We start from the raw sequence: 70,901 nt of genomic DNA on the forward strand, positions 1-70,901 counted from the left end.
TGCATCATATCCTCCCTTTTCCTTGTTCCACCTGGAGAAGCTACCCCCTTCGTGTTCCTCTTGCACTCCTCTAAGGCAGGGGTGCCCAAACACCGGCCCTGGGGCCACTTGTGGCTCTTGAGGCCTCTCAATGCAGCCCTCAGGGAGACCCCAGTCTCCAATGAGCCGCTGGCCCTCTGGAGATTTGATGGAGCGCACACTGGCCCAACGCAACTGCTCTCAGCATGAGGGCAACTGTTTGACCTCTCACGTGAGCTGTGGGATGAGGGCTTCCTCCACTGCTTCTTGTTTCAAGTCTGTGATGCATTAGCAGCAGCAAAGGAAAGGCCAGCCTTGCTTTGGGCAAGGCCTTTTATAGGCATTGAGCTATTGCAAGACCTTCAATTCATTCATATAAGTTCATCTTTAATATATTCATTTACATAAACTTACGTAAATTTATTCAAATTTTAAATGTAAATTAATTCTTTTTGCCCCAGCCCCCGACACAGTGTCAGAGAGACGATGTGGCCCTCCTGCCAAAAACTTTGGACACCCCTGCTCTAAGGCAATGGCCCCTTCCTCTTATCTGAATTTCCTGAAACTGAATTCCATAAGTGACCCATATTTTGTGTGAAAAGCTAATGTTTTCTTTGCCCAGAATCTACTACCAAACAGTCATATTGAGGTGCCTCCTCCAGTTCTAGTATTTTGGAGAGAAATGTTTCCCTCTGTGCCATTCATATTGCCTTATAGACCATTCTTCTGCTCTCCAGCCCTGGTCTGGCTGGACAACTGTAAACTGTGAAAACCTTGGTATGTACGAATGATACTGTCATATATCATTGGAAAAGTAATTTAATACAGAATTCAGTAAAACAAACTGCATTGTAATATCTGTATTCTATCAAAAGTTATGGCCAATTAACCAGAAAATGAAAACACAACTGCCTTATGGAACAAAAAGTGGATTTCTTTAACTCAAAACTGACCTATGTGACCGATTGTTCTGAGAGCCAATGAGATGTTATTATGATACAGCATGGAACCAATAAGGTGTTAATGAAAGTCAGCTCTCATTTCCATGTATCATCATACAGTTACCTCTACTAACTGGGTAAAGAGGCACTTTTTCAAGCGGTTATACTACTATATATATAGTTATATATCAAGTAGTTATTTCCTCTTATAGCGGGGAGAATAACCATCCCTCTTCACCCCAGCACAGTATCTCTAACCAATAATGGGCACACTTTTTATTTAATAATTAAATTAGATTTTGTCATGGGTGGAGCTACAGAATCTACTTTGATCCCAGGTAGCAAATATATACCTTAGCTATGCCATTGGCTGGGTGGAGGCAGTAGAACAAGTGGGTGGTAAGCTGCTGGGAGGAGGAGGTGGGTTTTCCCAAAATTTTCATTTTAAAAGCCCAGGCGTGATGTTATTTCCAGTTATGACATTACTTTTGAGGCATCTTTCTGAGCTATGCACCAGGCTACACAATCATGAGCTATGGCACTGGTTTCAGTTTTAAAGATAACTGCAGAATAAATCACACCAAGATAATTAATCCACACTTAATTAGGAAAGATTTGTATAATAAGTGCCTCTATTAAGTCCACTTCTATTGGAGCAGTTCATATCTGATGCTTAGCACATATCAAAAATTGCTAACAGAATCTGCAGAAAAGAATGCCACCCAAACAGGAAAAAAAAAATGTTTTAGTTATCAAGCATCTTTAAAAAAAAAAAAACTGTGAAAGAGGTAAGACTGGATCCTATCTCAAGAGAAGAACATAACATTGATCATGTGAGCAGGTTTTAAGCTCTAGGTTGTGATTCAGTGATTTTTAAAATACTTTTCATGGAGAAGCAACTTTGCCACAGAATAGAATACTTTTTGTTGGGTTATGACGAATAAAAAGCATGAAGGGATGGTCAACATTGAAATCTTCTTCCATAGGCAAGCTACATAACATTACTGCGGCTGCAGTTGCTGCTGCTGCCTCTGTACCTTCTTCATTCACTTCTATAAATGCCTTGTGAATAATTTTAGACAAAGAGAGGTCTTGGGCTTCTGACATTCCAGATAAATTGGCCTTGCCACTATCAAAGACATCCAGCAGCCCCAATGCTGATAAATGTGACTTAAGATCGTAACTCTCCTCCAGCTTAAATCGAGGCAGATGAACATACACCTCAGAGTTGGAATACATCTTCGTCGGGTGTGTCCACTCTTGAAGCTTTGCTAGGGTGAGTTGCTTCGTTACCTAGAGTTACAAAGACAGAGTATGAATTACTAAAACATTGAAAGAAGTGCTACTTTGGTAAAGTGTTCCCATTTAACTAACTACATGGAAGTTGTGATGGAAAATCTCATGTGCTTGCAGAAATACTTCAGAAAGGATTAGAAGTTGGTAGAAACCTCAGATGCATAGAAAATCTAGTCCAAGCACAGCATAGAAGGCATGCATTGACTTTTACTTGCAATGGAATTACTTTCTCCAGGTATTAGACCATTTAAGTGCCACAGAAAAAGACAATAGAGGGGAAATGTATTCTCAGAATACTCAGCCAGGATGGTATAGAGCAGGGTTGGGTAAATCCCAGCCCACAGGCTATTTGTGGCTCTTGAGGACCCCCAATTCAGCCTGCAGGGAGCCCCTAATCTCCAATGATCCTCTGGCCCATTAGAGACTGTTGGAGCCAATGCTATCCCGTGACTGCTGGTTGTGACCGCCAGACACAAACTGCAGGCCAAGTTAGGGCAAGGGCTTTTATAGTCTCCATGTGTTTTCTGCTTTTCCCTGGGCATTATTTTAATCCCCCCCCCATTGTCTCTGAACAACTTATGTCTCCATGACTTGGTCTGTATGTTTTCACTGTGCAAGGGACATGTGGCAATCCGTTCATATTTCTCATGTGGTTCTAAATGCCTGTATTATAGTTATCATGTAGGTTGCAATGTTGGACTTAGACTTGGAACATCCAGGTTCATGAAGCTTCCTGGTGACTTTGGGCCAGTCAGTCTCTTAGCCTAATCTACCTCACAGATTTACTGTGAGGACCAAAAGGAGGAAAGGAACCAAGTACACCACCCTCCTTGGAGGAAGGGTGGTATAAAAAATGTGAAAAAGAAAACCTGGGTCTTATCCCAAGGGATAGGGATTTTCTGAGCACCAGAAGCAGCTGCATACTGGGTCACAATGCAGCAGGCTTCCCTCATGGGTTACCAAAATAACACTTTGGCAAGTCTCAGGTTCATACATGTGAGATATGTATGCCCTCCTGTATTTGTATGAAGGAAGAATCAAAGGAGAAAAAAAGCAGAATCACCTGTTCCAGGCCTGTGGAGTCATCTTCAATGTCATCGGGCAGCAGAATTATCATACTAAGCTCCTCTTGACTGTATGGAAGTTCCAGCACACGGCACTTACATTCACGGATGTATCCAAGAGGAAACTTTTTTTTCATGAACATCATTTTCACAGTCTTCTTTTCTTTCTGGAAAAGTTTAGAAATATGTAGCAATGAGTACAAAAAACAAGTAAAAGCTTATTATTATTTTTTCCCTAAGTCTACAGTTTTTTGGGTGGGGAGTACTGACATGACTCCTTGGAAGAAGACATCCCACAGTCCACCTTCTACTGTTTGTTGATCCCCAAAAGGTGGCTGTGTGAAAAGCCTTCAGATTACCTTGCTGAGTCGAAAAGTCGCATCTTCAGTGTCCTCTTCCTGAAACTTCTCTGCCCAGCTGCCCTTAAAGTAGATAGCATTCACCACAACTAGTTTGGTCAGTTCATTAACTGAGCCTTCGGACAGCAAGTCAGGGATTTTACCTTGAATAAAAAGTTATAAGAAATAAAACAAGTAACTCATGAGAGCGAAGATATATGTCCCAGTTTTGGAACAGTAGGACCACTCTAGAAATAGACTCATTTCATTCAAATGTGAATCAACTTCAGAGTCAGTTAAAAAACAAATACCAGGCTCCCAAAGATACAAGCATCTCCATTTACAGATTTCCAGTAGTGGTAGTGATGATCATAACAATAACACCTAGCATAGAAATGCACACAAGCAAATAAGAACATACATGCTGGATGGTGATCCACACAATTTGTGATGTCACAAGCTGGTGCTGGCTCAGAGTTCAATCCTGAGCTCAACGCGCCGGCTTATTGCCAGCGCACACTGTCGCAAATATGCTGCAAGGCACGTTTGTGAGGCCTAACGCCAGGCCAGCACCTGCGCTAGCCCAACGCCGGCCAGCACTGGGCTAGCGGTCGCATGGACCGCCAAGCCACAGTAAGGAAAGCAGGGGCGTGGCCAGGGAGGAGGTGTTCCGGGGAGGGGGGAGGCAGGCGGAGAGAGAGCAGGGAGGAGGCATGACGGGGAAAGAGCGGGCAGGAGGCGTGCCGGGGGAAGGGAGTGAGGAGGGAGGGAGGCAGGTCCAGTGAAGCTCCACTCCAAAGGATCCTGTCCATTTGTGTGGGGTTCAGTGCCCTACACGAACGCCTTTTAAGCAGGGGTTCCATGCTTGAAAACCAGTGCATATTTGAAAAACGCAGAAATTAACAATATTTATACCATAAGTAAGTAAATGGTAGAGGTGGGAAGAGTAATTTAACACTAATGTTTACAACGGGCAACTTCTGTTAGCCCAAGAAGGTGTAAGTGAAGGGTTGAGGAAGGAAGCTACTAGCAGTTGGAAGCTACTGGTGTCAACAGCTGAGAAAGCAAAGATGCCACGAAAGGAAACAGACAAACTGATAAGTGGCAGCTCTGTGAATGTCATTACCTCCATGGCATATGAGTTTGGCCATGTTATTTCAAACATTTGCAAATATAACAAAATATATTTTGGTATTAAACCATTTCTGCCCAACGTTGCATATACGCAACAGGGATCAAATTTATTCACCTGTGGGCCAGGCAAAAATGGTTTAAATGAGCAAGTGAGTTATTCCAAAGACAACTCTATCAAAAATGCATAAAATGAGAGGTGAATGGATCTGCATTTGTAAGTCTGGCAGAGAGCAGGGTCCCCATTCTAACTTGTTATGCGTCACTTAGCAACAGGCATACGGACCAGCACCCCGTTGTCAAGCGAGGCTTGATGCCATATGAAGCCTCTGAAGACAAGGGGAAACTGCGCTCCCTTTGCCTCCAGAGGCTCAGAATGCCCAAACTGCATGACAGATGCGACTTCCAACAGGTTGCCTCTGCGAGACTCAGAAAAGCCTCCAGAGGTGAAGGGAGCAGAGCTCCCCTTGGCTTTGGAGGCTTGGGTGTGTGTGTGCAGGGACCAGTGGCAACGTCGCATATGCAGCCAGTTGCTGGTTGCAGCGTCGCAAAGTGGTACTCACCTATATATAGCATCATTAGGGATGGGCGTTTCCATCTACACTGCAATGTCAATGAAAATGGACAACCTCAAACAGTGTCTTAGATGGCTGTGCACATCTGTATCAAATTTCGGGCTTCTGAATTTAATTTCCAAGTCAGATTATTCCCAGGACCCATAATGCAGTAATCAATATTGTAAGCAGCACCATATAAAATAATCCCAAAATCATTCTCTTTGCCAAAATTGAAGTGAATGAGTGATTTAAGTCCCAATCCTATCTAATTTTCCAGTGCTGATAAAGCTGCAATGCAGCCCCAAGGTAAGGTAACATATGTCCCTTATGTTGGGGAGACCTGTGTGACTGCCTCTCCACCACAGGATGAAGTATATACCCCATTGGCACAGCTGCATCAGTGCTGGAAAGTTGGATAGGATAGGGCTCTTACTTGGTAAGAACAGCCCAGTTTTACTTGAATTCACTTTTTGATTCTTTCTAGTAATGGACAGTGAAATTATGGGAAATGAGCCTGCAAAGAGTGGTGTAGAGCACAAGTTACAAGGTGACACAAAATAGTACAGGCATTTGTTCTTCGCAAACAGATTGGTGAATAAGAGAGTTTTCTAAGATCTTCTCACCTTCAGTCTGCTCTTCAACCCACTGGTTAATTTGCTTTCGCGCACAGTCTGAAGCATGTAGAAAATCCACTGTGGATAACCCCGCTCCATACAGCGTCTGAGTGCTAGTCAGGAAATCCTAGATGAATAATACAGGGCAGCTATCAAAGTACAATCAAAGTATCCAGTCAGCCTCCACCTATGAACTATAGACCCAATTTATCTTCTCCTTCCTGGCTGGCACCACTAATGACTGTAGCTGGCATTATTCATTCATCTATATAAAGATAATTTCTCCAGAATATCAGTTCTCATGTCATGCATGAAACAGACATAGCAGGCACTGAAACATCTACAATAGATTTTTCATACAGGGAAAACAAATATCTTGTAAAAAAGATCTACTTAGTCTGTACATAGCAGAAGGACACAGTACTCAAACTTTCTATAAATGCCTCTTCCACAGACATATTTGGATTTGTGTAGCTGCAGATAATACTGATCAGCATTACTGTTAATTATAACTGAACTGAATCCTTGGGGAGAAAGCACTACAGATAAACAAGCTATTCCTCAGAAATAATAATCATATGTAATGCCCACAGCCTAATTGGAATTCTGAGATCTAGCTGAGAACAGCAAACATCACAATGCTGGCACCAAAATGCATACGAGTAGCAGCACTATTTATCACAGGTATTTTTTTCACCCAATGCAAATGGCTTTTTATATCCACTTGTTCAAAGAAGAAAGGTTAGACTAACCCAATAGTCTTCTATTTTTAATGTTTGGATTTCAGTCCCAAAAATGATGAGTCACCCTCCCCCCCTCCAAAAAAAAGGATGAAGAAAAATTCTGGTGATCTGTTAAAAAAAGAAAACTTATGCCCTAGTGATGGACTTACTTGCAAAAATGTGCATGTCTTTTCTCCATACAATCTGTTAGCACGCTTCAGTATGTAGGGAGCATCACTCCTATTAATCACAGTACTGAGCGCCTGGAATCTTGAATGAACGTCTTCCACTGCATCAAAGTGAAGTATCTGCATGGACAAAAAAGAAGCCCCCTTGCCCCCATCACTACTACATCCGATCAAATGAAGAGATCGGGGGTTTATCAGGGACCTTCACAGCATGCACCCTTTGCACACTTTCTAATGGTATGCACATACACAGATGACAGAATAGTTTGAGTTTAGACAAGCAGCAGCCAGACATGGGGCAGCTGTGTGCTTCTGTTGCCGATACATGTTCAGGGAAGCTTCTTGAAGTTGCCAGCTTTCATTTTGATAAAGGTCTGTCTCTAGGACTCTTGCTTACAGAAAAGCAAGCAGACACAGAAGCAGAATAGAAAGTTAACATATCTGCTGACAGCTAAATAAAACATGCAGCTATTCCACTCAACTGAAAGAAAAACAAAACTTGCTCCTAGATTTAATGAATATTAGCCTGGAGAGAAGGGGAGAATTAGCTTTATTATCCTCATGTATTACTATCAGGATGCAATCAAGCAACAGCCATTCTCTTGAGAGGCCCATAACAGCAATATTCCTGCTTTTTTTTGGGTGCATAGTTAAATTCAAATGAAAGCCTTAAGAGATATTACAAATGTAAAACTTTTTTTTAGAAGTTTCAAAACATAAATTGTCTTAACAACAGACATCAACCAAAATGATGCCACCAGAATTAAGAGAAACGGTTTTGCTGACCTTTGCAAATTGTGAAGCTGTGTTGCCTCTGGCACCTAAGGAGACCATGGCAAGGGCTGTGGATATGTTCAAAGGGGAAAAGAAGATATTGCTGGTTGGGTCAGCTTCACTGAACTTTTGGAAGAGATCCAGAGCAAAATGGGCATTTGCATTCGCTAGTTTATCCATGGTGAAGATCTGAAAGTGTGAAACAAATGTCAATTCTGTTAGCTCACATGTACTGTATTCATCTGGATGGCAACAGAGCAAGCCACCTGCGTAGGCTACAAGTCAGGAATTTGACTTCTGCAAAAAGACTCACATAACAAACAGATAAAACTATAAGTAGAGATGTTTTTTCTCATATGCAGTGATACCCCATGTCACTCCAATGTATCATACGTGAATAATGGAATCATGTACTGCAGTGGTTCTCACACATTTAGCACCGGGACCCACTTTTTAGAATGAGAATGTGTCAGGACCCACTAGAAGTGTTATCAAGACCAGAAGTGACATCATCAAGCAGGAAAATTTCTAACCATTCTAGGCTGCAATCCCATCCACACTTACCATTTACTAACATTATTAAAAGAATATACATAGTAGCTTGTTAACAGTATAGGTCTGCAACATTTCCCCAAATGCAGTCACATATCATGGTAGTATCAAGTCTAATATATTAAAAATAAAATATTGAAATGAATGGGAACCCACCTGAAATTGGCTCACGACCCACCTAGTGGGTCCCGACCCACAGTTTGAGAAACACTGATGTACAGAGTAGAGAATAAGGAGTCTTTCCTTCCCAAAGACCAAGAGAAAAAAGCCCAGCTGGATAGGAAAGGACCAGAAACATGGGGTTGCTCAGGGCTTGCACAGTGGCGCCAACCTTCTGAAGGCTTCCGGTGCTTAAGCTGTTTCTACCCAATGCTGCACATATGCAACAGTGATTAAACATGTACACCTGTGGGCTGGGTGGAAACAGACAGAAAAACAACCTGTGATGCTGATCTCAGGACGCCAAGGACATGCTGCACCAGCTGGATGCTTGCTCATCCTCCCAACACAGGACCCTTGCCTGAAACAAGGTGGCCTTCCCACATCAGCCCTAGTGAGCCCTCACCCCATTGGGATGGCTGGACCTTCAAAGACTAATGTGCAGTGCGCCTGAAGTGTGCCACCTTGTTTCCCAAAGCGACGCACCCGCACATTAGTAGTGGCACATTGCATAAGCACGCCACAGGTCAACAGGTGCCACTTTCCCACGAAGACAGATGCCCAGTGTCTTTCTGCTTTCCAGCACCTCTCTAGGCGAGGCAGCAAAGAGGCGCAGCCCTTGAAGAAGCCCCCCCATAGCCATTCTGGTCTCTTTCTCTCCCAGTCCTGGATCCCCCGTTTTACAGGAGATCGCTGGGAGGAGGGGTCGGGGAGCAGCGCCGGACGGGGCTCAGCAGGCACCGAGGCGTCCCTTGTGCAGGTACCAAGCGGGGGGGGGGCCCCCGCTGGAAATGCTCTTCCTTACCAGGCAAGTCGGGCGTTCCCAGGCAGGCAGGCAGGATCGCACTGTGGCTGGACCGGAGCCTGCGGGGGAAGATAAGTCAGGGCTGGGCGTTGCCCGGAGCGCAGGACGGGCTGTGGGCGGCGCTTCCCCCCCCCCCCACCAGCGGTTAGGGGCCGGCGGTCGTCGTGGGAGGGAGCCTCTTACAGGAGCAAGTCAGATGAAAGTGGAGGAAGGTAGTTCACACGGCACCTCAGAAGGAAGTGGATGATCCACAATAAAGGGGGGTGTGTGTTTTAATTTGAACAAAATAGGCAATGCACCCAGACTTCTTGATAGGTCCAAAATTTCTGAGACCTTCTTTCTTAGGGGTGTTTTTTTGTGTGATTTCCCCCCACAATTTCTTGATTAAGTCATTTCTGCCCAACGTTGCATATACGCAACAGAGACCAAACACATACACCTGTGGGCTGGGCAAAAAAAGGGTTAAAAAAACAAATGGTGGCATTGTGCATTTTTATTCCAAGGAAGAATTGTAATAAATTAGAATTATAAATTCTAATTGCTTAACACTGTACTGGGTAGGTGATTTTGGTGATACAGTGTCAGCTGATGCAGCCACAGTATTATTTCTAACTGGAAAAGTAATCTATTTTAATTTCTGAAAACTATCTTAAACACCAAAATGCATCATTTTGTGTTTTTATGTGTTTTTAACAGACTCAACCCTAGCCATCACTGACCACTTCCCCCCATATGTTTTCTCATAATTTTATCATGATACTGAGGAAAGGGAAAACAGCCCACATCGGCTTGTGTGAAATTGGTCAGAAAACGTATTTGCTGCCACAGACCAAGAGGGCTTCCCTTCTGCAGGAAGACCAAAGTTAGTCTCAGCCATCAAACAAAAAATATCTCCTCCCACCCATCCTGCAGTAGGGAAAGTTGGATAAGATTGGGCCACAGGTGTACATGTTTAATCACTGTTGCATATGTGCAGCATTGGGTTGAAACAGCTTAAGCACAGGAAGCCTTCAGAAGGTTGGCGCCACTGTGCAAGCCCTGAGCAACCCCACGTTTCTGGCCCTTTCCTATCCAGCTGGGCTTTTTTCTCTTGGTCTTTGGGAAGGAAAGACTCCTTATTCTCTACTCTGTACATCAGTGTTTCTCAAACTGGGTCAGGACCCACTAGGTGGGTCGTGAGCCAATTTCAGCTGGGTTTCCTTTCATTTCAATATTTTATTTTTAATGTATTAGACTTGATGCTACCATGATATGTGACTGGATTTGGGGAAATGTTGCAGACTTATATTGTTAACAAGCTACTATGTATATTCTTTTAACAATGTTAGTCAATGATAAGTGTGGATGGGATTGCAGCCTAGAATGGTTAGAAATTTTCCTGCTTGATGATGTCACTTCCGGTCTTGATAACACTTCTGGTGGGTCCTGTTCTCATTCTAAAAACCAAATGAGGAAACATTTTGTACCCAGTCATGCCTCCATGGCTGCTTGCCTTGGGCTTGTCCAGATTGAATCAAATCATTGCCCTACTTGAGGATGTTGTCAGTGCCGTCTGCCCTGCCATTGTAGGGCTCTGTACAGCATAGGAAAAAAAAGCAGAGAAAACAGTGGAATTGAGCCTCCAATTACACACACACACACACACACACACACACACACACACACACACACACACACACACACCACTGTGTGAGTGGGTTCCTTTCTTTTTTCTGCCCAGGGGCAGAGCTTGTGTGTACTCTCTGGCTTTCCCTCACTCCCACCATTCTGCAAATGTGGCATGGCTTTTGAAGGTATCTTGATCTTTTGCTTGCCTTTTTTTCCCTTTACGGTTTCACTTCCAATTTTACTGGGCAGAGGCTACCATTAATTTGAGCATACATTATATTGTGTTCAGTACAGAAGTACATTGCATACATTCAATACAATACATGATGTGCATAAGTACATACAATACATTCAATGTACAGAAGTACATTGCATTGTGTTCAGTACAGCGTGCTCCCACAAATGTCTGGGCAGGATGTCTGGGCGCCTGAAGTGTGCCACCTTGTTTCCCAAAGCGACACAAAGTTTCCCTGACCCTGCTTAGCTTCCAAGATCAGACAAGATTGGGCATCTGCAGGGTAACAGTTTTAGAATGAGAACAGGACCCACCAGAAGTGTTATCAAGACCGGAAGTGACATCATCAAGCAGGAAAATTTCTAACCATTCTAGGCTGCAATCCCATCCACACTTATCATTGACTAACATTGTTAAAAGAATATACATAGTAGCTTGTTAACAGTATAGGTCTGCAACATTTCCCCAAATCCAGTCACATATCATGGTAGCATCAAGTCTAATACATTAAAAATAAAATATTGAAATGAATGGAAACCCAGCTGAAATTGGCTCACGACCCACCTAGTGGGTCCTGACCCAGTTTGAGAAACCCTGATGTACAGAGTAGAGAATAAGGAGTCTTTCCTTCCCAAAGCCCAAGAGAAAAAAAGCCCAGCTGGATAGGAAAGGGCCAGAAACGTGGGGTTGCTCAGGACTTGCACAGTGGTGCCAACCTTCTGAAGGCTTCCTGTGCTTAAGCTGTTTCTACCCAATGCTGCACATATGCAACAGTGATTAAACATGTTAATTAACAGTGATTAAACAGGGCTGTGCAGAAACAGGCAGAAAAGCAACCTGTGATGCTGATCTCAGGACGCCAAGGACATGCTGCACCAGCTGGATGCTTGCTCATCCTCCCAACACAGGACCCTTGCCTGAAACAAAGTGGCCTTCCCACATCAGGCCTAGTGAGCCCTCACCCCATTGGGATGGCTGGACCTTCAAAGACTAATGTGCAGTGCGCCTGAAGCGTGCCACCTTGTTTCCCAAAGCAACGCACCTGCACGTCAGTAGTGGCACACTGCATAAGCACGCCACAGGTCAGCAGGTGCCACTTTCCCACAAAGCCAGATGCCAAGTGTCTTTCTGCTTTCCAGCACCTCTCTAGGCGAGGCAGCAAAGAGGTGCAGCCCCATCGCCATTCAGGTCTCTTTCTCTCCCAGCCCTGGATCCCCCGATTTCCAGGACATCGCTGGGAGGAGGGGTCGGGGAGCAGCGTCGGAAGGGGCTCAGCAGGCACAGGTGCCAAGCGGGGGGAGGGGCGCGCGCTGGAAACGCTCTTCCTTACCAGGCAAGTCGGGCATTCCCAGGCAGAGGCAGGCAGGCTGAGGCTGGCTGGCTGGCTGGCACGATCGCACTGTGGCTGGACCGGAGCCACAGTATTATTTCTAACTGGAAAAGTAATCTATTTTAATTTCTGAAAACTATCTTAAACACCAAAATGCATCATTTTGTGTTTTTATGTGTTTTTAACAAAGACTCACCCCTAGCCATCACTGACCCCCCATATGTTTTCTCATAATTTTATCATGATACTGAGGAAAGGGAAAACAGCCCACATCGGCTTGTGTGAAATTGGTCAGAAAACGTATTTGCTGCCACAGACCAAGAGGGCTTCCCTTCTGCAGGAAGACCAAAGTTAGTCTCAGTCATCAAACAAAAAATATCTCCTCCCACCCATCCTGCAGTAGGGAAAGTTGGATAAGATTGGGCCCTAAGGCTGCAATCCTATCCGCATTTACCTGGGCGTAAGCCCCATTGACTATAATGGGACATCCTTCTGAACTCCTACAAGTCAGGAGTTTGACTTCTGCAAAAAGACTCACACAAACAGATAAAACTATAAGTAGAGATGTTTTTCTCATATGCAATGATATCCCATGTGCAATCTCTGCGCAATCTCTGGAGGTTGTCCATGACTTTGTGTACCTTGTCTCAACGATCTCCGACACTCTTTCTCTCGATACCGAGCTAAACAAACGCATCGGTAAAGCTGCTACCACGTTTTGCAGACTCACAAAGAGAGTCTGATCCAACAAGAAGCTGACAGAACATACCAAGATCCAGGTCTACAGAGCTTGTGTCCTGAGTACACTTCTGTACTGCAGCGAGTCATGGACTCTTCACTCACAACAGGAGAGGAAACTGAACGCATTCCACATGCGCTGCCTCTGACGCATCCTCGGCATCACCTGGCAGGACAAAGTTCCAAACAACACAGTCCTGGAACGAGCTGGAATCCCTAGCATGTATGCACTGCTGAAACAGACAAGCCTGCGTTGGCTCGGTCATGTTGTGAGAATGGATGATGGCCGGATACCAAAGGATCTCCTCTATGGAGAACTCGTGCAAGGAGAGCACCCTACAGGTAGACCACAGCTGCGATACAAGGACATCTGCAAGAGGGATCTGAAGGCCTTAGGAGTGGACCTCAACAGGTGGGAAACCCTGGCCTCTGAGCGGCCCGCTTGGAGGCAGGCTGTGCAGCATGGCCTTTCCCAGTTTGAAGAGACACTTGGCCAACAGTCTGAGGCAAAGAGGCAAAGAAGAAAGGCCCATAGCCAGGGAGACAGAACAGGGACACACTACACTTGCTCCCAGTGTGGAAGGTTTTGTCACTCCCGAATCGGCCTCCTCAGCCACACTAGACGCTGTGCCAGAACCACCATCCAGAGCGCGATACCATAGTCTTCCGAGACTGAAGGTTGCAAACAACAGAGATGTTTTTTCTCATATGCAATGATATCCCATGTTACTCCAATGTATCATGTGTGAATAATGGAATCATGCACTGCAGTGGTTCTCACACATTTAGCACCAGGACCCACTTTTTAGAATGAGAATGTGTCAGGACCCACCAGAAGTGTTATCAAGACCGGAAGTGACATCATCAAGCAGGAAAATTTCTAACCATTCTAAGATGCAATCCCATCCACACTTACCATTTACTAACAATGTTAAAAGAATATACATAGTAGCTTGTTAACAGTATAGGTCTGCAACATATCCCCAAATGCAGTCACATATCGTGGTAGCATCAAGTCTAATATATTAAAAATAAAATATTGAAATGATTGAAAAGTAGCCTATTTGTAAGATAGTAAGATTGAAAGTAAGATTGAAAAGTAATCTATTTTAATTTTTGAAAACTATCTTAAACACCAAAATGCATCATTTTGTGTTTTTATGTGTTTTTAACAGACTCACCCCTAGCCATCACTGACCCCCCATATGTTTTCTCATAATTTTATCATGATACTGAGGAAAGGGAAAACAGCCCACATCGGCTTGTGTGAAATTGGTCAGAAAACGTATTTGCTGCCACAGACCAAGAGGGCTTCCCTTCTGCAGGAAGACTAAAGTTAGTCTCAGTCATCAAACAAAAAATATCTCCTCCCACCCATCCTGCAGTAGGGAAAGTTGGATAAGATTGGGCCCTAAGGCTGCAATCCTATCCGCACTTACCTAGGAGTAAGCCCCATTGACTATAATGGGACATTCTTCTGAGTCCCACACATAGGATTGGGCTCTAAGAGCTGCAATCCTGTCCAGACATTTGTGGGAGCACGCTGTATTGAACACAATGCAATGTACTTCTGTATATTGAATGTATTGTATGTACTTATGTACATCATGTATTGTATTGAATGTATGCAATGTACTTCTTTACTGAACACAATATAATGTATGCTCAAATTAATGGTAGCCTCTGCCCAGTAAAATTGGAAGTGAAACAATAAAGGGAAAAAAAGGCAAGCAAAAGATCAAGATACCTTCAAAAGCCATGCCACATTTGCAGAATGGTGGGAGTGAGGGAAAGCCAGAGAGTGCACACAAGCCCTGCCCCTGGGCAGAAAAAAGAAAGGAACCCACTCACACAGTGGGGTGTGTGTGTGTGTGTGTGTGTAATTGGAGGCTCAATTCCACTGTTTTCTCTGCTTTTTTTTCCTGTGCTGTACAGAGCCCTACAATGGCAGGGCAGACGGCACTGACAACATCCTCAAGTAGGGCAATGATTTGATTCAGTCTGGACAAGCCCAAGGCGAGCAGCAAAAACACAAAATGTTTCCTCACTTGGTTTTTAGAAAAAAAAATGGTTGGCAACCTTCAGTCTCGAAAGACTTTGGTATAAGCCTACAGCACCCGGTATTCCCAGGCGGTCTCCCATCCAAGTACTAACCAGGCCTGACCCTGCTTAGCTTCCAAGATTAGACAAGATTGGGCATCTGCAGGGTAACAGTTTTAGAATGAGAACAGGACCCACCAGAAGTGTTATCAAGACCGGAAGTGACATCATCAAGCAGGAAAATTTCTAACCATTCTAGGCTGCAATCCCATCCACACTTATCATTGACTAACATTGTTAAAAGAATATACATAGTAGCTTGTTAACAGTATAGGTCTGCAACATTTCCCCAAATCCAGTCACATATCATGGTAGTATCAAGTCTAATATATTAAAAATAAAATATTGAAATGAATGGAAACCCAGCTGAAATTGGCTCACGACCCACCTAGTGGGTCCTGACCCAGTTTGAGAAACCCTGATGTACAGAGTAGAGAATAAGGAGTCTTTCCTTCCCAAAGACCAAGAGAAAAAAGCCCAGCTGGATAGGAAAGGGCCAGAAACATGGGGTTGCTCAGGGCTTGCACAGTGGCGCCAACCTTCTGAAGGCTTCCTGTGCTTAAGCTGTTTCTACCCAATGCTGCACATATGCAACAGTGATTAAACATGTTAATTAACAGTGATTAAACAGGGCTGTGCAGAAACAGGCAGAAAAGCAACCTGTGATGCTGATCTCAGGACACCAAGGACATGCTGCACCAGCTGGATGCTTGCTCATCCTCCCAACACAGGACCCTTGCCTGAAACAAGGTGGCCTTCCCACATCAGCCCTAGTGAGCCCTCACCCCATTGGGATGGCTGGACCTTCAAAGACTAATGTGCAGTGCGCCTGAAGCGTGCCACCTTGTTTCCCAAAGCAACGCACCTGCACGTCAGTAGTGGCACACTGCATAAGCACGCCACAGGTCAGCAGGTGCCACTTTCCCACAAAGCCAGATGCCAAGTGACTTTCTGCTTTCCAGCACCTCTCTAGGCGAGGCAGCAAAGAGGTGCAGCCCCATCACCATTCAGGTCTCTTTCTCTCCCAGCCCTGGATCCCCCGATTTCCAGGACATCACTGGGAGGAGGGGTCGGGGAACAGCGTCGGAAGGGTCTCAGCAGGCACAGGTGCCAAGCGGGGGGAGGGGCGCGCGCTGGAAACACTCTTCCTTACCAGGCAAGTCGGGCATTCCCAGGCAGAGACATGCAGGCTGAGGCTGGCTTTCCCTCACTCCCACCATTCTGCAGATGTGGCATGGCTTTTGAAGGTATCTTGATCTTTTGCTTGCCTTTCTTCCCTTTATTGTTTCACTTCCAATTTTACTGGGCAGAGGCTACCATTAATTTGAGCATACATTATATTGTGTTCAGTACAGAAGTACATTGCATACATTCAATACAATACATGATGTACATAAGTACATACAATACATTCAATATACAGAAGTACCTTGCATTGTGTTCAATACAGCGTGCTCCCACAAATGTCTGGATAGGATTGCAGCTCTTAGAGCCCAATCCTATGTGTGGGACTCAGAAGAATGTCCCATTATAGTCAATGGGGCTTACTCCTAGGTAAGTGCGGATAGGATTGCAGCCTTAGGGCCCAATCTTATCCAACTTTCCCTACTGCAGGATGGGTGGGAGGAGATATTTTTTGTTTGATGACCGAGACTAACTTTGGTCTTCCTGCAGAAGGGAAGCCCTCTTGGTCTGTGGCAGCAAATACGTTTTCTAAAATGAGAACGTTTTAGAATGAGAACAGGACCCACCAGAAGTGTTATCAAGACCGGAAGTGACATCATCAAGTAGGAAAATTTCTAACCATTCTAGGCTGCAATCCCATCCACACTTATCATTGACTAACATTGTTAAAAGAATATACATAGTAGCTTCTTAACAGTATAGGTCTGCAACGTTTCCCCAAATCCAGTCACATATCATGGTAGCATCAAGTCTAATACATTAAAAATAAAATATTGAAATGAATGGAAACCCAGCTGAAATTGGCTCCCGACCCACCTAGTGGGTCCTGACCCAGTTTGAGAAACACTGATGTACAGAGTAGAGAATAAGGAGTCTTATTCCGAGTCTTATTCTAAAGCCCAAGCCGAGCAGCCATGGAGGCATGAGTGGGTACAAAATGTTTCCTCATTTTACTGCACAGCAAGCTTGTTCAGTTGTGCAGGTCTTCCATTATAGCTATGTGGCCACACTTGCTATATAGGTTACAAGGAAGGCTGCTTTGGTCATGTACACTCTGAATGCTGTTCCTGACAGAGGTCACAGGCAGTGACCCTATAGCCCTTTGCCCCACACTCCATAATGCATTTTAAATAATGTTTGACTTTACTGTGATCATATAGGCATATGCATTCTGTGAAACAATGCACTGCTTGTTACAATAACAAAACTCATAGCAACACTTCTCTATAAAGATGTTGGGGGATGTGGAATGAAGGGGAAGCATCACCCAGCATCTGTTTTATATTCATTTATGTGCATATTTACATGCAGATGCACTAGAGCCAAGACTCATTCAATCCCTCTTAGACCCAGGGAAGGAAATTTAAACCAGAGAATGGCAACACTGGTCCTTCCTACCACCACAGTTTTAAGAAAAAGCAGACTCAAAGTATCTCCAGAAGATTAGAAAACAGTCAAAGACAATTTACTAGGGACAGATTGCAGAATATAAGCCTGATAAACAAAGTTGATTTATGGCTGCTCTTTTCTCTCTGTGAGCATGTGTCCAAGAATAGTTAAGAATGCTTACATGCTGCAGAGAAGAAAGAAAAGGGACAACGGTGTTTGCCTAGTGCAGTCAGCCCCTAAAGATGAATGTATTATCAGACACCACCCCCAGAGAAAGAACTCTGCCTGAACTCAGCCAATGATTAACACACTGTTTAAACATGTTGTTGGCAACCAGATGTAATAAATATGGGATTGATCAGTGGTTGCATTGATGTAGGAGCTGCGTGATGACAGGCAATCTTACCATGAATAAGTGAATAAGGCGGCCACCACCACAAATACATGAGAAAAGAAATGAAACAGGACTGTTCATGTACATTTTATTTTCAGTTCATTAATAGATGCATCAAAATAAGTCATCGCATAGACACTGTGGGCCACTGTTGAGATACTGGAAGCTGACTAGAGGGGCCCTTGGCCTGATCCAGCAAGGCTTTCCTTTAAAAAAGATGGCAGTTACTAAAAACATTAACTGTAATTTCAGATCATTTCAGGACATATGTGCCAAAGTGAACTCCATGTATTGATATACACTTTTCTTTCTTCACATGGCATTTGTAAATATATTTTAATCAGCTCCTTCAATACAAGTTTTTGTCACTGTCAACAGCACCATTTTCCACAGAAAATTCTAAAAAGAGGTAAGCTAAGATAAGGCCTCAAAGTTTCCTTGGTTGGTTCCAGGTAATCAAATGAAGTTAAGTCCTGTACTTGACTGAGTAAACATACGAGACATAAACAAGTGTACAAGTCACTAAGTCCTGCTTTATCTTCACTCCCATTGCTAATGACAGGAGTATCAGAAATGAAATAAGGCACACTGAACACAGATAGGCATCAGTGGGGTATTTGGTGGGCCGCTGTGAGATACAGGAAGCTGGACTAGATGGGCCTGATTCAGTGGAGCTGTTCTTATGTACAAATTGGGAGTTAAGACTTCATAGAGGCACCCTTGCCCAAACATCCCTTACACCTGGCCATTACTTATTCACAAACAAAAACTGCTGCAGGGAAAGTGAGAAGTGGCAACAAAGTCTCTTTGAATTGCACATTTAATATGAAATAGATAAGAATCCAGTGAGAAAATTAAAGCTAAATGCATAACCAAGGCACTGGAGTAAAATGCGTGTGTACACATCAGACCTTCATCCCTTTAGGGAGAGCAAAACCTGCCAAAGAACAGGATGCTTCCTGTAAGATTGTGGCGAATAAGGAAGAGAAAGGGATGATCAGCCGTGACTCGCGGTGTCCTCATTGCACACCGCATCATCATAACAGCCGCAGTGGCAGCGGCTGCCTCGGTGCCCTCTTCGTTTACCTCTACAAAGGATTTGTGAACAGCCTCGGAAAGAAATAAGTCTTTGCTGGGTGACATGCCAGAGAAGTCTGCCTTGCCCTCCACAAATGCATCTGCCATTCCCATGCTGCTCAGGACAGGCTTGAGGTCGTATTTTTCCTCCAGTTTGAACTTGGGTAAAGACAGCTCAACTTCAGTTAGGTCCATCATCTCTGGGTTGATCCAATCCATCAGTTTCTCAAACGTCATGTCTCTCTCCAGCTAAGAGGAATAGGAGAAGCATTAAAGGAAGTAGAAATATCTTGTGCACATGTACATTATTACCTACTATGTTTAAGCTCAAAGTATTCACTGTGAAAATGTCTAATACTGCTCCAAGTGAAATGTTGTGCATCTAGGAGTAGGTAGATATACCTCACATATTAAGCCCCTTTAACACACTTCATTCCAGCTGCAAGAAGAGGGAAAGAATGCTGTTCATGCCCAGTTCAATTTATCTGCTCTTGTTCTTTCTGGGTGGTTTTACTTTCCCCAAAGACCTTCCAGGTTCCTGTCACATGCAATGATGTCAATATGTCTTGCTATGTTGTCCCCAAGGTCTTCTGCTTTTTTAGATTATGTGCCACTTGGGGACAGGGAACCATTTATTTACCTCAATAAACCACTCTGTGAATGATCTGAAAATAAAAAATAGTTATTGGCCATTGCTTATTGACTACTGCACCTCCTTGCTTCTGCAGGGAAAACTAATTAGAAATACAGATGAACAAGTGCAACTATAGTCAGAGGACCAGATGTAAAATTTGTCCGATGCATGTGTTTGTATAGTATAGTGCAGGACTCTCCAGACTTTGGCCCATGGACAGATCCGGCACCTTTCCAAGGCCCTCCCCTGTGTGAATGGCACTTACCATTCTGCATGGGAGCCTTTGCAAAGTGTGTACCCCCATTCCTTGTCAAGTCCAGCTGTTCTGGCATCCGACAACCCAGGTGCAAAGCCTCTTGGATTTCCAGGTAGAAGCAGCTGGATGCAGCAAGGAATGTGGGTGCATGGAGGAGCTTTGTGGAGGCTCTCCTATGGAATGATAAGTACCATCCATGCCAGGCAAGTCTTTACCAGTGCATAATGGTCTCTCCTTTGGAAACTACTGGTGTAGTGGCTCTGATGTTGAACTTATACCTAGAATGTTCAGGTTGAACTCCGTGTTCAGTCATTAAGCTTCCTGGTTAACTTGAGCCAGATATTATTTCTCACCCTCACCTACCTCACATGGTTGTTAGGAGGACAGAAGAGTGAAGGAACCATGTACAGCTCCTTGGAGGAAGGAAGATATAATAAAAAGGTGGAAGATAAAAAGGCATCAACTATCTATGCCTATGTATGGCCCTATACAGATGGAACTGCATATCAGTGGATCAGGGCACCTCCGTATGCGCCCCCTAGAGTTGAGAGGAGCTCTGCACCCCTTGCCTCCAGAGGGTACTATGAGCTCAGCAGAAGCCACGTCCATCTGTTCATCCGCAGCCTCTACTGGGTTCAGACTGAGCCTTAAGGTTAAAAAAAATGCAACTTCTGGTTTCATGGAGAAACTGTATGGCTTTAGGCAGCCCAGAAAGCCCCAGAGGAGCTCCCCTCCACTCCGGAGGGTTGGGCGGGAGGCGTTTGCCCGTTTCTGCAGTTTCACTTAACTGCGGGGGGTTCCAGAATGGAACCCCCACGGATACAGGGGCCTGCCTGTATTTGAGAGTGGAGAGTATACCTGCATTTTCCCACACCCTTTCCAAAGAGCAGAAAACTGGTGGACCCAATACTATGAACTACCATTACAGAACTTCATTGCACATGGTCAGTGGAAGAAGTTGTTTGATATGGGAATTATGCTCTGTTATTTGTGCAGCCTACTAAGAACTATTTTTGATGGATGGGAATTCTGATTCCTTTCAGCAGTAATGCCTCACCTTTTCCAAACCTGTGGAATTATCTTCAATATTATCAGGAAGTAGAATGACCATGCTTAGCTCATTGTCAACGTAAGGGAGCTCAAGAACTGTGGTACAATGATCTGATATGTAAGTCATGTTAAACTTCGCTTTCTTGTACATCATCTGCACCATTTTCTTCTCATTCTAGAAATGGGGGAAAGCATGTTAAAAATGTGAAATCAACGTTGGATCATTCAGGTCACCTGTCAAAAATTATAACCAGAGCTTCCCAATCTGAGGAGAGCATTAGCAACTGAAAATACACATATCCACACATGTTGGTACACAAGAATCTGTAAACTGCTTTGTGAACTTCTTATTGAAAAGTAGTATAATACTAATAAATACCACTACTAATATCTGTGCATCTCACAAATTGATAATGGTTTTTTATCCATTTCATTGTCTTGTATTTGTGAGGTTCACTCCAAATTGTATAGCGGTTGTTACTTCCCATAATTGTTATGTCTCATAATTGTTATGTCATTTGTCTCTTCACAAATGGCTGGAGTTTCGTTTTGCAGTGGATTTTATTTGCATAAGGAAGCAATCCTATCCTGCGCTAGAACAGGCAAGCCAAGAGGCTTGCGCTATATCCAGCGCAGGATAGGTGACCAAAGCAGCTCAGCCAGAGGTAAGGGGAAACTTTTCCCCTTACCTCTGGGTAAGCCACCCTTACACCTATGGGCGTCCTTGGACTTGCGCCACCTCCTGATATAGCACAAGTCTGAGGAGAGCGGAGCTACTTGAAGCCACTTCAATCTCCCTGGGAATGGGGGTTGGGATCTGGCATAACTGCCGGGTCCCAGAACCACCTTCCGCTCCCCACCTGTCTACCCCGGGGCTGCCCACCGCCCACTCTCCCCTTGCCCTGGAATGCCTCCCTCCCGCTGCCTCCTCCCCAGAGGAGGAGCTCAGCCGACCGAAGACTCAGAGACTTATTCCAGCCTCCGCAGTCCAGCACACCTCCACACGCTGGACTAGCCGATTCATAAGGAGGCACAAAAGTGCCTCACAGCACTCTGGATTGCGCTGCACATTACTTTAGAATGTTGATTATTAGGAAAAAGATGTTCATACACCTCTTTACACAACTGCACACAAGACAAATATTTTTACAACTATGGTTCACAAAATGCTTTATTGATCATCAACTGACCAGAAGGAAAAAAAAAAGTTGGTGCCTTTACCAGTGGCCTGATCTTATAAATCAGCAGATTAAGGGTAGCCAACATTTCAGGTCCTGGACATTTAACAATTGTGCAGAGGAGGGAATTCCAGCAGGTGCATCTGTGAGATGACAAGCTGCACCTGCTGAAATTCCCACCACCCCTGCTTTAAATGGTATGGAACAAAAAATAATCTGCTAAATATCTACAGACCAAATTTCAATTAAAGGCATCGGAACTAAGAAGTTTGCAATCCTATTTGGGATTAGTATATGCTGTTTCCAACACTTGTGCACAGTCAAATTGAACAACAGGTTTATATAGGAGCTCAAGGCTCTAAACCCCCACTGTTAAGTCTGAAATATTCTGCCAGTTGATTGAAACTGTATTTTCTGAAGTTGCCAGTTTTGTCCACACTTCTTAGGAATTACCAGGTATAGTTGCCTATATTCTTCCCTTTAGTCAATTATTAACTAAAGCACAAAAATATATATGTACCATCCCATATGTCCAGCTGGGTTTGTTTTCCTTGACCAGCATGTTCCTTTATACAACATGGCAAACTGCTGTTTAAACTGAAGTACTTTCAAGTGAGGTGGGGGAAAGAAATGGTGCTTGCCATTCAGAAAAAAAAAAGTATATCAAAAACTCCACTAGGTTAGCATAACCTAAGTGATTCTTTTAATCCTAACCAAAATAAAAGATGGCATATTGTGTCTTTCCAGTGAAAGGCCAATTGACAAGAATTCTACCATCAATTATATCCATCTTTAGATTAGTAACAGTATGTCAGTTTCAGTAATGCCATTACCATTCAGTAAACCATTACCTTGCTAATCTTGAATGGCTTTTCCATGGTGCGATCCCTAAGGAACTGATTTGCCCAGTTTCCTTTGAAATAGATGGCATTCACCAACACCAGCCTTGTAAGAGAGTTGATTATTCCTGGGGCAAGCAGGTTTTGGATTTTACCTACAGGAGACATTGAACAGCTGTCTGAATTCCAATTTTAAAATCCAAAACAATGACCATGGAATCCAACCTGCTAGTTTTACTTTCTTAAAAGACAGACAATTTAGGAGCCTATGTATTACTCACCTGCTGTCTTTTCTTCAACCCAGTCATTTATGTGTTTTCTAGATTCTTCTGCTTTTGCACAGAAGTTAAGTTTCTCTAAATCTGCATGGTAGAATTTCTGGCAGGAGTCTGTAAATGACTTAAAATGGAAATATTTAAGTATAGAAGCCATACAAAGTTCTGACTCATGTCAAAATAAGCCTTTAATTCAGACTTTGTCAAAAGGGGTGGGGAAGGGAAGTATTTTGTTCCATTGTTCAAATGACAACTCTGACATCTAAAGGTCTGAAATATATATTTACTACTCCAAGTAATCCTATTTGAAGTACACCATATTCAGTCCAATATCAATTAATATGGGCCACCTGATACATTTCTCTTCTACTTGAGAATGTAGAAGAGAATGTGTAAAGAGATGACAAATGGCTATTTCTGCAATGGTTACATCTTGCATTAAAAAATTCAGTTGAACATCTAGCAGCCTTTATACAAATGTTTCTCTAGTAGCATCCCTGCTAACCCAAGGACATCCTGAATTCTGATGTTTTTCTTATATACTCCTTCATGGAAGAAATAAATTTTATTTCAGGTAAAATCTCATCCAGATTTTTGCAACTCCTGGAAAGTCAATCTGTTAAACAGGTAGTCATTTTCATAAACACATGTTACCGCAATCACTGTTTTCTAGATGAAACTTAAGAGGCCTAACATTCTATATCAGACAGATGCCCTCAAATCTATACCACTCTCTCATTTCCCAAGCTCATGAAATTTCTTTCCAACTTTCACTTTGAGATTTTAGGCATTTAAATTAACCCATTTTTGCCTGGCCCTCAGGTGTACACATTTGGTCCCTGTTGCATATATGCAACATTGGGCAGAAATGGCTTAAACAATGGAAAAAATATATATCATGAGCTTGGGAGATGGATGAAGCAGGACTACTTAAAAGAGTATTCCCTAGGGTAGGGATGGCCAACCCTTCAACTTTTTTGGCTCCTGGACCTTTAACAATTGTATAGAAGCAGGAATTTCAGCAGGTGCAGCTTGTCATCTCACAGATGACAAGCTGTACCTGCTGAAATTCCCTCCTCTGAGACAGCAGTGCAGTTGAATGATCTGACCGGGGACGCACCATCAAACTTGCTGATATGTGTCACAGAAAAGTACAGAGGCTGAGCTGTGATCCTGACTACTTACATTCTCTTATCCTCAATCCATCAGAACAAGAGTATACTTCCAAGCAATACTCCCAAATCATGTACAATTGCTATAACTTACTGCAAGAAAATCATACGACGTTTCTCCAAAGAGCCTGTTGGCGAGTCTGAGCAGGTACTTGGTGCCTGGCTTGTTGATTTCAGAAATAAGTTTCTCGTATCCTGGATTAATCTCTCCAGCTCTAGTCACAGATAGCACCTATAATAGATTATTTAGGATTATTATTATCCATATTTCTATCCTGCCTTTCTCCCCCGGAGGGGACACAGGACTGGTTATTTTAAAAATCTGAGAACCAACATCTATCCAACAACACTAGGGAAAAACCCCTAAGGATGAAAAAGAAATACTGCCTCAAAGCAAGTTGTTTAAGAGAAAAGATAAACCGGACATCCACTGCAATGCCAGACAGCCCTTTTCTGCTTTAATTTTTAGAGTTTGCTGTTCAAAGAAGAAAGCCAAGAAATGGTTTGTAAGCAATAAAGTTGGAGACAAAAGGTTTTCCCTCTGTCCCTATTCCAAGCTTCCCAAGACACAAAACACTGAAAACTTCTGAAGGGAAACCATCTCCTAAAGCCTCTCACTTGCAAAAGTGTGACAAATGCAGCTGCAACCCCCATGTCTGCTATTGTTGCTTTAAAAGGTTTATAATGACTTTTTTCTTGGCAAGCTGAAGTACAGAATATCTTCTTTTTTTAAAAAACAACAACAACAACAACAACATGGTTACAATATAATCAACCAATTGGCTTGAGGAGCACCTCCAACTTTAGGAATAGTTCTCAGATAAACAGGAGAGTGCATGGTTTTCCTCTAGGCACCTGCAGATGTGAGTTACACAGGGATTTAAAAAACTGTAAGGAGGAGGCGTGCTGAATGCAGTACATCATTTTTAAAGGGAGTAAAATGCCTTCCTTCCCTTTTGGGGCAAACAGAAGGGATGTGGCTAGTTATAGTAATTGCTGCAATAATATCTCATATCAGTACATTTCTAATTCCCTTCCCCCTGAAAGGAGTGGGTTTGGGCTGATGGATTTCCTTTAAGCAGGCCCTTTTCCAAAGCTTCCATTTAAAAAAATACAATTTCAGTAAAAATTCCACCATATGGTATTCCAGCTGCTGATTTGACTGATATGTGGAAGCGTGACTTGATGGCCAACCAGAGCAGGTCTTCTGCTGCTCCGTATCATGAGAAGTTTTGCACTGCTTGGGTTTAGATTCACATTTTTTTGCTTGGATAAAGTGAAGCACCTGGTGGTAAATGGTGAATATGAAATTGCAAGGAAAAGCCTTCAAGAATCAATCCCCTTATTCCTTTGCTCAGGAAAGCCTCACTTTGAAGCCTCTGTACTGTCATTCTAATTGGTGACTGTGTTAGAAATCCATCTTCATGACACCCAAAACTCATCTTCTGAATAAAGATAATCATTAATTGCATTGTATATTGTATGCAGTCAGTGCACTCAAAAGTTGTTTTAAGCAACATTATGCTTTCGCACTTACTAAGTTGTAATTTCCAAGCCAGTTCCCACCCAAATTTATTCTGGTGTTAACATGCTCTTAACCCACCAGTGCAACATAATATCACTTTAAGGTCAACTTTTCCTAAGAGACAAAAACGGAGAAACCCCCAATATTGCTCAGCTATTGGCTGAAGTGGCAATGAACACAGAGGTTCAACTCTTGACAGTATTACCCTGGGTCAACTAGAACCAGCAAGCAACCAAGAACACAAGTTGGGATACCGTGTTGACAAGAGACACATGCAATTGGCAGAACCTCAGAGAGATCCAAGAACCACTTGGGAAGGAAAGAAACATTTTGACCTCCTTGTTCTTCCAATCCAAAATCCCTGCAGCCAGAGGACTTAAGAACATCATATGTGCGATATTCAAAGTACCTTTCACAGAAGTGAAGTCTATGTGCACTGGTAATTCAGTGCATTGTCCTGCCTGACTGTATGTGGGTGCTACTGCAATTTGATTTTAATAAGAATTCCTGCAATTCTGTCCTCTCCACCTTCTCCAGGAAGGGTGATCCTTTCCAGATGGCGCACCCACCTGGTCTCCCAAACTCCTAGTTTGGGTGGTGGCAGTGGAGGCAGTGTGGGTAGTTCTACCAGTCCCCAAACTCCCATTCAGCTGTTGACACAGTCAAGAGGGAAAGCAGACCACTAGACACTATCTTCTTTGGCCTACAGCTCCTTCTCTGACAACTTCATAGGAAATATGTTCAAGACTGTAGCCTTAGTAACAGGCAAATTCCTGATATAACAGTATGGCCCATTAACAAGAAAAGGAGGCATCAACTGTTACTCAAGTTCCACACTTCAGAGCCAATAAGCAATTTTGTTTTCTTTTTAGTAGCATAAACATATGTCTGGGTATACCTTTGACATTTCGGCTGCAGTGTTGCCTTTTGCGCCCTGAAACACCATTGACAGAGCAGAATTAATACTCAGAGGAGAAAAAAACAAGTTTTTCTTTGGATCATCTTCACTCAGTTTCTTGAAGAGGTCAAGGGCAAAGGTGGTGCTGGCTGCAGTGACACTGTCCATATTTCAGAATCTATGGAACAAACACAGATAAAACAATTATCATGCATGTCAACCCTCATGACACTTTTACATATTAGAATGCCTTTTTTGGAGGTTTCCCACACATTTGTGACACAATGGGAAAAGGGGATTGATATGTTCCAATGTTAACCATGTCCTGTCATTATATATCTGTATCTATCAGGTACATTTTTACATGTATCTGACATGTCAGGTTCACTGTCTGCCAGACTGGGAGACACTACAGCCCCAGCAGGAAAGCCTGATCAGATGTTAGATATCTTTAGGATAAAAAATGCAGTTACCACACAGTAACATACAAAAATGCCCAGAAAAAAAATATACACCATATTTCAGGAAGCTAACCCTAAAACTTTTTTGCATCACATGCTTCATTAGGCACCTTCAAGATTTTTAAGGCACCTGTGACAAAAAGGCACAATTTAAATATCATTTGCCTACTTCACTGTTTAAGCGAACGACTATCAACCACTGTGCCGTGGCACACTGGTGTGCAACAGGAGTTTGGATGAGAGTCATATATTAGTGGAGCCTTTGGGGGATGTGATCCCCTGACCAGTAGTGGAATGTGTCTTGTCAATTGTCAAAAAAACAAAAGGTGTGCCTTGACAATTTTAATGCCTTCTCAATGTACCGTGAAATGAAACAGGTTGAAAATCACTGGTTTAAGCCATAGGTCACACCACGCACACCTTTTATACAGCTTTCATTTCTTTCTGTTTCTCAATCATTTGAGAACATCACAACCAACAGAAGAAAAAACCATTCATCTCAAGGTAACTAAGGGCACAATCCTAAAGTGCCCTTGGGCCAGCGCAAATCCCTTGCACCGAACCAGGAGGATTGTAAACATGCCATAAAGTATGTTTCTGCCTCTTCAGGAGCAAGCTACGTCAGCGCACAGAGGTGCGCCGAAGCACGAAGGCTGCATTTAGCCTCCGTGGTGGCTTGCCCCAGGTAGTTTGCGTAGGCCAAGCTCAGCCGACACAGGGGTGTGAGGAGGGTGGGGAGGAGGTGGGAGGGAGGCGTTCCAGGGCGGGGGGGAAGGGTGGGTGGGGGCGATCCCAGAGGCGGGCAGGCAGGGAGTGGGAGGCAAGGCTGGGACCCAGCAGATAACAACAACAACAACAGCTATTTATATACCACCTTTCTTGGTCTTTATTCAAGACTTTATTCAAGGCGGTTTACATAGGCAGGCTTATTTTTAAATCCCTTATTAACCAGGGATTTTTACAATTGAAAGAAGGTTCTTTCTTTCAAGAACCACTACATTCAGGTGTTTCATTCCGATCTGGCTTCACATTCTGGCCTCCATCCTCCCACGCTCAGAGCAGATGGAATAGCTCGGCTTCAGCTTGTCAGCTGCTTTAAGGTCGCACGGTGCCGGTGACCTCGAGCTGGTGACCTTGTGGATGTTATCTTCAGGCAGATGGAGGCTCTACCCTCCCAGATATGCCCAGATCCTAGCCTCCGTTCCTAAGCAGCACAGAGCTGTCTGCTCTCCTCTGACTTATGTCACATCTGGAGGTGGCGCAAGTCTGTGAAGACCCATTGAGGCTGCACTGGCTTACCTGGGGTAAGGGGAAGAGTTTCCCCTTGCCTCCAGCTGAACCACTTTGGGCCCCTATCTTGAGCTGGATACAGAGCAGGCCTCTTCTGCCTGTTCTAGCACAAGATAGGATTGTGTTGCACAGATGCTGGCTGCAATTCATTGAGACTTATGACTTCTTTAACAAAGAACTGTGACTCAGACCTTACCTAATCCTCCCAATCAGTTTGGAAATTCTGCTGCAATGTGCTCATGGGGGCCAGTTAACTTTGCACCCACAACCCACACTAGTTTCACAGATCCAAAAAGCTTGTATAGTGCAACTATGAGGTCTTTAGGGACAGTATGATGGCAGGAAAATAGTGGGGGAGAAAGGCAGGAAACACAGGATAACATTTGATAAATGCAGCCCTGCTTCTCACATTCTATAATAAAAACCCCCAACACTGGAGGGAGAGGTAATAGAACAGAGACCCAGAATCTCCACCCATGCCTGAAACAGATTAATAAACTGTATAGAAAGAGAAACATGCCCACCTACTTGTGCTCCAGAACATTTTTATTTAATGGAACTACGAAGGAGCAAGTCATCTGCAAGTTACAGCACTGACACTAATTTTAATTCAGATCATACATGGGGTATAACAGGAATTTTCATTTAGGTACAGTTTCATTTGCTAGCAGTTTGCCTTGCCTTTTCTTAATCGGCTGCATCCACATTATTCAGCTCAAAATCACAAACCTATGCACCTGGCTATCTTTAACAAAACCTATGAAGAGTAACCCCCCCCTGCCAAAAAGTTGCATTTGAAGGACACATTAGTACCTTTTAACCAATAATGAATAAAACCACTGCAATTCCTTACAGCAGCTTTACTTGTAATTGTTAAAGTTTACCTGTTATTTTAGAGCAGTAAATAAATCCTCTATGCATCTCAGGTGATGTCTCACTAGACCACTGACGAACTATGTTTTGATCGCAACTACAGATGAATAGTTCCAATTCAGAGAATAATGATTTGTATGCTCTATACTTTTCTATTACAATACTATATATGTTTCTGTATCACCTAAGCAATAACTGCCATTGTGAAATACTGGCAAAATTCTAGTTCTAAGGCCAAGAATTCTTCAGCAGCTGTATAGAACCCACCATCACTGTACATGTTATACCTCTCTCTTCCTAGAACGTATATGGCAACACTTATATTTTCTTGGCGACATGCTCAAATTATACCCTCCCCCCAAAAACCTATGTTTTTCTGAGTGGTTGGTGGACCAAGGAAGAGGACTAGAAAGGCTAGTGGGGCTATGGGACCAGGAAGATGGGGAAAATCAGAAGGTAGCACAAAAACAGATGGAGCCAGGACCTGAACACTACAGAACTCAGAGAATGAGGGACTCATAGCAATGCCTGTTTTGGTGCTGGGGGGTGGGGGGAGAGATCCAGAATCTCTCACACTGAGGCTATCATCCTATATACACTTACTTGGGAGAACATCACAAAGAAGTCCCACTGAATTCAGACTAAATATCAGACAGTAAATTTCACTTTAATTGCCTGGCAGGATCTTCCAAACTGCTGGATCAGTGAAAAGTGAAGGTTTTTTTTCTTTTAAAAGCCCTTTGCTTTTTGTAAGTTCCCGTCTCAACTCTTTTGTTTTGGTCATACACTAAATAGGCTCTTGTGATGGCAGGGACCTTGTCTCCAAGCCACTCTAGAGGCTGACATGCAGGGATGACTAGAATTTGGGAGGCGGAGGCTATTTAAATACTCTTAACAAGACCACTGCTGCCCATGGGTCCATTTTTATTTGTTATAGAAAAGAAAGGAGTATGCTGTGGTAGATGGAACAGAATGGAATTTCATGCAGCCAGGAGCCAGGATGGTACAGTGGTGTGATGTCCATGTCACCTCGGGGTATTGGCTCACCTGCCTCTTCTAGCCCGGCCCAGTCTCTCCAGGGTCGACGCGGGGAGCAAACAAAGAGGGCTTGCTTATTTTCTTTAATTTGGTGGTGGCCTTTACATTCATGGGGTGTTCTTGTTCCTTCACAAGAACCCCATTCCCCCAAGTACAATCTCAATCACAGCCTCTCCACAATCCAGGACCCAAGTGGCCCGTCGCCCCAAGAGCCTTTATCTCCCCCTTTCTGTTCTCACCACGAAAGGTGTCTGGTGCGGGTTGTTCTCCGCAGGTCCGATCTGGAGCTCTGGGGTTCTCTTGGCAAGGGGCTGGGTCCAGTGGTGACCCTCCTTTCCCCTTGGTTCTCAATGGTTGCTGGACTCAGCCAGGAGTTGTCCCTGACGTTTTCTGGACTAGGATCCCTTCCCCAGCCTATGGGTAGCCCCTTCCTCCAGGGGCTGGAGTGTTGGGCTCCTCTCCACTCCTGAATCTCTCTCAGCTAGGAAGGCCTCTCCTCCCTTAGAGATACCTCCTTTCTCAGCCCCTTCCTAACCCCCGTTCCAGGAAGCTCTGGAAGGTGCGTCCTCCCCCTTCCACTATCTCTTCCCTTCTTCTTATCCCTCTAGCCAGACCTCTTAGCCCTGCCCCTTCCTTCCCACACCTGGGACCCAGATCTCACGGGATCTCCTCCTCCCTTCTCCCTGCCAGCTCCACTCTTTCTTTCCTCAAAGGTAGCTGCATCTGGGCTCTGAGAAGGCCTCTGCCTTGTCCCAGAGGAGAGGGGCCTGCTTGCAGCCAAGACTTAGGTGTCTCACCCTCTTTGCCTGGTTCCTCGCTCTTCCCTGTTCTTCCAGGCGTCTGTATACCCCTTTTCTCTACTTTCCACCCCTTTTCCGCCTGTTCCCCTGATGGGTTTTGCTTCTCCTGGTACCCCGGGATGACAAGTGGTTACGGTTCAATTCCATCTCTGTGTGGGGTGTGTGTATGTGTGTTTTTAATGTATATGCCATATGAAATTTATCTATCAGTTAACAGTATTTTGACACTCAGTGGCAATAAAGTTCTAAATGCATGTTCTGCCCCAGTCTACATTATAGCATGGACAGCAAACTATGGTGCATAAGAGCTGCATCACTGCAAATACTGGCATGTAGTCCACAAAACCTCCTGCTATATTTATATTTAAAAAATTTGTATCCTGCCTTTCCCATGTCAAATGCCCAAGGCAGCACACATTGTATGAGACATACATTCTGTTTCCTAAGCCTCTCTAGAAAAAAAAGTATCTAAAGAGAAAGAACTAGCCCAAGACTGGTATGTGCAAATAGAAAACTTTTGGCACTGTATCAGCACATATACTGCAAATGTTTGCTTCATTTCTGCAGGAGTTCAAGGTCTTTGTTCCCTTCCTGTACAGTCATGCAAGGGCAATTGTGGTCCACTTTCAGGGTGGGGCCATTCATAGCAAGAAACTCCAACTGTTCCATGTAGGACAGGCACAGTTTGACACATCACCCTTTTTTGAAGGGAGAAAAACATTGCTTAACAATTCAGCCTTTAACTGATGCCATAGTAGAACATAGCCCAAGGTATACATGATCTTGTATCTTAATCAGTGCTTTTTTTGTAAAAAAAAATAGGTGCAGGAACTCACAACTTTTTATTTATTTATTTTTAAACCATTTTTTATACATGGGCGCGCGCGTGCACGTCCATCCCGTGTGAGCTCCCTGGTAGCAAAAGCATTCCTGCCACAGCTGGAGTGAATCACCCCATTTTTTTAGGTGGGGAGGTGCTCCATTGGGCTATAGGAAACTCTCTCCATTGGGCTATAGGAAAGCCTATACAGTAGTTAAAGTGTTCAGAACAAATATATAAAGTCTTCAGCCCAGCTGGTGGCCATCAGTGCCTCAAGTGTTAGTTCCAAACACTTTGAACCTAAGACCTCTGGTGGCTCAGTGGTTAAATTATAGATCTGTGGAGCTAGAGGCCTGGGGTTCAAATCCCAAGGAGGAATAATTTTTTTTTTTTTTTTTAAGGTGGGAAGGTGCTCCATGGCTGCAAAATATAAAGGTTGGTTGCTAGTTGCCAAAAGGGGGGCCAGTTGAGGCTGCAAAACTCCTCAAAGTTCAGTCCCAGGCAGGCTCTTTTTTTAACTTTTTTTTTTTTTTAAGTTCCAGTTAGGACTTAACCCACAGTTAAGCTCCTGGAGTGAGCCCCCTGCTGGAGGCTGTGGGTTAAGTCCTACCTGGGACTTAAAAAAAAAAAAGTTAAAAAAAGAGCCTGCCTGGGACTGAACTTTGAGGAGTTTTGCAGCCTCAACTGGCCCCCCTTTTGGCAACTAGCAACCAACCTTTATATTTTGCAGCCATGGAGCACCTTCCCACCTTAAAAAGAAATAATTATTCCTCAGTGGGATTTGAACCCCAAGCCTCTGGCTCCACAGACCTATAATTCAACCACTGAGCCACCAGAGGTCTTAGGCTCAAAGTGTTTGGAACTAATACTTGAGGCACTGATGGCCACCAGCTGGGCAGAAGACCTTATATATTAGTTCTGAACACTGTGACAACAGGCTTTCTTATAGCCTAATGGAGAGAGTGCTGGGCTGTGGAGCGCAAGGTTGGAGGTTCGAATCCCTCCCTAGCCAGCAGTGCAGAGTGGGGTGGTGCAGGCAGGAGAAAAAAGGTGGGGGCAAGGAGGAGGGAAAAAAGGGGGGCAGGGTGGTGCAGGCAGGGGGGAAAAAAGGTAGGGGCAGAGAGGAGGGGGAAAAAAGGTGCCGGTGTGTTCCATTACAAAAAAAGCCCTGATCTTAATTATACAACATACCTTATGCCTCAACTGTCAAGAGCCTTGCTTACAAAGGAATTGACACTGTCCGATCCAGATGCATCTTTAGTCGCTCTAACCCAGTGTTTCTCAACCACTAGTATGTGTACCACCAGGGGGTACTTGAGATGGTGTCTGGTGGTACTCAGAGGATCCCTGAACATCTGCTGCCCAGCAGCAACACCAGGAATGCAACAAACAAACAGTGGCAGGAGGTTCAGGAGGCACAGCTCCAAAGCATGCTTTTCCTCACTCAAACAAGCCCTCCCATTCACCCTGAGCCTCTTACTGGTGTTGACCATGTCACATCTGACCTCCCCACCCAGAAGAAACTGGCAATAATGTAATCACCAGTTGCTTCCATTGGTACTTCAAACAGGTGGACCACGTGAAGTGGTACAGAGGACAAACTTTGAGAAACGCTGTCCTAATCACTCCTGGACTCCTAACAGTCTATATTTCCCCACGTAACATTTACAGCACAAGCCTATGCAGGTCTAGGTAGAAGCAAACCCCATTGACTTTAATGGGGCTTACTCCTAGGTAAATGGGTATGCTAGTTCAGGCTGCCATCCTATACACACCTTCCTAGGAGTAAGCCCCACTAAGCGCAATAGGACTTACTTTTGAGTAGACATGGTTAGGATTGTGCTGTCAGTTCTGCAGGCAAACTTTTCTCTCTCTCACTCACACACACACACACACACACACACACACACACACACACACACACACACACACACGAATACGGGATTGCGGGTCCAGACGAGTCAAGGTTCCCTACGCAACGGGCACAAAGGAGGGCTGTACTGTACCTGCTAGGCTAGATAAGGCGGCGGCGTGCGGCAGGCGCTCCAGCAGCTGGCTAGTAAGGCAGTGGAGAGATTGTCAGGGCGCTGGCGGAGAAGCCAAAGGGCACTGCCATGGGTGACTCAAGCAGCCTCCGGAAACTCCCACTCTTTCCACCTCCCTAAGGGAGGCTGCGCCCGCATCACCGCCCAGGCTTGGATGTGCACTGAGCATGCGCAGTGCACATGCTCAGCCGGAGACAAAGAAGCCGCTGCCCTTTCTGCAGGCAGGGCAGGAGCCTTTCCCTTGCCGGGGGGGGGGAGGAGGAGGAGAGATCCGCAGTCCAACACTTCGGAGAACTCCGCCTTGCTCAGCCTACAGCATGAGGATTTGCAGCCCGGAGCTGCGCGATCCCTTCCACGCAAACCCCCACTGAGCTGGACGGGGCTTCCCCTTGCCCTGCGGTCTTAAGCATCGCGAGGATCGAGGTCTTGCACAAGTTCCGGGGACAGCCCCGTCCCATGCAGGTCTACTCAGAAGGAAGTCCCATCACAGTCAGTGCGGCTTACTCCCAGGAAAGTGTGGATAGGATTGGGCTGTGAGGCTGCAATCCTATCCACACCTGGGACTGGGAGTCAACCCCATTTACTATCATGGAACTTGCTTCTGAGTAGACATGCATAGAATTGGGCTCTGTGATCAATCACTAACCCCCAGCGTGGTCCCAGGAATATCATTCGCCTGTTTATACTGGTCCAAACTAACCAGGGCAGTTGCAGACACACTTTCTTTTCACGTGTCTGCCCCGTAAGTGTATCTGTCCCTACAAAGAAAGAAGTGCTGGCTGCAGGTTCCTCAAACAGCCATTGGATGCTCTTTTATGGCTGTACATTCAGATACAGAGGTTTGAGCGGGATGGTGTAAAAGGCGTGCCCAAAAGGTTTCATTTGTGCCTTAGGAGCATAAATGAAATTTATATGTTAGTGTTTAATTAACTGCCAACCTTGAATTGTGGATTTGCTTTAGAAGCATTTCTCTCCCAGCGGAAAGGGTTTATTTTCTGCCTGCGCTTTAATTCAGGACAACTCAGCTTGCTGCATAAAGTTCCATTTCTATAGCACTGGGACTTCTTGTTTTAGGTATGTTTGATTTACACGTTTTGGAATGACATAGTTTAATTTTGCTTTTTGGTCTATTTCATTGCTTTGTGTTTGTGAAGTTCATTCAGCATTGTGCCATTATTGTTACTTCTCATAATTATTATCTTCACAAATGAAGGGATTTCATAAAAGGATTTAAATCTACTTCCATTTCGCAGTGGATTTAAGTTATCCACTTTGTATAATTCCAATGTTGAAAATAACATCAGAATAGAATGTTGGAATAACTTACTTACTTAGGGCCCAAACCTATCCAATTTTCCAGTATTGGTGCAGCTGAGATGCAGCCCCAAGGTAAGGGAACAAATGTTGTCCTCAGCACCTAGTACTCAGAGATATGCTGTCTCTGACTATGCAGAGTCTCTGAGCATATACTGTCTCTGAATATGAGGGTCAAATTCATAAGAGTGTATACATTTGCAACCAATCTCATTGACATTTCCACAGAAAAAAGTTGCTTCAGCTGTTCTTATTCAACCTTTTGGTGACTCATTCTGTAGCAATCTGACACATTACAACTCAGATATTTGTATTACTGTATACCAGCCATTTTCAACCACTGTGCTGTGGCACACTGGTGTGCCGCAAATGGTTCTCAGATGTGGCATGGGAGTTTGGTGGAGGGTCATTTATTAATAGAACCATTGGGGATATGAGCCCCCCCCCCCCACAACAGGGTGTGCCTTCTCAATTGTCCAAAAACTGATGGTGTGCCTTGACAATTTTAGTACCTCGTCAGTGTGCCATGAGATGAAAAAGGTTGAAAATCACTGCTGTATAGGATGGTGTCATTTTTTTGGACACTATTTTATGCCATGCCCTCCTAGGATGTTTCAGGTTTTCCTTAGGGATTTCCCTTCAGGCCAAAATACATTGCATCACACATGCTGAGAAACTACTTAGAAATGTTTTCCTGGAAGTGGTGATACAATCAGTTTATATAAATACTTTATATTTGAACTGCAGATCTACCAGAAAGAACAGTCGTTCCAGGCAGTGGCAGCAGCTGCTACAGACTGGTCTCTGGGGAGTTCTAGCTGCTAGGTATAAAGTGGCTAGAGAGGTTGCTTCGACCTGGGAGGAAGTAAAGAGCATTGACATGGCTGATTCAAAGCTCAATCCTATGCATGTCTACTCAGAAGTAAATCCCATTGTAGCCAATGGGGATTACTCCCAGGTAAATGTGAACAGGATTGCAGCCTCAACCAGCTTCCAGAAGCACCCACTCACCCACTAATTCAGAGTCCAATCCTATGCAAGTCTACTCAGAAGTAAGTTCCATTAAACTCCATGAGGCTTACTCCTCCCAGGAAAGTGTGGATAGGATTGCTGACCAGGCTGCAATCTTATCCACACCTACCGAGGAGGGCGTAAGCTCCCCAGACTTATAGTGGGACTTACTTCTGAGTAGACATGTCTAGGATTGTGTCCCTAGGCTCCTACCAGGAAAATGAATCAATGTTGAATCGAAAACTGTAAAGTGGCGAAGTTGATTGTGGGTATGGGCTGTGATGACTCACCCGCTTGAAGCTTCAGTCTTATCCACACTCACCGGGGAATAAGCTCCATTGACTGTAATGGGACTTACTTCTGAGTAGACGTGCACAGGCTTCGACTGTGATTCATTTTCCTGGTAGGAGCCGAGGGGCACAATCCTCTGCATGTCTACTCAGAAGTCCCATGGTAGTCAGTAAGGCTTACTTCCTGGTAAGTGTGGACAGGATTGCAGGTTCAAGCGGGTGTAGTCATCGCAGCCCATATCCACGATCAACTTTTACAGTGTGTGCATGTTCAGCTGGATGCACAGGATCGGTGGAAGAGAAGGAAGCCACTGCCCTTTCTGCCCCAAAGTGTACAGGACAGTTGTGGGCAAATTTTCTTTTCACGTGTCTGCCCTGTTCACACAGATCTATCTATCTATCTATCTATCTATCTATCTATCTATCTATCTATCTATCTATCTATCTATCTAATCTGGAACCCTTTTGTGAGGGTTCAAAGACCCTTTTTCACATTATTGTCTCAGTGCAATGAGAGTTGAATTCTTCTTTAAGGCACTGGGTCCTAATTCCGATTAGGAATGAGGGAGGTTGACACGAGATCCGTCTTCCCAGCCCTGCGCCCCCTCCCTGCCAAGCAAAGGGCAGCAGCTTCGTCCTCGCAACTGCACAGGCTCAGTATAAAAGGGTGAAGTGGATGTACAGAATGTTAGCAGCCCAGAGAAAGGTAAGTCAGTGGCAGGTGCTAGAGGTAGCCAGCTTAGTGCCTTATCTTCAGTGCCTAAGTAACCTCTTTAGTATCTTTCTAGCTAGAATGACCAGATGTCCTCTTTTCCCAGGACATGTCCTTTTTTTTTTTTTTAGCCTCATGTCCTGGAAAAGAACTTAGATGTCCTCTTTTTCCCTGTGCATAGGCCCCTGCAGGCAGCACACAGCCTTCTTGTAATTAATAAATTAGATGTAATGAATTAGATGTAGTATTCAATTTAAAACTATAAGTAATCTAGTGTTTAAATTAACCACATGAAATCAGTGTGTAAGTGTTTATAGCTCTTATTCTGTTATGTCCTACACTTTTCTTGGATGTCCTACTTTTGGTGTGCTGGGTCCTCTCTTATGGTTATGGCATCCAGTCACCCTGCTTTCTAGCCAACAGCAGAAAGTCTTCAGAAACCTCACTATAGGATACCACATTGAATGGCTGTTCTTGTTATGTGGGGAGTAAGCTAGAATGTTTGGAGTTAGTGCCCAAGGCTGCCTTTGGGGTAGAACAACTGAAGAAGTGTCTGGCTGGGGCAGGGTGTGTTTAAAATTGGAACCCTTTTTGTGTGGGAAGAGTGGGGTCTAGAGTTGCTTTGGTTTTAGCAGTTGCATGTCTGAAATAAAATCTAGCAAAAAAATTATTTTTAGTGCTGCATCTTGCTAGAAAGGCTTAATAGGTTGCATTTCTACCAGCTGTGGGGATGTATAATACACAGGAGCCCTGCAAGCAAAAAAAAAAAAAAAAAAATCTACACTGAAAATCTCTAAGTGGCAATAAAATGTGGAAGCAGTGACCAGATACAATGGAGAACACAGTGCCTATACCTTTAACCATTGTATACAAGAGGATTTTCACAGGTGCAGCTCAACATGGAAGGGCTGAAAAAGCTGCACCTGTCAAAATTTCCTCTTCTATACAATTAAAGGTTAAAGGTAGAGGCACCACTGTTCTTCATAATATCTGGTTACCCTGGATGGCAGGAATAGGTTTTTACAGCTTGATATGAATGCACAGTCCATGCCTGAAGCTATATTCTTGACATTTTAATTTTCTTATTTTTGTTAACTTGAAGCCTGGACTATATTGGCATTTGTGCCTGCTTTCTACTGATACACAATGAGTTGTTTAAATATCCCTGGCAGTATTGTGCAGACAGCAGAGAGACAAAACTCCTGAGGAAGTATTTGAGTTCCTTTAATGCTCCTAGTGCTTCTGTTGGCTGAAGTTCTCATGTTGGCTAAATGAAGCCAGTTTGGAAATTGAAAAGTTCAGCATGTGTGTTGACAGTATCTGTTTAGAACAGGGGTGTCCAAACTTTTTGGCAGGAGGGCCACATCATCTCTTTGACACTGTGTCTGGGGTTGGGGGGAAAAAGAATTAATTTATATTTAAAATTTGAAACAGCAAGCAGTGGAGGGAGCCCTCGACCCACAGCTCATGCAAGAGGTCCAACAGTCGCCCTCATGCTGAGAGCAGTCACATTGGGCCAGCACTGGCTCCAGCAAGTCTCCAGAGGGCTCATTTGTGGCTCCCCACAGGCTGGAATTGGAGTCCCAGAGGGCCACAGATGGCCCCTGGGCCAGGGTTTGGGCACCCCTGGTTTAGAACAACTCTTCAGGTAATGGACTGAAAGATTAATACACTGCATGGCAGCTTCAAAAAGATTTTTATTTTGAATACGAATTCAGCCAGGTCATGTGTTTGTATATGATAATTAGCATTTGTAGAATGTCTTGTCTGGAAGTCATTCTTGCGAAAGCCCTGTATGGCACCAGGATACAGGTCTCTTGTTGTCTTGTGTGCTCTCTGAAGCATCTGGTGGACCACTGTGAGATACAGGAAGCTGAACTAGATGGTCCTTTGGCCTAATCCAGTAGGGGGTGGTCTTATGTTCTTAAGAGACTCATATTGCAGTTGGGAAGCTGAAGCTGAGAGGGAGTGCCTTGCCTAAGGCCACACAATGTGTTAGAGATAAGACATTAACTGGGGAAATCCCAGCTCAGTCTCTTGGAAACCATGCCACAACAACATCTATAAGTTACAAGAATAGCACAACTATATCAGAACCTAGTGGGATCATACAGAGCCAGAGGGATCCCTTGTTCAAAGAAATATGGGCCCTGTCAATTCACCTGCTAACCTTTCATCATGGTGAGGATGATGGTGCATGATGCTCAAACCTTGCTAAAAACTCGCCCTCTCTAAAAACTTGCAATCTCTATTGCAGCAATTTTTAACCATTGTGTCATGGCACATTGTTTTGCCACAAATGGTCTGCACGTGTGTTGTAGGAGTTTGGGGGAGAGTCAGTTATTTGTACTGCTATTGTGGGACTTTCTGAAACATATGGGTCTAGATTTGTTTTTCTAGGCGTTTTTGCATGTTAGGGTTTGATGGCTACTTCTTTATCTGCAAACATCAGATATCTGATCAGGTTTTTGCTTTCCTACTGGGTCTGTAGCATCTCCCAGACTGACAAACAGTGAATGTGACCTGTAGGGTAACAGGACATTGTTAACATTTGAACCTATCAACTCCCTTTCTCCATTGTATCACAGATGTGTGGGAAACCTCCAAAAAAGGCATTCTAATATTTCTCATGTAAAAATGTCAAGAGGGGTGACAGGTGGGATAATTGTTTTATCTGTGTTTGTTCCATAGATTCTGAAATATGGACAGTGTCACTGCAGCCAGCACCACCTTTGCCCTTGACCTCTTCAAGAAACTGAGTGAAGATGATCCAAAGAAAAACTTGTTTTTTTCTCCTCTGAGTATTAGTTCTGCTCTGTCAATGGTGTTTCAGGGTGCAAAAGGCAACACTGCAGCTGAAATGTCAAAGGTATTCCCAGACACATGTTTAACACTACTAAGAAGAGAGAAAAAGGTTATTAGCTCTGAAATGGGCTTCATGAGTAACAATTGATGTCTCCTTTTCTTCATTACAGACCATGCTGTCATATTAGGAATTTGCCTGTTACTGAGGCTATAGTCTTGAACATGCTACCTGTGAAGTTGTTGGAAAAGGAGTTGCAGGCCAAGGGAAATAGTGCCTAGTGGTCTGCTCTGTCATACCCTTCCCTACTCTTTGCTTTCCTTCTTGACTGGGTCAGCAGTTGGATGGGAGCTGGTAGATCTATACCAGAGGTGGACAACTTTTCAACTTTAGGGCTCCTGGACCTTTAATGATTGTGGAGTAGATGAGGGAATTTCAGCAGGTGCAGCTTGTCATCTCACAGACAGCAAGCTGCCCCTTCTAAAATTCCCTCCTCTAAACAGTTGTTCAAGGTTCTGGAGCCTTAAAATGGAAAGGTTGGCCACCCTGATCTATAAACTGTCATCATCCCAAAGTAAAGTGACTGTGTGTGTGCGTGCGCGCGTGCGCGGGGGAGACATCTGGGAAGGACCACTCCACTCAGAGCACAGAATATGGGAGGTCCTTATCAAAATCAAATTGCAATAGCACCCACAGTCAGATGTGTCCTTGGAGAAATGTCCATATTCAAGTCTAAAATACAATTAATCCTATAAAACCCTCCTTTTCAGGTGCTATCTGTGGCAAAAGCTGGAGAGATTCATGTAGCTTATGAGAAACTTATTTCTGAAATCAACAAGCCAGGCACCAAGTACCTGCTCAGACTTGCCAACAGGCTCTTTGGAGAAACCTCATATGATTTTCTTACAGTAAGTTGTACTGTACAGGTGGGGAGAATTGCTTGGAAGTGATCCTTCTGATAGATTGGGGCTAAGAGGATGTAATTAGCTCAGCTACTTTCTCAGGGTCACAGCAAAGTATTATCTCCTCTGCATTCATAGGAACTCATTATTGGCATGTTTTCAGGGCAGTGATGAATGTATTTGGAGGTTATCTGGATAGTCAGTGAATTGGTCTAATGCCACTAAGGGACAGTATTTTACAAAATGTATTCAATGTATAGCAATTTTGATGGTGCCCAGAGGGTATTAAATATTTGGGAATCTTATAGCCCGCACTGGAAAGGAGCAGGCTAGATGTCTTCTTGAGGTAAGGGGAACTGAACAAAACCTGAACTGAAGTGTTATTCTGATATAACTTGGAACTTTGTATAGCTTTTAATACTCAAATACTTTCTGTTTCAGTCATTTACAGACACCTGCCAGAAATTCTACCATGCTGATCTAGAGAAACTTAACTTCTGTGCAAAAGCAGAAGAATCTAGAAAACATATAAATACCTGGGTCGAAGAACAGACAGCAGGTGAGTGATCCTTAGGCTCTCATATTGTCTGTCCTTTTAAGAAGTAAAACTGGCAGGTTGGATTCCATGGTCATTGTTTTGGAGAAGGATCCAAAATTGCTGGATATTAAAACTGGTATATACATATTCAGGCAGCTGTTCAATGTCTCTTGTAGGTAAAATTCAAGACCTGCTTGCCACAGGACTAATCAACTCTCTTACAAAACTGGTGTTGGTGAATGCCATTTATTTCAAGGGAAACTGGGCCAATCAGTTCCTTAAAGATCACACCAAGGAAAAGCCATTCAAAATTAGCAAGGTAATGGTCAATAATGGCATTAATAAACTGACATACTGTAACCAATCTAAAGGAGGATATAAATATAAGTTTTTTCACAGTTGGTCTCTATTTGTCTTTCACGGGATTGACATAGTGTGAATCTAACTTATGCTGCTTAAGTTTATTTTGAATGGGATCCAAAGAATGAGTTGGCTTATGAGTTCTGTTGCCTTTAACTACAGCTTGATTTGCAGATATTTAGCAGATGCTTATAGTTCATACCATTTAAAGTTTCATCTCCTGATTTATATGATAAGACTGCTGGTAAAGGCACAAATTTTCTTTCTGGTCAGTTGATGATCAATAAAGCATTGCGAGAACCACAATCTTAACAATTTGTATTTTGTGCCCTTGTGTAAAGATGTATATGAACACTTTTCCCCCCCAAATCAACATTCTAAAGTAACTTAAATCCACTTCAAAAAAACTCCCCCCACTTGTGAAGAGACAACAATTATGGGGAGTTACAATAATAATGGCACAGTGCTGAAATAGACCAAAAACCAACAGAGAATCAATTTTTTGGCTGCACAGGTATGCGCTTTAATATAACATGCATGGAGACATGTATTTTCAGTTGCTAACATTGACATCAGATTAGGATGTTATCTTTGTAAGTTTTCACAAGTGCCCCAAATGATCCAGTTCCCATTTCACTCCTTTATTCTAACATGTTTCCCCCCATGTTTAGAATGAGACGAAAATGGTGCAGATGATGTACAAGAAAGCTGAATTTAACTTGGGCTACGTATCGGATCATCGTACCAAAATTCTTGAGCTTCCTTACATCGACAGAGAGCTGAGCATGATCATTCTACTTCCTGATGAGATTGAAGATACTTCCACTGGTTTGGAAAAGGCGAGATGTTCTTACTAAAAGGAATTGGAATTCCTGTCCAACTAAGGGGAGATGGGGAGCACTCATCTTGCACTATACTTGGGGGAGAGGGAGCACTGTTGTCCATTAACCATTATAGACACAGAGGCTTGAGTTAGCTGGTAAAGTGAAACCTTTCTAAGGTGGGTCCAGATGCTAAACACTTTGGAAGCCACTGGTGTAGGATCATCTGCCTGCTCCTAAATGCTTGGCATTTCCCTTGGAGCAGTATCAGATTTTTCACTGTGAATTCCTTAAGATAAAACATGGTGGGTAACAAGTATACACGTAAGATTTTTCTTAATGCTTCTCCTATTCCTCCTAGCTGGAGAGGGACATGACATTTGAGAAACTGATGGATTGGATCAACCCAGAGATGATGGACCTAACTGAAGTTGAGCTGTCTTTACCCAAGTTCAAACTGGAGGAAAAATACGATCTCAAGTCTGTTCTGAGCCGCATGGGAATGGCAGAGGCATTTGTGGAGGGCAAGGCAGACTTCTCTGGCATGTCATCTAACAAAGACTTATTTCTTTCTGAAGTTGTTCACAAATCCTTTGTAGAGGTAAATGAAGAGGGCACTGAGGCAGCTGCTGCAACAGCTGCTATTATAGTGCCAAAGTTCTTTGTGCCACGATTCATGGCTGATCATCCCTTTCTCTTCTTAATTCGGCACAACAAAACAGGAAGCATCCTGTTCTATGGCAGGTTTTGCTCTCCCTGAAAGTGTTAATGGTCTGGTGGTTATACAAACATCACATTCTTGTCTCTTATTTAATGTCTCTAATTTTCTCTTCAGGTTCTTATGAATATCTATTGCGGTGTATAATCCAAAGTCTTTATTTGGGCTCCCTCTTCTTCCTGTAGTGGTTTTTGTAGAGCTCTGTAAATATTAAAGTTATGGCCAAGCGTAAGTGATGTCTGGGCAAGGATATCTTTAATTCCTTTTCTCAATTCACCTATTTGTGTTTGGTGTGCCTTATTCCATTTTGGATGGTCCTGCCTAATGGAGTATAAGCAATAGTGGTGAAGGTGAAGCAGCACTTGCTGAATTATACACCTGCTTATGTTTTGTATGCTGTTTACTCGGTTGAATAAAGGGCTAACTTTTTTTTTTAAGCATAGCACCAACCAAGAAAACCTCAGGGACCTCTTCTTTGTTGCTACCTCTTTTGAACAGAAAATTCTAGAAACAGAGCTGTAGGTAGTAATAAAACATCTGTTGAAGGAACTGATATGCACATCTTCTTTTTTTTTCGCTTATAAAACTTTTTGGTGTCTGGTTTGGCACATATATACTGAAGTGATTTGAAATTACAAATTTTATTGTAAACATTAATGGCCACCTTTAATTCATCTACATCTAGAAAGAATACACTTTCTGGAAAAATGGAAGATGTTGATCTTACAAATTAGAATGCAGTTCACAGGGATATTGCTGAATCTGTTGAGAACACTGGTGTAATTACTCCTTTTGATAAAATATGTCAGTAAGCAGTTTATATATGTAACTGTTCTATTTAACAATTAAAGTGTCAAGTTACACTTGTGTAATGCTATGACAGGTGATTTTGATGCATGTATGCAATGAACTGAAAATAAAACTGTTTTGTTTGGCTTGATTTGACTTTTCAAGGTAAGACTCACCGAAAAGCTCCTCCATCCATGCAACCAATGATCAATCTACTCTTCTTTACCATAGTTGCTGACACAGAGTAGGCTCTAAAATTAGCTCTGGCCTTAGTTTGGTCAAATTTGTCACAAATCTTCCTCCACGGTCTCTCTAGTCCCCTGCCTACCTGCTTTATTTCAAACAGGAATTTAGGCTCTCACCAGTGGAAGAATATCCTTGGCCCTACTCAATTCTGTGGCAACCCTTGCGCTGCCATAGAATCAAGAGCTTCCTGATTTGAGCTGTTGAATGCATTGGAACACTACTCTTCCCTGGTTAGCTGGACCTCATTCGTGCCTGAAAACAGCCCTTGTAGCAAAAACCTGGATTAAATTTATTACAAATACACGATTACACTATTACATTAATTTCAATGGGAAAAATTTTAAGCTGTTGCAAAGCCATTCCAAGTTCACTCTCAAATCACCCTAAATGCCTTATGTGATAAGGATGAAGTTGTGTGGCATGATAAAATAGAAAAACAGCAATTAGTAACAATATTACACAGCATCAATAAAGTCATAAAGCTTTATTGTTGCAAAATGTTGCATAAGTTCTAGCATCACCTAATGAGGTTTCGTAGAAGCAGAGTTGGAAGGGACCGAATAGGTCATCTAGTCCAACCCCCTGCCTTAGGCAGGAAGGATAGAGGATTGAGCTTTAGCACCTCAAGCTTTAGTTGCAAACTATGAGCAACTTTCACCTGTTTTTCCCATCTCCAGCTGTCCTAAAGAACAGTCGTATTCATGGGAACTGTCCCACACTCAGTCTTTGGTAGAAACACAGCACAAAAAAAGATACATTATATGTTCTCTTTTACAGTGTATGTGCCTTGAAAGTGTGGGAGTGTCCTACCCACCAGCCAGTGTGTCTCATACAAAGGGGGGGGGACCTCTGTTAGAGCAGTGAACTGGGGCCCTGCAAAGCATATCCCCTAAAACCCACAGGAGCACACCTGAGAAAAGGGGCTCTTTTGAACATCTGTCCTACCAGCGGAGAAGTCCAAAATTTGATCCAACCTCCTGGAACCCTTTCATGGGCAGACAAGGCAAATTGGTCCCCTTCTCTGTCACCATAGCTCAAAGTGGAGGGCAGGTCTACCCTAAAATGGGATGTCTATGTGTCCTTTTTTTCTATGTTCCAAGGTCTATGTGTCCTTTTTTTCTCTCCCCCCCCCCCCGTTCCCAAACCTTACACTGAAAATCTTGGTATGAATAAAGGATTGTCTTAATACGTGCAACATGGTTAAGTGAAAATCCTTTTAGCGAATGAACTGATAGAGGGAAGAGTGGGTTGTAATCATTCTTTGGGAGGGGCATTGACGAATCTGATTGGGAAATTGCAGTAATTAATTGAATTGCATGAGGAGCTGTTCGTCTGGTATAGTACAATCCTATGTACATCTCCTCAGAAATAAACCACCCTGAGTTCTCAGATTATTCCCAGATAAGTGTGTATAGGGCTGTGGCTTAAGGATTTGATTGGCACACTTACATGGCAATAAATTCCACTGAACTCAGTGGGTCTTATTTCTAATGCAAAGGATTCAATCAAGAATCAATAGGATTGTTATGGCTCAATCCTATCCAATTGTCCAGCACTGATGCAGCCATGCTAATAGGGTGTGCACCGCATCCTGCGGTAGGGAAGCAGTCATGGAGGCCTGCTAGAGCTATGGGAACATTTGTTCCCTAAGGGAAGTGTTGTGTTTGCTCTGGAAAGTTGGATAGGATTGGGCCTTTACAATGTAATACACAGGACTGTGCTACTGGACTTTCAAGTGTCAGAAGCCTCCTGTTTCTGTAGTCACAGACAAACACCACCACACTCTGTAATAACCACCAGTGGTTAGAAAGAGAGAAACATTGTTTTTAAAAACAACTGTATTCCTTCAAAATGCACATTTTTACAGACTAAAATAACAGGTGTTATGAATATTATGAATCACACTCTTTTGTCAAGAAATAAGACAATGCAGTCAGAAAAGCAGGAAGAATTGGACTCCAGGTATACTTTCACACAGAGAAAAAGGAGACTTATTGCCTGAAAGTAAAGTGAGGCCTGGATTGGATACAATATTTTCAGGGGACTCCTAAACATATTCAGAAACGCCTTCTGAGTTGAGAACTTATTTTCTAGTACATGCAAATAGGGTTGGTGTCTGGATCATTAGCAAAACTGCAGAAGCTATGCAACGTTCTAGGGCGAAACGAATCTGCCAATGAACATAACACTTTTTGTTGTATTGTGCCTTATAAAGAAGACAAAAGGATGGTCTGCCTTAACTGACATAGGCAGCTGGGATGATCTTGTGACAACCACAGCTCCAGAGGCAGCTGCTGCTTCAGTACCCTCTTCGTTGATCTCCACAAAGGACTTGTGATACATCTCTGACAAAAACAAGTTGTCTCCTTTGGACATTCCTGTGAAATTAGCTCGGCTTTGACTGAAGGCATCGGTCATTCCCATACTGCTTAGGGTAGATCTAAGGTTGTAACTCTCTTCCAGCCTGATCCGGGGTAAGTGAACTGCCACTTCCATTTGGTCCATCATTTCTGGGCTGGTCCACGTTGATAACCTCTCGTAAGTTAATTCTTTCTCCAGCTATAGTTATAAAAGAAAGCAGGCTATTGAACAAACCCAGGACCAGGAATCTAAGGACAAAAGTGAACCTTTGACTCTCAAGGATACAGGCCACAGCCACAGTCACCTATGGGTACTCTCACTGCAGTGTTAAAGAAGTTGGAAGTTTTTTGTCTATTTATAAGAGTGCATGGAGCATGCAGCAGAACATAAGAACAGCCCCACTGGATCAGGCCATAGGCCCATCTAGTCCAGCTTCCTGTATCTCACAACAGCCCCACCAAATGCCCCAGGGAGCATACCAGATAACAAGAGACCTGCATCCTGGTGCCCTCCCTTGCATCTGGCATTCTGACATAGCTCATTTCTAAAATCAGAAACTTGCACATACGTATCATGGCTTGTAACCTGTAATGGATTTTTCCTCCAGAAACTTGTCCAATCCCCTTTTAAAGACGTCCAGGCCAGATGCCATCACCACATCCTGTGGCAAGGAGTTCCACAGACCAACCACATGCTTAGCAATCTGCATTTTGATCAATTTGAGCCCTGGCTCCGGCATTTTCCTCATGTCAGAAGGTGACTAGGCTTTGGATAAGTAGTTGGCCCTGGCAGCAGGAAAATTTCTCAGAGCTCTCAGAAAGCCTGGCTCCATCAGCCTCTGAAGATGGACCATACAATTCTAGCTTCCACCTCTATGGAAAAGGAGGGGCCATGATAAACATAAAGCTCATCTGAAAGTGATCCACTCACAACAAATGAGTGTCCTTAATCTCCTTCACACCCACATCATCATCCTAACTGCCCAGTTATAAGGCCCTGGTCCAAGCCATGTTCTGCTACATGCTTCAGGGCAGAAATAATCTGAGACAGGCTTATGGTTGGCTGTCACATGTCAAATGTGATAGTGGCAGAAGTGTGATTAATAGTATGCTGTCAGCATAGGAGCAGAGGTGTTTGAAAATCGTGTTATTTTACTCAGAAATAAGCCCATTGTGTTCAAGACTTAGGTTATAATTTTATCTTGCTCACTGGAAACAGACTTCTCTACTTATGAGGTATTGACTAAAAGTCTCGGGCTCTCAGTCTTCCAGACAAATAGAAGAACATCGCCCCCCCCAAAAGAAAAAAAAATCATTTCTATGTGTTTATATCAATAGAATGAATTTCTGATAAGCAACTTCCTGCAGCTTTCCTATAGAAACTGCACCTTGGACATGTGAAATCTGTGTCTTACCAGTTCCAATCCAGTAGTCTCATCTGTGATATCTTCTGGAAGCAGAATGAACATGCTGAGCTCATCATTAACATATGGAAGCTCAAGAATAGTAACCTTCAAGGTTTCTATGAAGAAAGTTCGAAATTTATTCTTGAGGAACATCATTTTCACAGGCTTTGATTTGGTCTGTAATCATTAAAAAAGAAAGAGAAGTATTACTTCTTACTCCTTTCCCTGTGAACTTTTAGACTAGGCAAAGATCAAACAAGCTTCAGGTCACAATCCTATACGCACTGACCTGAGAGAAAGGTTCATTATCTCACTGGAGATTACTTCTAAGTAGACATGCATGTATGGATTGCACTGTTAACTACTGAAACTCAGTACATGCTTCCTCCTCTCTCTCACACATATGAAACAGGAGAGGCCCAAGACTCCACATTGCCTCTGGTGAGATTTCTGGGGGCTATGATAAGAATTGAAGTAGGTAGAAGCCCCGTCCCCATAAAGGGCCAAAACAAAGATTTAAACATGAGGATTTAATGGAACATTTTAAACATTAATATGTACATACCTTACTCAGCCTAAAAGGCATCTCAGTGGTATCACTTTCCTGAAATCTTGTCTTCCATTGTCCTTTGAAATACATGGCATTTACAAGGACCAATGCAGTCCGAGAATCAACAGCACCATTTGGCAACAAATTGGTGATTTTGTCTTCGGAAAAAAAGAAGGATCTTGTTAGTGTTACTGCTTGTTGAATAAAGTATACAGTTCTCTGTACCTCAAGAGTCCTGCCTCAAGCAGCAAGCCCTCAGCTCAAGCTCCACTGTCATTTTTCTCATGACATGCTGCTTAGGAGCAGGCCAGGTGACTGGAGGGGGAGAGAAAGAGTTTGCTCCTCTCTATGAAGTGTTGCTGCTCCTGCTGTCAAGACCAACAGGTAAAAGGTGGAGAAGTGAGGCCGGCAAGGACCAGGGCAGAACTCTGAGCTCACAAAATCTCTGAGGGTTGTGAAATCTGACCCCTCCCTTGGGGAACTTCTGAGCCCCAGAAATTCTTCTTTGAGCTCAAGCTTAGAGAAGTCAGCAAACATTTCCAGTATCCACAGGCTACCTAGTCCAGCACTTTCCAGCAGATGTATCTGTAGAATATTGCTTCAGCAGCACTTGTAGGAAAAAGAAGAAGTGGATGAAACCACTATCGGGAGAAGTAAGTAGACCGTATCAGTTTAAAGACTCAAATCTGCATGGAATGCACAGAGAAATATCTTTTAAAATCAAACATGTTGAAAATTTTGCAAAGGCTACTTTGCATTTTACATGGGAAAAATATGTTTTCCCATCCAGCTATTCAACTGATCTCTTTTTATAAATTAACCTCTACTAGAATCCAAAGATGGGGTCAACATCAGGATTGGTTTTGACCTCAAGCTTGTAGAGGCCTTGTAGAGGCTTTATATAAGTTTTGCCCCTTTGGTTGTCTTTATTTGCATCACTTGCTGCTTGGGGTTCACTTCTCTGTCTCTCAAAGTAGCTTTCAGGGCAATAAGATGCAAGATCAGGCTTCCAACTAGTAGTCACTGGAAGTAAATCTGCAACAGCTAAATGAATTTGCTTACTGTCCGTTTGTTTTTCCACCCAAGAGTTGATCTGGCCTCTGACGACTTCTGCGGCTGTCAAAAAATCAACTGATTGTGGCTCTGCATGGTAATATTTCTTAACAAGCTGCAGATATTCCTGAAAGACAGAACAAGCAAGCATCCACACTTATATTCAAAAATTTACATATGATTATAGTAAATGTGCTAAAACAGAAATCAGACATGCAGTGCAATCCTATCCTGTGCTGGAACAGGCAAGCCAGGAGGCTTGTGCTGTATCCAGCGCAGGATAGGGGCCATAAGCGGCTTAGCCAGATGTAAAGGGAAACTTTTCCCCTTATCCCTGGGTAAGGGCTGCTGGCCCCAATGGGTCTCCTCGGACATGCGTCATCTCCAGGGGCGCATAAGTTTGAGGAAAGTGGAGCGGCTTGAAGCTGCTCTGTTCATCCCAGGAACGGGGGTTGGGATGCAGCATAACTGCCGGATCCCAGTCCCCCACCCCTCCCTGCCCGCCCGCCCACCTACCCGCCCTGGGGCTGCCCACTGCCCGCCCTCCCCCACCCAGGAACGCCTCCCTCCCTCTTTCTCCCCGCCTCCCCCATGCCTACCTTTCATCCTTGTGTCAGCTCATCTGAGCTGATACAAGGCAACGGGAGGAAGCCTGCGCGGAAGTTTCCTTCAGCCTCCTCAGGCCGGCATTTCTGGGAGCGCTAGCCTGACTTCCTCCCAAGGAGGCGCAAACGTGCCATAAGGCACGTTTGCGACCCACCCGGACCAGCCCAGTTAGTCTCTTAGGCCAGCCTAACTCCGTATTAGGATTGTGCCCTTAATTTTTGGAGACTTGTGCTGCCCCATCTGTTTGCTTGTAGACCATTTCATGCACAATGGAGGTCAACATTTTTTTAAATCAAGCTTTTACCTGCAGACTGGTGTGGTTTTTAAAATTATGTAACATTTTCATATTACTGATATTCCAAACAATTAGGCTGTGATCCAATGAAGCAGAATCACAAGCAAAGCAGTCCCCTTGACAGCTGTGGAAACAAGGAAATTTCCTTTCCGTTGTTAGCTTTAAGGACTCAGTCATGTACTGTATGCTTGTAGTCTTGTGAATCATGGGTAGCACAAGTGACATCAAAGTTTGTGTGTTTAAGCTGCGCTGAAGCCAATTGGCCCTAGGATCAAGATCCATATCAAAAGCTCCAAGAAAATAACAAGTTTTCTGAGACACCCTTCCCAAAAGCAAACACCACAGTGCAGCTAAAAAAAAAAAGCCTTGATTTGCACATGGAAGCCTTTTTCTTATGTCTAAAGAGCAATTTTGATCCCAGCTAAGCATCCGATCACTGTACTCATTTAATTCCGTTGATGTTATCTCGGTACACTTAACTTGCTTGATAGTGTTCATTATATGAAAATAAATCATTTTGACTTTGAAGAAAGTTACTTCCGTGCAACACATTTAATATGCTTAGAAAGACCATCATTCTTATGGCTGTGGTTTTTCTCCTCAGCCAGAACAGATTGCTTTGATCTAGAATCAATTTGTAACAATTTAATTCGTAGATTATTATCTGCTAATCATTAACTGCTCACACCGCTAAAGTTAGTACCGTGGTGTTGTGACTGGGGCTGCAAGCCTATCCACGCTTTCCTGGGAGTAAGCCCCATTCACTATAATAGGACTGAGTAGACATGCGTAGGCTTGGGTCCTAAGCCTACAATCCTAAATGCACTTACCAAAGAATAAGCCCATTGACCACCATGGGACTTACTTCTGAATAGTATACATAGGATTGCACTGTTGGACTTGCCTCAGGATAATCTCACTTGAAATGAAAGTTACTAGGTAGCTTTGGGTAAGAGATTGTCAGCCCAACCTACTTCACAGGGTTGTGAGGATAAAATGCAACAAACCCATTTATGCCATCCTCATCTTCTTGGAGGAAGCATGGCATACATATGTATTTTTTAAAAGTTTAACTTGACATCAGGAAATTAATTTACTTTACAAAATATAGATGTAGAGACAAATAACACAAAGTAAAACTTACATTAAGTATTAATAATGTTCCATCTTCAGTTCTCTGTTATTACTCAATAATACATTACACATGATTAAGCAGTTTCAGTTCTATTTATTGTGCGTTACTATATCTTACTACATTAATAGCCTTTGAGATTAGGCCTGTAATTTTCCTTTTCTTAAAAAGCAAAAGTCAAACTGTGCTTTGCAATTCAGTGCAAAAGTTCTACTTACACTGAGGAAAGGGAAAGTCTTTTCTCCATACAGTCTGTTGGCAGTTTTAAGCAAGTAAGTGCTTCTAGGTTGGTTGATTTCTTCAATCAGTTTTTGGAACTCACTGTGAACTCTTTCACCTTGATTGAGATCCTGTTCCATGAAAGAGAGACCCCATCAGCTTCCACCTCATGGTTGTGACTGAATGCACAGTTCCTTCCATATGTATATAAGTAATTTTGAACATCAATACAAATAAAAAAAAAATCCGTTCTTCCATGATGATTTATGTGCAGTTATATGAAATCAATCTATGGATCAGTAACTGGAGGTTCAAAGGGTTCAATGGGGCACTTTGTGGAGTACCAGCTGGCCCTTCAGTTGCATGTCCAAGAGAGATGGTAAACATGGCAATAGAAATTGCCTGAGGCCCAGTTTGAGCCTGCCCCGCAGCCTCCATCCCAGATTCAGAAGGGTCCCGTGATAAAACTAGTTGCAGACCAAGGCTCAATTTCTCTCAGCAGAAACAATTACTAAAAGTTTTAGCAAGTTTGAAGCTATGATTTATATTGACATCTTCTAGAGGTTCACCAAGATTTTCTGACCATTAGTCAGTAGTAATGGTGTAAGGAAAAGGAACTCTTGGGAGAAGACAGGCTGACCAAAGTGAGTAGCACCTATTGGTTAGCATAAGCGATATCTTCCTGCTATCTCTTTACTGGATCAGCAACTGAACAGGGGGGAAAAACCTTTATAGTTTATATCTGCTGCCACCAGCCCAGGCTACAGAGACCAGGAAGAGAAGGATTACCTAGGAAACCCCCCTCCACAAGAGAGCACTGAACCCCTGGGGTTCTTATTAAAAACAATCCACAGCCGTATCTTCAGTGTGAAGACAGGTAACAATCCACTGAATTACCCATGAACATGGACCAGGGATAGAAGGGTCAAAAGTAACTAGTTTATTAAAAGTCTAAATGAAAAAAGAACTAAACTAAACAACACAGGAAAAGAAAGGAGGGTAGCTAGGTGCTTTCCTTATGAGGAAAGGCTACGGCGTTTGGGCCTCTTCAGCCTAGAAAAGAGACGCCTGAGGGGGGACATGATTGAGACATACAAAATTATGCAGGGGATGGACAGAGTGGATAGGGAGATGCTCTTTACACTCTCACATAATACCAGAACCAGGGGACATCCACTAAAATTGAGTGTTGGGCAGGTTAGGACAGATAAAAGAAAATATTTCTTTACTCAGCGTGTGGTCGGTCTGTGGAACTCCTTGCCGCAGGATGTGGTGCTGGCATCTAGCCTAGACACCTTTAAAAGGGGATTGGACAAGTTTCTGGAGGAAAAATCCATTACGGGGTACAAGCCATGATGTGTATGCGCAACCTCCTGATTTTAGAAATGGGTTATGTCAGAATGCCAGATGCAAGGGAGGGCACCAGGATGAGGTCTCTTGTTATCTGGTGTGCCCCCTGGGGCATTTGGTGGGCCGCTGTGAGATACAGGAAGCTGGACTAGATGGGCCTATGGCCTGATCCAGTGGGGCTGTTCTTATGTTCTTAGTAGGTTGATGGAAAATGCCTGAGCTTGGCTACAAAGCATAAAGAAGTTTAAGTGCATGCTGCTCTCAGGACTCCACATTGGCAGGAATTTTCCAAATCCAGAGATGCGCATGTGGGGCTGGATTATGCAGTTTCAACCAAAGAACAAAGACAGTCTGCAAAGCAGCTTTTTAGGCTGTGGCACAGGAGCTTCTAAGAAATTAAAAGTGTCCCAGAAAACCTCAGAAAAATAGGGAAGGGTACACACACAAGGGATTAATCACAGCTAGAAAACTATGATTTCCCACACCTGTTATTCAGTTTTAACAGCATTCCAAGCACTAGGGAGGGAATTGAAGAAAAGACACATTCCTCTAGTCTTCTTCTGTTGAAAGAAAGGTAATGGTTGAGCTGGGAGTGGGGGAAGAGAGGTGGTTGCAGGACAGATGGCTTCAGATCTGATTGAACTCCCAATTGGTGGTGCCAAGTTGCACTGGGCTCTCAGGCAAGTCTGCCATTGGCTCTTCCTACTTCCCCTGTCCTTTACCCAGGGCTGGCCCATCCTTGAGGCCAATGGGCATTGGACAGTGGATCGGGCTGGGGAAGGGGGGCAGCAAACAGATGCCTGCCACCTCCCCTGCCACTAAGGAAGCCAGCCTCCTTACTGGTCCCTTCCTCCACATGGCTTGCTAATAAAAGCAGGCAATGATGGGTGCACTGGGATCATTCCAGATTTCCTGCTTTGTGTAAAGAGCTTGTGGAGAGGCAGGACGGAGATTGCTTCTGATCTTTGGAGCACAGCAATCTGATTTCCTCACATTGCTCCTTCCTCTTTTCAAGAGGCTGGCTCCTTTCTCCGCGTGGGTTCTTGAAGTTAAACAGGAAATGCCATTCCTGTTTGGGAATGGCTGGGGTCACTCCATTTCCTGTTTCAAGAGCCTGGTGGAGGAAGGAGCAAAATCACTCTTTCCTCTACATGGGCTCTTTAACAAAGCAGGAAGTGCAGAGTGTGTTGGGAGCTATCCCTGACTACTCTATATTTCCTGCTTTGATTCAATGAGGAAGAAGCCAGGAAAGGGCTGAGGGGATGTGCGGGGGGGGGGGGGGATCAGTGCTATTGAGCTGGCTCTGACACCACACATTACTAGGGGTACAACACAGTCTTGACACATAATTAGAATAAAATAAATGAACAGTTTTCTGAATTAGGGGTGAGGAATTATTTATTTTTTTCCTTGCTCAGTCCAAGCCTGCCTAGGAGATGTTCCTCCATCACTAATTATTTTCTAGTACAGTACTGTAAATACTTCCTAGACCAGGGGTGCCCAAACCCTGGCCCTGGGGCCACTTGCGGCTCTCGAGGCCTCTCAATGTGGCCCTCAGGGAGCCCCCAGTCTCCAATGAGCCTCTTGCGTGAGCTGTGAGATGAGGGCTCCCTCCACTGCTTGTTGTTTCACGTCTGCGATGCAGTAGCAGCAGCAAAGGAAAGGCCAGCCTTGCTTTGTGCAAGACCTTTTATAGGCCTTGAGCTATTGCAAGACCTTCATTCGTTCATATAAAGTGATGATCTTTTATATTTAGCAAGGTGAGAGCAATTGTCCCAGTTTCTCCCAATATAATGCATTTTCCAGGGGCTGGTGGTTTTACTGCATCTTTTAAAATTGTGAGCCTTTTGAGGACAGGAAACCATTTACTTACCTATTTAACTATGTAAACTGCTATATGGACTCTTTTGGTGAAAAGTGATACATAAATATTCTTAGTAATAATCATGATACATGATATATGTAGGATTGCCTAACCATATTTTATACATAGAGTGAATTCAATGAGTACAATGGCCTTCTTCTGTGTAAACTTGTTTAGTATTAAGGCAAGAAATTCCTTTGAAGTCAATAGAACTGATGCCAAATTACCAAAGTTAGGATTACTTTTAGCATATGCCAATAATAACATGTTCCCTTCTTTCCTATGTTATGAGATCACATTACCTGTGAAGACATAAATATTCTGTGAATACATAAATATTCTTAGTAATAATCATGATACATGATATATGTAGGATTGCCTAACCATATTTTATACATAGAGTGAATTCAATGAGTACAATGGCCTTCTTCTGTGTAAACTTGTTTAGTATTAAGGCAAGAAATTCCTTTGAAGTCAATAGAACTGATGCCAAATTACCAAAGTTAGGATTACTTTTAGCATATGCCAATAATAACATGTTCCCTTCTTTCCTGTGTTATGAGATCACATTACCTGTGAAGAGGGAGAACCTTCAGTTTCTTTTGCTCCACTGAAGTGAAGCACCTGTTAGCAGAGTTGTAGAGAAAATTATTATGAAGATAATTTTGTAAGACAGATATGAACAATACATTAACTTCTTTGTGACTCATGCCATTGAAAGCAGGATTTTATTTAACTTAGTATTCAAGATAATGATCAAGTTTGTAATAAAATTAAATAGATATTTAAAATCTCTTGCTTTCAGTCCAGAATCCTACTATAGTTGAATGAACTTTTATGATTTCAATTCTTTGGGCTGATTCACACACACACACACACATGCTGATCACATGATGACACCTCCATTTTCCATGTTTCCTCTTCATTTATATGGCACACACTTTTGAATGCTGTTCTGTGTACTAAATAGTAACCACACCTTTATGCTTTATAGATATGAACCCTGTTTCTGATTGAAAGGTATGATAATAAAAGCCAAATTGAAGATCCTACCCTGGCCATCTCTGTGGCAGTGTTATTTCTTGCTCCCAAGTAGACCATGGACAGAGCAGATGAGATACTCCAGGAGGAAATGAAAAGGTTTTGACCTTGAGATGACTGATCCAACTTTTTGAAAAGATCCAGAGCAAAGTTGCCAATGGATATGGAGACGGAGTCCATTGCTAAAACCTACAGCAGATATGGTGAAATAACACAAAGGTAAGAGAGGTAATCACTCCTCATTACCCTGCTGGTTAGTGTCATGTCATCCTCTCAAGTCATTCTTCCCACATAGGAGATGCTTCCACACCTGCTGTTTGAACCAGCAGTTTGATCTGTTACCTCACCTGCTCCAGCACAATGAGATCTGGTGATGTCTGGGGAGTGCTGCTTCTGTTGCAGCAGGGTTCCCCAAATGGTGCAACCTCCATTGCAGTCATTTTGTGACAGTGGATGTGCCTTTCACTGTGGCAAAGTGCTCCACAGTACAGCCCAATTCTGCATAGGTTTGAGCTGCTTGCCTTCCAGAACCAAACCAAGTTCACAGCAAAGTTGTAATTCTAAAGTCTCTTGATAGGAAGTGAGCCCATTAAAGTCAGTGACACTGCTGAGTGAACACTGTGTCAGAAACTGCTACGATTCAGACCAAAGACCTCCTCAGAGGAGGGCAAAGATCCCCTGGCAGTTCCAGCATATGCACTCTTCTTTCTGAAGTGGCAGTCTCTGGCTGTCTCTCAGAAGTTGTCTAGCAGACAACTAAATTTCAACGTGGTCAGCTGTTGCAGCCCTGCATGAGCTGTATCTGCAGAGGGCCCTGCAGAGGGCCAGGTGTATCTTCATCTGGTTACCCTATATCTCTGTACAGCAATATTTTGGCAAAGAAGCAATACCTTTATGTCAGTAAATTAAATCCCACTCTTCCCTTACATGCTCTTCCCTTACAAGAACACTAAGCAATCTCTGACACAAATAACATTGTTTTATTACAGCACAATTCCATGCATATCTACTCAGGAGTAAATCCCATTATGTCCAAGGGGGCTTACTCCCAGGAAAATGTGCATAAGATTGTAGCTATAGTCTTTTCATGCAAGATTAAGGTTTACAGTTAAACAGGTTATAAACTCTTGAAATTTTTCTATACCTTGAGCTGCTGTGGTTAAGATGCTTCTTCAGGCAGGCTGTATCTGTTACAAAACTGTTCTGGGCAGGTTTTTATATATAAATATAAAGCAACTTCCTCTTCCTTGTAAGCTCTGTTTCAACATCCTGCCCATCCTCTACACTTATCCACATACAGAACTGCGAAATGTGAAGACTATCAGTTAAACTGTATTAGCTAAGCTATTAAAATAGTATGGGGAGGGGGTCTTCACAATTCAAAGGTAATGGAGACTTAGGTAAAGGTAAAGTTGACTTAGACTAGTAATCTATGGTTAGCAGAGATTTTTTTCCATAGGACAGTGTTTCTCAAACTGTGGGTCGTGAGCCCATTTCAGGTGGGTCCCCATTCATTTCAATATTTTATTTTTAATATATTAGACTTGACACTACCGTGGTATGTGAAGGCATTTGGGAAAAAGTTACAGACCTGTACTTTAAACTAGCTACTATGTATATTCTTTTAACAATGATAGTCAATGGGACTTACTCCTGGGTAAGTGTGGGTAGGATTGGAGCCTAGGAATGCTAAAAATTTTCCTTCTTAATGATGTCACTTCTGGTCATGACATCACTTCTGGTGAGTCCTGACAGATTCTCATTCTAAAAAGTGGGTCCCTGTGCTAAATGCGTGAAAATCACTGCCATAGGATATAATGCAAAGATTCTGGTTCTGAGTGGGACAGGAAGATAAAAAAACTAAAAAACTAGGAGGGACAGGGTTGTAATCCTGGGGACTTCAATTATCCTCATATTGACTGGGTCAGTTTGTGTTCTGGTCACGAAAAGGAGACCGGATTCCTTGACGTGCTAAATGACTGTGCCTTACAGCAGCTAGTCATGGAGCCCACCAGAGGACAGGTGACTCTGGATTTAATATTGTGCAGTACACAGGACCTAGTTAGATATGTCAATGTTACGGAGCCATTGGGGAACAGTTATCATGCTGCGATCTGTTTCGACATGCACATCAGGGGAAGCATACCGGGCAAATCTCTCACAAAAACCCTTGACTTCCGATGGGCGGACTTCCCTCAAATGAGGAGGCTGGTTAGAAGGAGGTTGAAAGGGAAGGTAAAAAGAGTCCAATCTCTCCAGAGTGCATGGAGGCTGCTTAAAACAACAGTAATAGAGGCCCAGCAGAGGTGTATACCGCAAAAAAAGAAGGGTTCCACTAAATCCAGGAGGGTGCCCGCATGGCTAACGAGCCAAGTCAGAGAGGCTGTGAAGGGCAAGGAAGCTTCCTTCCGTAAATGGAAGTCTTGCCCTAATGAGGAGAATAAAAAGGAACATAAACTGTGGCAAAAGAAATGTAAGAAGGTGATACGGGAGGCCAAGCGAGACTATGAGGAACGCATGGCCCGCAACATTAAGGGGAATAATAAAAGCTTCTTCAAATATGTTAGAAGCAGGAAACCCGCCAGAGAAGCGGTTGGCCCTCTGGATGGTGAGGGAGGGAAAGGGGAGATAAAAGGAGACTTAGAGAAGGCAGAGAAATTAAATTTCTTTGCATCTGTCTTCACAGCAGAAGACCTCGGGCAGATACCGCTGCCCAAACAGCCCCTCCTGACCAAAAAATTAAGTCAGATAGAAGTTAAAAGAGAAGATGTTTCAGACCTCATTGATAAATTAAAAATCAATAAGTCACCAGGCCCTGATGGCATCCACCCAAGAGTTATTGAGGAATTGATGAATGAAGTTGCAGATCTCTTGACTAAGATATGCAACTTGTCCCTCAAAACAGCCACAGTGCCAGAGGATTGGAGGATAGCAAATGTCACGCCTATTTTTAAAAAGGGAAAGAAGGGGGACCCGGGAAACTATAGGCCGGTCAGCCTAACATCGATACCGGATGGTGGAATGCCTCATCAAAGACAGAATCTCAAAACACATAGACGAACAGGCCTTGCTGAGGGAGAATCAGCATGGCTTCTGTAAGGGTAAGTCTTGCCTCATAAACCGTATAGAATTCTTTGAAAAGGTCAACAGGCATGTGGATGCGGGAGAACCCATAGACATTATATATCTGGACTTTCAGAAGGCGTTCAAACCGGTCTCTCACCAAAGGCTACTAAAAAAACTCCACAGTCAGGGAATTAGAGGACAGGTCCTCTCTTGGATTGAGAACTGGTTGAAGGCCAGGAACCAGAGAGTGGGTGTCAATGGGCAATTTTCACAATAGAGAGAAGTGAAAAGCGGTGTGCCCCAAGGATCTGTCCTGGGACCAGTGCTTTTCAACCTCTTCATAAATGACCTGGAGACAGGGTTGAACAGTGAGGTGGCTAAGTCTGCCGACGACACCAAACTTTTCCAAGTGGTGAAGACCAGAAGTGATTGTGAGGAGCTCCGGAAGGATCTCTCCAGACTGGCAGAATGGGCAGCAAAATGGCAGATGCACCTCAATGTCAGTAAGTGTAAGGTCATGCACATTGAGGCAAAAAATCAAAACTTTAGATATAGGCTGATGGGTTCTGAGCTGTCTGTGACAGATCAGGAGAGAGATCTTGGGGTGGTGGTGGACAGGTCGATGAAAGTGTCGACTCAATGTGCGGCGGCAGTGAAGAAGGCCAATTCTATGATTGGGATCATTAGAAAAGGTATTGAGAACAAAACGGCTAATATTATAATGCCGTTGTACAAATCTATGGTAAGGCCACACCTGGAGTATTGTGTCCAGTTCTGGTCGCCGCATCTCAAAAAAGACATAGTGGAAATGGAAAAGGTGCAAAAGAGAGCGACTAAGATGATTACTCGGCTGGGTCACCTTCCTTATGAGGAAAGGCTACAGCGTTTGGGCCTCTTCAGCCTAGAAAAGAGGTGCCTGAGGGGGGACATTATGGTTTACAAGCCATGATGTGTTACATTCATGTGTCCATTATGGGTTACAAGCCGTGATGTGCATATACAACCTCCTGATTTTAGAAATGGGCTATGTCAGAATGCCAGATGCAAGGGAGGACACCAGGACGAGGTCTCTTGTTATCTGGTGTGCTCCCTGGAGCATTTGGTGGGCCGTTGTGAGATACAGGAAACTGGACTAGATGGGCCTATGGCCTGATCCAGTGGTGCTGTTCTTATGATCTTATGGATGATGTAGCTTACACTGAGGAATGGGGGAATAGCAGATTCAGGGTGCCATTCATCTACACTGATTTACTTCCCACTCACTAAAACCGAGTGGGAAACAGAGCATCCACTTCCTTACCTTGCTTGAAAAACTACACAGGCAATGGTGATTATATCACCCTTTCTCCGAGGGTTGTGTGCATGGTTCCTTCCCTCTTTGTCCTCACAACAAAGCTGTGAAGTAGGTGAGACTGAGAGATACTGGCTGGTCTGAGGTCACCCAGGAAGCTTGAAGGCTAAGTGGGGATTTGAACAAAGTGCAACTCCAGAACCACTACACCATCCTGACTCTCACTTTTACACCTGCCACAGGAGAGGCAGCAGCGGCAGGTCAGGAATGGTGGTGGGCAGTGGACCCAGTTCAGCTATCTCCAGGAGGCATGTTAGTAACCTTTTGGTTGTCTTCATTGTCTGACAAAGGGATCGTGAAATTCAAAGCTTGCTTGATATTTACTTGCTACTGTGTTGTTCTGTCAGAGCAGATGCAAAGCAAATGGAATCCCCTCAATATTGTTGTAAATGTGCTTTATGCTTATGAAAAAATCCTGTTTTTTCAGGTTTTGTACAGTTCAGCATATAACTGTAAACAAAATGGTTCTCATAAATACCTTTCCAGCCACTGGAATTAGTGTCATACTCTACCTGCTTGTATGGGAGCTAAAAAGAACATGTTTTTGCAGTCTCACTTTGCTTAAAGAAGGATAGGAGGAGGAAAAATACTAAATAGTGTTTGACTTGCAGGAGCGATTTCTAGGACAGTGTTTCCCAACCAATAATACTTGAGTTGGTGTCTGATGGTACTTGTAGGATCCCTAAACACCTGCTGCCCAGCAGTGAGACCAGGAACGTGACACAACAAACAACCGTAGGAGGCTTGGCTTGGTGGGCAGAGCTCCAAAACTTGCTTTACTGTGCTTGAAAAAAAGCTCTCCTGTTCACCCTGAGCTCTTACTGGTGTTTGTCATGTTGCAGCTGGCCTTTCAACCAGACATAACTGGTGATGATGTCATTGTGAGTTATTTCCAGTGGTACTTTGAATAGGGGACCGTGTAAAGTGGTATGGAGGAGGACAAAAATTGAGAAACACTTTCTAGGATATTGAGGTAGACTCATGGCACTTTAGGAAAATGCCTGCCTGTGTACGTATTTACTTTTACTTTGGTCGATGTGTGTATATTAAAACCAATATTCCAAATGAAGGGACTGTACAATACATCTCTAGCACTTCTCTTCTTCATATCAAAACTGACAGACTGTGAGTGCCAGCAGTGTGGCCCACTCATAAGATTGGGCAGTTAACAACCAGCAGGATTTCCTAGAATCCAGATTGTTGAGATGCAGATCTGTGCATGCCAATAAGTGCAGGAATCTTGTTTTATGGGTGTGTTATGAACTATTTCCAACCCTCCCCACAATTCATATTTAGTGCCCTGCTTTCAAGCTGTGCTTATTTGATAACGGGGGTCACCCTTACTTGAATCTAGCTCCGTTTTCAGTTACTGGCCATATTTTAACAGGCTAGTGGCTGTTGGAAATAAAGTTTTTTAAACTTCCTTATGAAAATTTCATTTTATTTCTTTGCTATCTTACAAATAATGCTTATACAAAATATACAATATTTCAACATGAAAAAAGAAAAGTGATTACCTATACAGTATAATTACAACTCAACATGGCCATTGCTAGATGTAACCCCATGTTATAAATCTGCTGCTGTCTTGTTGTCTAGTGGGTTGTTCACTTATCGTCATTCCCTCTCACATTCATACATCACACTAAAGTCCAACATGTTGGGGAGGAAAAAGTGAAGACCTTTTAGCACACTGGTATAAATCCATTCATGTATATGGACTAGTTTTTTGTTTTGTTTTCAAGGCAATTGCTGAAAAGGATTCATGTCCAGCACGCTGGTTTGGAAATAGCATTGCTTAGTATAACTGTAGAGAGACAAAGCAACATAGCAAAATAGCTACAAGCCACCTCATGTATGGTTTTGGGGTTTTTCTTTGAAACAGTTGACTTTGTGGTGAGCATATCAGCTCTAGCCACGGGCATTCTGTCATTCCCCAAACACACAGAAAAGTGAAAAGACAAACCCACCATATTTAGACATACTTTGGCCAACTGTTTTAATGCTGTGTTCCTGCGGCAAGATCCTTCCTGTTTCCTAACAGAAAGTTGCACTATTTTTAGGGGGAGCAGAACCTTCCCAAGAAGAGAATGCTCTTAGTTTTGTTATGCCTGATGAAAAAGAGGAAAGGGTGGTCAACTGCAAACAAAATTGCACCCCCATCACTTCGACCACCTATGTCGGCAGCACTTGAAGCTGTGGCCTCTGTGCCCTCTTCATGAACATCAAGAAAGCACTTATGGAAAACTTGGGACAGAACCAGATCCTTCCGTTCAGACATCCCAGTGAAATCAGCATGGCCTGGACTGAACGCATCTGTTATCCCCAGGCTGCTCAAAGTTGACTTCAGTTCATAGCCATCTTTTAACTGGATCCTAGGAAGATACACCTTCACATCAGCTTCCTCCATTTTTTCTGGACTGGTCCACTTGGATAAGGCCTCATAAGTTAGCTCTTTTTCTAGCTACAATTATACAGAGAGAGAGAGAGAGAGAGAGAGAGAGCGCGATTAGATAACTTGTCAGTGGAAAAGATATCCAGTTTTACTCAATGTGCACTATGGGTACCTGTCATTGTGGGTCAGTCACATACAACTGCACAACCTATGGGTTGGTATCCCTTTCTATTAAACATCTGTAGATGTCTAGAAATGTTGTCTGAGCTGAAATTATTAGCTTAGTTTTTCCTTGTGTGTTGTTGTGTTTGGATGGCTAGAAAATTTTTTTCCTGTTCTTTTTTTGTGTTTGACCTAAAATAAAATGTTATGTGTGTATAGCAATCTTTTCCTGGTTCCAAGAGTCATTTTTAATTTGGGCAGATTTACAAATCAATCTCTGTCCATAATCTGGTCAGTCCATCATTTCTTCTACACTATATGCCAAAAGCAAGCACTAAATACAAGCCCAGGAAATGTATGGGATATATATATACACTGAAAGCAAATCCTCTTTTTAAATCATTGGAAACCTGCTTCTTTTCCTTACCATTTCTAGGCCAGTGCTGTCATCATTGATGTCATCAGGCAGTAGAATAAACATGCTAAGGTCATGATTGACATATGGAAGTTCCAGAATCTCAGTCTGTACTTCTTCTATGTAGGTCCAGTTAAATTTGTCATTCTGGAACATCATCTCCACTGGCTTACTTATGCTCTGCAAGATGACCAGCATACCTGTTATTTTTGTAAACCTTAAACCTCATACGGGAATGAAAGCAACATTATCCCTGCCCCAAGAGTATTTTATTTATTTATTTCATTTTCTTTATTAAAAATTCCAAGATGGCTAACAGTAAAATATAAAAACAGATGAAACAAGTAAAACATTAATAAACTACTCACACAGCAAAGCAATCACAACTCCAACAACAGACAAAGACCGCTGCCAGGCCACCATCACCACTCAAATACAAATGTGTCTTGAACACCTCCTTAGAGATCTGCGGCTACAGAGAAGGCTCTATCCTTCATGCATGTCAATTGAACCTCCATCAGTGATAGCATGAGGAGCAGTATTCTGCACTAGGTCCTGTTATCTCACTCTGTGGCAGGACAATGCAGACTGTATAATCACAGACATGGCGATTACTGTAGTGACCTTTTGTAATTCTAGTATGACATCATTACGTACCTTGTTCAGTCGGAAAGGCTGTTCTGTTGTGTCTTCCTTCTTAAATGGCTTTGACCAGTTTCCTTTGAAGTACAGTGCATTCACCAGGATTAGCTGAGTAAGTGCATCTATGGATCCTTTGCTCAACAGATTTTGTATTTTACCTTTTCAGAGAAGGAAAAAAAAAATAACATAGTTCTGAAGTTCCACTCATTTCAGTATAGCAGTATAGGTAGATTATCAGGTTTTTTCCTTATAAGGAAAGGCTACGGCATTTGGGCCTCTTCAGCCTAGAAAAGAGACGCCTGAGGGGGGACATGATTGAGACATACAAAATTATGCAGGGGACGGACAGAGTGGATAGAGAGATGCTCTTTACACTCTCACATAACACCAGAACCAGGGGACATCCGCTAAAATTGAGTGTTGGGAGGGTTAGGACAGACAAAAGAAAATATTTCTTTACTCAGCGTGTGGTCAGTCTGTGGAACTCCTTGCCACAGGATGTTGTGCTGGCGTCTAGCCTAGAAGCCTTTAAAAGGGGATTGGACGCCTTTAAAAGGGGATATATAGTGAGGGAAAGCTTTCCTACTATCTTACTCTGCACAGTGTCATCTACATTGGTAGCATGATGTGTGGTATATACTGTAATCTTATGGAGGCATGTACATTAAACCAATCAATTCAAGTGAGCTGCAATGCTGCATGGTGATTTGTGCTAATCTTCAGGACAAACCTGGCATGTGGTATGTCATAGCTAGATTCTGACAGATGTCTTTGTCCAAACTGACTGTCGGTTGACCAGCAGTCTAGGTGCATAGTAAAGCATTCAGAGACTTGCTTATTCACACATGCTTATTATAGCATGGGTCAAAGTGGGTCAACTTCCAAGCAACAGCAAGGAGCCATATAAATTGGTCCAAAGTAAAGACAAGAGGAGATTTTCAAGTGTCAGTGGCTTTCAAGAAAAGGAGGCAAATGTTGAATAATGCTCATACCAGTGTGTATGATATGGTATCCAATGCAAAACACAAATGTTTTAAAAGAGAGGTAAGAAAAAAAGCTAGAGGAAGCCGAGATATTTATTTGTACATGGCCGGGGACCCATATTAGGCTTTACCTTCTGTCTGGCTTTCCACCCAGGAATTGATATCTTCTCTGACTTCTTCTGCATCTTCCTGAAAGTTTACTGTTTCTGGCTCTGTGTTATAATATTTCTTGATTGACTGTAAGAATTCCTTAAACAAAAATAAAGGAAACATTAAAAACTATAGTATTTGGCAATAGGTACACACCAATGAGTGCCAAACTGAAGGATGAAAAAAACTTCCAATAATAAGATACTGGCATCCTACAACCAGAAAAACAAAGTAAAATTTTGAATATACTCCTGTTCTTACAAGAGGCAGTTTTTCTTATCTTCTTAATCCTAACTGGTGATAATGATAATGAGATGCAGCTTCACCAAGGTTTCAAATGCAACAGAAGGAAAAATTGATGCAGGGCAACATTATATTTTCAGACAGGGGTGGCAATAGGGGTAGGAGAATTCCAAGTATTGAGGACATGTTCATTGTAGAGTATTCTGCTGAAGGAGCACACCTGCCCATATCATTAGGCACTGAGCACTCTGGCAGAAAGACCCAAGGTTGATATCAGCTCACAGGGATGTGTGGGTCAGGAGACTTGGGAAACCAATAAAGTTGACTGTCTAAAGCCCCTGGCCTAGCTCTCAGTTCAAACTCCTTATACAGACTCTCTTATACAGAGTGCACTCTCTCTCTCTCTCTCTCTCTCTCTCTCTCTCACTCACTGACACACACACACACACCCCTTTCTGCAATAGTATGCAATCAAGCCTGCAATGTTGGTTCATGAACAAAATCTCAGCTTACCTTATGGAAAGGCGCCGATCTGTCTCCATATAGTTGATTGACACTCCTAAGCAGAAAATGTTTTGTGGGTTGATTGATTTCTTGGCTAAGTACCTGGAATGTTGAATGGATGTTGCTCGATCTTTGAAGTGGTGCCTTAAACAAAGAAATGCAGCATTGACTAATGCCACTGTTCAATTATAATTGTAGACCCTTGTCGCATTTTGTTGTATTAGGACCTCTTACAGTGCTGTCCTATATGAATTTGCTCAGAAGAAAATCTTCACTTAATAAAGTTTACTCCCAGATAAGTGTGCATATAATGGCCCCCTTTGTTTTATATATTCATATTAATCATTCACTACTTCATGCTGGCACAGTCAGACTGATTTCCCTCTATGGAACTTAGATTTCCACTTCTAATCCCTTGTGTGTTTTATCTTGTATTTTGTAAGCCTAAGGGCAGACCCTATGCACATCCATCACCAGCACTATGTGCTGAATTTGAATTGATGTGAGCTGCCCCATGCAATTGTGTCTGAAAAATGCCATTAAAATATAATAAATAAATAAACTAATGAAGTATTCCTCTTTGTAGATGAGCAGTCTAGGAACAAGGTCCAATTAGGAACCATTGGCAAGTGGAGGTGGCTTCTCACCTGACACAGACCTATCTGTGAGAAGATACTTCATTTCACCATTTCAGACAACAAATCAATGAAAGCAATGTTCAAGGAATTGTTCTTTGCAATGTGGGAAATAGGTCTTTTAATTAGATACTAGTATTAGAGTGTGAAGTGCACCAATTATTTAATCCAGGGACATATCCCAGGGGACAAAAAAAACCATACCCTAGACTCAAATAATATGTCCTCAAATGTTATTTCATGCACTGTGTGCTAAATCCAGAGAAAGTTAAGCATGCTTAAAACAAATTGATTTCAAATAGCTTAAAAACCAATTTCTGCCCAGCCCACAGGTGTGCTCATTTGAACTCTGTTGTGTATATGCAGCATTGGGCAGACATGGCTTTAAAACAAACAGCTTTCAATTGAAATTGATGCACAAGCACAAAAACATCAATTTATTGTGGCCCATATTTCTGTTGGCTCCAAGATACCACTGATCTACCAAACAGATACACAGTAATGTGAAGAGCTGTTTTTAGTTTCATAAGTTTATCCAGATCAACTAAGTTCTACCTATGATATTAATACTCATTAAAATTATGGCATTGAGCATATGTGAGTTTGCATCAAGAACCAAAGAAGTGTTGATGTACTGTAGCTACAATGCAAGCTAAGAGAGGAAGTAAATAAATTTGAAATGAATGAGATTGACTTCAAAGTAAGTATGCATAGGTGGTATATAGCATGATTTCAGTTGACCATTAGTATAGACTTTTGCAATGAAAGAAAAGAAAAGCAGAGAAATGACTGTGTGCACAGTAGTATACCAGTGATTTGCTCTCTAGACTTGTCTGTATGCTTGCTCTTCTAGACAGTTTTAATTCACTTGTTTTTGCACTGTGTAAACTAAAGCTCATGTTCTGGCAAGATATATGTCTAATATAAGAAAGTCAAGTCAAAGGGAGTTGAAACAAGATATTAACATTACTCACTTCAACCTAGTTCTAAACAACAGGCAAACCTACACGCATCTTAAACGTATTCAGTATTTGTTTTTAAGAAGATACCTTTGAAATATTGATGCAAGGGTTATTCAGAAGCTCCTCCAGTTTGGAATATGCCCCTGCTTTTCTCTTAGGACTGGTAGTTTCATTTCCCCCAGCTGTGTTAAAGTGAAGTGCCTGCAATTTTAAAAAATGCAATGAAAGACATAGTGCTAATGAAGTCATCTGCTCTCACAACCTCTCATAAAACAAAGGGAAGCTTTAAAGTAATTCAACTCAACTCAAGCCATTTCACATGTTACTGGTTGTTTCCATCACTTCCACTATACTAGGGGAAAAGGGATGAAATCTTTCCCAAGGTAAACAAGTTTGCTGTTGCTGTCATTGCTAGTATTCTGTGACACCCCCCTCCCCACTCTAGCTCAGGGCCACAGTGGCTCTGCTCTTTCCTGGAGAATAAGGGGATGATCTAACTTGATTGCTTCAAAGGAAAAATCCTCTGGGGACCTAAATGTGAAGACTCATCCACACCCAAGTTTTTATTATGGTCCACTACTGATTTTCTGGGTGAACTTGTGCTTAAGTAAGATGCATTCAACACAGCATAAGGTAATATTCCGCTTTCTGTAGGCATTGGCATTCCTTGAAATAGATTGTTGCTTATTATTTTTGTAAAGAAATCAGAGTGCTTTGGAAAATGAGAGCTTTAGAGAATAGCTAAAATTCCAAAGGAGCTACTTTGGGCATGTACAAGCATTTCAATATGTCCAGGGGACTTTGACCTTTTCCTTTGAATTGCAGACATCCATGCTATTATCACAAACTGGTTTTGAAACTCAGCTGTGTTAAAAAAAAAAACCATGGAAAAGGAGGGGCTTTGTTGTGCAGCATGGTTGAGACAAGTCCAAAATCTTTTTGGGTATGTGGAACTAGGGTTATCATTTTCTGAATCCAGGCCTTTGAGTATAAGCAATTTCCGGTTTACCAGAACAGGTTAATAGATATGCTCTCAGCTACTTTTGAAGTAACTAATTATTCTCAGTTCAACAGTATACAAAAATACATTAAACATTGATCTCCCACCCTGAACATAGCTGGCTATTATCTTTGTCCTTATAGCTATTGCTTTAACTGGTTGAGTGAAGAGCCTCTGGTAAGCAGAGGGGTTAAGCACATGTGTAAAACCACTCTGGAGCCTGTTTGTAACATTAAAACCCTGCTGAAAGTTGAGAGACCGGAATGAAATGTGGTACACATGTACAGGGCACAATTCTTTGTTTCAAGTTTGAATGCTAGCTTGCACTCCACAGCTGTTCTCAACATGGGGAGAAAATGTATCTTTTTGGTGCACTGAGACAAGACAAATATATTATGGTATATGTTTAAAGTTTCAATTTTTATAAGATTATGAAGTTTTATAAATTGAAATTATAAATTGAAAGAAAACAAAAATTTTGTCCCCCAGGTACCATGACTTTGTGAAACAGTGCTGTTTAATCATAACAATAACATTCTATATTGGTCCTCCCACATGTGGCAATTGCCATTACTATACAGAGTAGTGGCAGTTTTTTCTTCAAAATTTTGAATTATACATAGCACAAGCTTACCTCTGCTATCTGCTCAGCTGTTTGGCCCTTTGCCCCAAGGTACACAGCAGTCAAAATGGAATAAATACTCCATGGTGAAAAGAAGATATTCTGGTTGCCTTGGGTCTTGCTGAACTGTTTAAAAACGTCAAGGGCAAAAGCAGTGTTTGCTGTATTCAGAGCCTCCATTGATCTTTTAAGCCTAGTAAAAAGACAAATGTAAGTTTCAGACTGAATGTTAACTTATAACAAATGAACTGGATTGTAGCTCAAGCCTCTTTCCTTCTGAGGGAATTCTGGAAACTTCCAGTGAAGGCAACTGACCAGAAAGATAAACTTTACAGACCAATCAAGCACTTGGACCACCCAGCTGCTTATCTTCCCTGTAATTGTTTTGTGACTTTTTTGTGGTTTAATGTCTTTTCCTGTCCATAACACTTCCATCATGGCATATTGGCCGTCTCCTGAGACATTGAAAAGACCATATTTTTAGCACAGAAGTGCTATAAATAGAGGTATTTCAAAGTGGTATTGTTTACTTTACTCAGAAGTAAAGCTCATTGTATTCAGTAAGACTTAGGCTGTAATCCTATCTTACTCACTGGAAACAAACACCTCTAGCTATAAACTGTTCATTTCTTTGACTGGTTACTTAACTAGATCACAAATCTGCTCTCAACTGGCATAGTGGGTATGCCTTGGATGGGTCAAAAGCAGATGTCATCTGGTCTAGTTAAGGACCAATTATATAAGGAAAACTTGTAGTAGCTAGTCAAATATTCTCTGTAATAAGTTTTGGGTCAGTATTTTCCCAACTTAGGACACAAATTGGTTTTTGTCTCAGAATTGGAGTTTGACATCACTCTTACACTGAGAAAAACACATACCAGTAGGTCAGAATTCAGGATAGAACTGTTCTTTCTCTGCAGTGGTGATGCTTTATGAAATTTCCCCATATCTATCAGCTGAAGCACAGATTGCATCAGAAAACCCCAATCCATCCTGACTACCTAACTAGTGGCAAAGAGAGG

At 42.9% G+C, this 70,901-nt stretch overlaps 4 protein-coding genes across 5 annotated transcripts; 1 reads left to right on the top strand and 3 right to left on the bottom strand.

Annotated features, from left to right (window-relative positions):
* Window positions 1-1,844: 1,844 nt before the first annotated feature.
* On the bottom strand, window positions 1,845-34,522 carry LOC136648353 (uncharacterized). The gene is made up of 14 exons (XM_066624463.1): window positions 34,331-34,522; window positions 27,043-27,220; window positions 24,714-24,851; window positions 23,454-23,571; window positions 23,185-23,327; window positions 21,163-21,330; window positions 19,065-19,464; window positions 8,352-8,500; window positions 7,656-7,832; window positions 6,852-6,989; window positions 5,969-6,086; window positions 3,679-3,821; window positions 3,319-3,486; window positions 1,845-2,252 (listed from the first exon to the last, which is right to left on the bottom strand). Exons 2-14 carry the CDS (start codon window positions 27,208-27,210, stop codon window positions 1,845-1,847), a joined length of 2,436 nt encoding a protein of 811 aa, XP_066480560.1. The 5' UTR covers window positions 27,211-27,220; window positions 34,331-34,522.
* A 700-nt stretch (window positions 34,523-35,222) lies between these two features.
* Window positions 35,223-44,611, top strand: LOC136649745 (serpin B6-like). The gene is made up of 7 exons (XM_066626605.1): window positions 35,223-35,443; window positions 40,388-40,565; window positions 41,270-41,407; window positions 41,843-41,960; window positions 42,116-42,258; window positions 42,971-43,138; window positions 43,482-44,611. Exons 2-7 carry the CDS (start codon window positions 40,398-40,400, stop codon window positions 43,878-43,880), a joined length of 1,134 nt encoding a protein of 377 aa, XP_066482702.1. The 5' UTR covers window positions 35,223-35,443; window positions 40,388-40,397; the 3' UTR covers window positions 43,881-44,611.
* A 2,416-nt stretch (window positions 44,612-47,027) lies between these two features.
* On the bottom strand, window positions 47,028-56,932 carry LOC136648990 (serpin B10-like). Of its 2 annotated transcripts, XM_066625352.1 has the most exons (7): window positions 56,762-56,929; window positions 53,771-53,789; window positions 52,494-52,612; window positions 50,252-50,369; window positions 49,205-49,347; window positions 48,649-48,816; window positions 47,028-47,432 (listed from the first exon to the last, which is right to left on the bottom strand). In XM_066625352.1, exons 1-7 carry the CDS (start codon window positions 56,927-56,929, stop codon window positions 47,028-47,030), a joined length of 1,140 nt encoding a protein of 379 aa, XP_066481449.1. The 2 variants fall into 2 exon arrangements, with proteins under 2 accessions (XP_066481449.1, XP_066481450.1); XM_066625353.1 differs by lacking the exon at window positions 53,771-53,789 and having other exon boundaries at window positions 52,494-52,625; window positions 56,762-56,932.
* Window positions 56,933-62,638: 5,706 nt separating this feature from the next.
* LOC136648989 (serpin B10-like) lies at window positions 62,639-70,059 on the bottom strand. The gene is made up of 7 exons (XM_066625351.1): window positions 69,892-70,059; window positions 68,346-68,458; window positions 66,670-66,811; window positions 65,895-66,012; window positions 64,796-64,938; window positions 64,151-64,318; window positions 62,639-63,630 (listed from the first exon to the last, which is right to left on the bottom strand). The coding sequence occupies exons 1-7, from the start codon at window positions 70,057-70,059 to the stop codon at window positions 63,226-63,228; spliced, it is 1,257 nt and encodes a 418-aa protein (XP_066481448.1). The 3' UTR covers window positions 62,639-63,225.
* Between the last annotated feature and the right edge of the window lie 842 nt (window positions 70,060-70,901).

The sequence above is a fragment of the Tiliqua scincoides genome, chromosome 4 (genome assembly GCF_035046505.1).
Source record: "Tiliqua scincoides isolate rTilSci1 chromosome 4, rTilSci1.hap2, whole genome shotgun sequence".
Taxonomy (NCBI): domain Eukaryota; kingdom Metazoa; phylum Chordata; class Lepidosauria; order Squamata; family Scincidae; genus Tiliqua; species Tiliqua scincoides.

Coding starts and splice junctions, on each gene's coding strand:
- LOC136648989 (XM_066625351.1), bottom strand. CDS start 70,059: ATGGAGGCTCTGAATACAGCAAACACTGCTTTTGCCCTTGACGTTTTT. Junction 64,319..64,795: donor AGCCTTTCCGACTGAACAAG/GTACGTAATGAT, acceptor GTCATCTTGCAG/AGCATAAGTAAGCCAGTGGA. Junction 63,631..64,150: donor ACAGCACTGGCCTAGAAATG/GTAAGGAAAAGA, acceptor GTATAATTGTAG/CTAGAAAAAGAGCTAACTTA.
- LOC136648353 (XM_066624463.1), bottom strand. CDS start 27,210: ATGGACAGTGTCACTGCAGCCAGCACCACCTTTGCCCTTGACCTCTTC. Junction 19,465..21,162: donor ATTCCACAGGTTTGGAAAAG/GTGAGGCATTAC, acceptor TATTCCTCTTAG/CTGGAGAGAGACATGACGTT. Junction 2,253..3,318: donor ACTCCACAGGCCTGGAACAG/GTGATTCTGCTT, acceptor TTGTAACTCTAG/GTAACGAAGCAACTCACCCT.
- LOC136649745 (XM_066626605.1), top strand. CDS start 40,398: ATGGACAGTGTCACTGCAGCCAGCACCACCTTTGCCCTTGACCTCTTC. Junction 40,566..41,269: donor CTGCAGCTGAAATGTCAAAG/GTATTCCCAGAC, acceptor CCTCCTTTTCAG/GTGCTATCTGTGGCAAAAGC. Junction 43,139..43,481: donor CTTCCACTGGTTTGGAAAAG/GCGAGATGTTCT, acceptor TATTCCTCCTAG/CTGGAGAGGGACATGACATT.
- LOC136648990 (XM_066625352.1), bottom strand. CDS start 56,929: ATGGACTCCGTCTCCATATCCATTGGCAACTTTGCTCTGGATCTTTTC. Junction 50,370..52,493: donor AGACTTTCCCTTTCCTCAGT/GTAAGTAGAACT, acceptor TCTGTCTTTCAG/GAATATCTGCAGCTTGTTAA. Junction 49,348..50,251: donor GGTGGAAAAACAAACGGACA/GTAAGCAAATTC, acceptor TTTTTTCCGAAG/ACAAAATCACCAATTTGTTG.